At 34.1% G+C, this 72,089-nt stretch overlaps 3 protein-coding genes across 4 annotated transcripts; 2 read left to right on the plus strand and 1 right to left on the minus strand.

Moving 5' to 3' along the window:
- The first annotated feature begins 14,886 nt into the window (after positions 1-14,886).
- Positions 14,887-29,363, plus strand: LOC132628182 (uncharacterized). 2 transcript variants are annotated; one of them, XR_009578044.1, is made up of 2 exons: positions 14,887-15,600; positions 28,702-29,363. XR_009578044.1 is itself a non-coding variant. In XM_060343930.1 (2 exons), exon 2 carries the CDS (start codon positions 18,555-18,557, stop codon positions 19,449-19,451), a length of 897 nt encoding a protein of 298 aa, XP_060199913.1. In that variant the 5' UTR covers positions 14,899-15,600; positions 18,449-18,554; the 3' UTR covers positions 19,452-19,652. The 2 variants fall into 2 exon arrangements, 1 of the variants encoding a protein (XP_060199913.1); XM_060343930.1 differs by lacking the exon at positions 28,702-29,363 and adding an exon at positions 18,449-19,652 and having other exon boundaries at positions 14,899-15,600.
- Positions 29,364-35,526: 6,163 nt separating this feature from the next.
- Positions 35,527-39,188, minus strand: LOC132628183 (lysine histidine transporter-like 8). Its single transcript, XM_060343931.1, has 5 exons — positions 38,800-39,188; positions 37,652-37,785; positions 37,098-37,525; positions 36,876-37,007; positions 35,527-36,270 (listed from the first exon to the last, which is right to left on the minus strand). The coding sequence occupies exons 1-5, from the start codon at positions 39,162-39,164 to the stop codon at positions 35,785-35,787; spliced, it is 1,545 nt and encodes a 514-aa protein (XP_060199914.1). The 5' UTR covers positions 39,165-39,188; the 3' UTR covers positions 35,527-35,784.
- A 31,774-nt stretch (positions 39,189-70,962) lies between these two features.
- LOC132623997 (auxin-responsive protein SAUR36) lies at positions 70,963-71,711 on the plus strand. Its single transcript, XM_060338816.1, has one exon. The coding sequence runs from the start codon at positions 71,259-71,261 to the stop codon at positions 71,619-71,621; it is 363 nt and encodes a 120-aa protein (XP_060194799.1). The 5' UTR covers positions 70,963-71,258; the 3' UTR covers positions 71,622-71,711.
- Positions 71,712-72,089: the final 378 nt, after the last annotated feature.

Below are 72,089 nucleotides of genomic sequence, written 5' to 3' on the forward strand. Positions count from 1 at the left end.
CAAGTCTCATGTCAGAATAACACATTCTAATGCTAATAATGAAACCAACATAAATTGGTAAAGTATAGGTAAAAATAGAAATAGATCTCTTTGATTTCTCTTTTGAGGTCTTGGCATGATAAAATGTATATTAAACTGGTAATTGGCCCTTTATTATTTTATGTATTTATGTGAAATTTGCAAATGGGGTAAAACATATAAGGAATAATTAGTGCATTCCTGAAATGACAGTTGACCAAGGCATAATTTGTGAATTGACAAACAATATATTGAAAAATTTAGGTACATAGTCCAACAGAGACTAAAATTAAGAAAAATTGATACCTAGATGTAAAATAGAGTATAGCTGAAAATGAAGATAATAACTAGCTGGTTCTAGTAATTATTGAGATTTCCAAAAACTTAAGGAAAACTTTCACAGTGAAAGAGACTGTGCCCATAGAATAAAATCTTGCATTCCCCAAGGTTTGAGAAATATTCTTCCGTTTTTAGGGTCAGAAGAAGCCCCTGCTCCTTATGGTATGTAGTCTTTTCTTCATAAATGTTGTTGTTTTTCATTCTATTATATTTTTATTTGCACCAACTTTATGTGGTTTTTTTAATGATTTTTTTCCCGTTTTTAAGGTCAGGAGAATCCCCTGCTCCTCATACCTTTTGCATTCCCCAATATTTGAAAAATATTCTCTCATTTTTAGGGACAGGAGAAAACCCTGCTCCTCATGGTATGTAGTCTTTCCTTCATAAATGTTGTTGTTTTTCATTCTATTATTACTATATTTTTGTTTCCACCAACTTTATGTGGTTTTTTTAATAAAATTTTTCCCATTTTTAGGGTCAGGGGAAGCCCCTGCTCCTCATGGTATGTAGTCTTTTCTTCATAAATATTGTTGTTTTTTATTCTATTATATTTTTGTTTCCACCAACGTTATGTGATTTTTTTTCCATTTTTAGGGTAAGAAGAAGACCCTGCTCCTCATACCTCTTGCATTCCCTAATGTTTGAGAAATATTCTCCCCATTTTAGGGTTAGGAGAAGCCCCTGCTCCTTATGGTAAGTTGTCATTCCTTCATAAATGTTATTGTTTTTCATTATGTTATTACTATATTTTTGTTTCCACCAACTTTATGTGGTTTTTTAATGATTTTTTTTGTTGCTTTTCATCATTTGCTATGCCTTGATTGAGACGTTGAGGTGTTGTTTTATATTTGGCAGTGGTCACTTCATTTGTGTTTTATTATACTTCATAGCTACTTTTTATGTTACATCTACTATTCTGTGGTCTTGCTACTTTTTACTGTGCTCTACCTGTTATTCTAGCTGGTCTAGTTAGGAATTTTTTAAAATTAATTTTCATCGAAGAATACCTTGGACGTGTTGTATCTATGTAACAATATGAGCCCAACATTTGTGACTATTTTGATGTCAATTTCATTTAGTATTTCCACCAACTTTATGTGGTTTTTTAATGAATATTTTTTTTTGCTTTTCATCATTTGCTATGCCTTGATTGAGACGTGAGCTGTTGTTTCATAGTATTTGGTAGCCATCACTTTATTTGGAATTTATGAAGTTGGAGCTGTGTTTTATTATTGTTGTTTTTGTGTAAGGAATATTTGATTGTTTTTGTTGTTGATTCTATCTTTTTGTTTGTGTTTGAGTTCCTCATCCTGATGGTCCTAAAGCGTTAGCTGCTAATGTTGCTCATTTGGTTACTGTTGAACTAGATCAAACTACACTACATCTCTCGTTTGCCCTCTTGTATTCTGGAGCAGGGCTTATATTTAGGAACCTGTCAATCCCCTATGGCGTTCTTCTTGTGTTCACCATAATGACTATTATCGTCTTCTTCCTCGCATTTTTCGTTGCACTAAACGTAGCGCTTATCAGAAGAGGAAGAATGAACCCAAATTTGAACAACATAAATGATAGGAGAAGAGCTCTAGGAGATAGAGCAAAAGTGATTTTGAAATCAGAGGAAAAATAAGGTGTGGCATGACAAAGTGAGCATTTTATTGAGATACCTGCCGAGTTGGACCCCAGAGTATCGGTGGATGAGGTAATCCACCGGTGCAATGTTATTGTGAACTCATCGACAATGATTGAACTTAACAAGTATAATACTCAGATGATCTTGACTACTATTGGATGTTTAGTGGTTCACGGTTCTATCTTTTACTACATCGCTTATTTCACATATGATTGTAAGTGGATTAATTTTTCATAATTTGATTTGTAGTAAATTAATTTTTTGTTTGATATAATTTCTAACTATTTTTCTTTGTTGGTACAAATGCTAAAGGGTGTGGATCTTCACTGCAGGTTATTTGAGGGTTAGTCATAAGCTCGAGCTCGTAAATGTTTCTCTGTGCTGTGCTTATATGTTGAGAAGCTTCAATCTTCTGGGCTAGTCTTGCACAATTATTTTCTACAACTAGTCTTTTTCATTTCTGTTTCACTTGTAATGAATTTTATTTTTGGTTAACTTTGATACAAGTATGAATTTGTGATAATTCCCCTGAAATGGAATCGAACAAATCTGTTGTTGGGATAACTATCACTTTTGGTGGTTGATCATGATCAAGGCAACATCTTTTATAAGCAAACTTTAAAACGACGCCGCACGTGAATATAAATTGCTATGGTGGTGGGTCAATTTTTCTTTCCAACATATGTTATGACACGTTTAGTTTTTGGATTGAAAATCAGTCACGAAGCCATATTTGTGATAGCAAAATTCATTTTATTGAAAGGTATTAAATGAAAGGTAAAAGGTAAACCTTTGCTTGACAAGTGAGAAATGTCCCACCAGTAACTTTGTTTGCCCAGACCTCTGTCCTTCTTCAGAGTTGCAGTCTACCCTTCCACTTTTATCATTTCGCCCCATACCCAACCCCCTATGCGGCCTCCCAATCCCACACCTCAAAATAGTGGAGTAGTAGTAAGAGAAGAAAAGTACCAGTGGTATGAAATTTGTTAGTTTTACATTTTCCTTTTTCTAAATGGAGCCATACAATTTCATATTTCAACCAATGGATATTTATATAGTTTCCAATAGCAAGTTATATTGTTATTTTGTCTTCCAGTTCTCCCCTCCACCTAAAAAAAAAAATATTTTTGTTCAAAATCTTAAAAATGTACAAAACTTATAGATGAAATGTGAACATACATTCTAAGTTAATTGATGTAATGGATGATATGACAGACGATGTTAAATTAAATCGTATTCTTTAAATCTCATTTTTAAAGTATAATTTAAAAATCGCATTTCTAAAACACATTTAATTTGTAAATCACATATCTAAAATAACTTTGTAAAACGCCAACTGTAGACACGTAATTTTGACCCTCCCCGGAATTCATGCACCGTTTTTACTGTTTAATTTTTTTTTTTTACGTTTTGTTTTATCATTTTGACTTTTATTCCATTTTTAGTGGGTTTTGTTTGAAAAATCAAAAATCACAAAAATAGGTGTTGCTTTTCTAGGATATAAATGTTTTTATTTCATTTTTTAAAGACAAATAAAATTTGCCAAAAAATAGGTTTTTCTTTTAATTTAATTTTAGTTATCCTATATAGTATTTCTTAGTCTAGAATTAACTACTCAACTAGTTTTATTTCTATTTTTTTGGTCATCCTTTTTAGAATTGGGAAAAAGAGAGAAAAAAAAAAAAAGGGGGGGGGGGGGCAGTGAGATTGTGCCACGTGGAAAGATTCCTTCCCATCCACTATCCTAAAAAAAAACATAGCATATGGGGACGATTTCCTTTTCTTTGGGAACAAGAAATACACATATACGAATACGGATCCAAGGTCATCTTCTAAGGGGATGGAGGCATAACAAAAAGGGGGAATTTTCCAAAGATAGAAACACACACAGAGATGTAAAAAACAGATTGAGAGCCTGTTTGGATGGGCTTATGCTTATAAGCTATTGCAAACAGCTTATAAGCTGAAAAAAATAAATTGGGGTAGTCTAACTTATTTTTTTTGGCTTATAAGCTGTTTTCAGCTTATAAGCTGCTTTAAATAAGCTAAGTTAAATGGGCCCAATTATTTTTTTGAGCTTATTTTAAGCACAAAATGACTTTAAGCTGGCCAACCAAACACTCAAAAAAGGTGAAAAAAGCTTATAAGCAACTTATAAGCCAATCCAAATGGGCTCAGAGAAAACGGGGACAGACCCCAAAAACAAAAAAAAAAATATCATCATCATCATCATCCTTCATTTTTGATCACCAACCCCACCCTATTCCACCCACCTGACCACCATCGAAACCACCCCTGTTCCCGACGACCAAAACCCGTAACCAAACCACCGGAAAACACCACTTTCTTCACCAACAACACCCATCGCAGCTTCATTTATCCACCTGGACAACACCTCTAAACACCACCCAAAGCTTCATCTTCTTCCCTTTAAATTATACTCCAAACGCAACAATGGAAACAACATAGTTAAACCACCCAAAAACCCGCCATTAACCAACCCAACTCCACAACCCAGCAGAAACAGATCTGTGAAAATCTAAAAGAAAGGAGCTGGTCGTGGCTTCGTTTCTTGGTTTAATTGTAAGTTTTCCGATGAGGTTTGATTTATTCGACTTCAACTAGGCTGAGTTTTCCTTTTGGGTCAATGGAATATTCTTTCAGATATTGATAGACAGAACCTTATAAAACCTCTGACCTTTAAAGAGATAAAAAATGTTGTCTTCTCCTTTAAACCGGACAAGGCCCCTGGACCTGATAGTATACATCCTTTTTTCTACCAAAAATACTGGGATATCATCTATAACCCTCTCATTACTTTTTGTAAGTATACTTTCAGCACGAGTGCTATGGATGAAGATGTCAACACTACTTACTTTTGTCTTATCCCTAAATGTGTTAATGCTACTAACCTAAAGAACTTCAGGCCAATTGGTATATGTAATACCCAATATAAGATTATTGTCCATAGGCTCAAGCCCCTTCTCTAAAAAATTATTGGCCTAACCAAGCCAGTTTCCTAAAAGGGAGAAGAACTTCTGATAATGCTATCATTGTTCAAGAATACAATAATTATTTCAAAAAAATAAACGGTAAGAATGCCAACATGATCCTAAAAATTGATCTGAAAAAGGCTTTTGACAGACTAGAATGGGCTTTTATTAGGGAAACTCTGCATTTCTTCAATTTTCCTACTAAGATTATAACCCTTATTATGTCTTGTATCTCTACTACTTCTATTTCTATTTCTTATCAATAGTGGAAAAACCACTCCCTTTAAGCCTAGCAGGGGTATTAGACAAGGGGACCCTCTGTCTCCCTACATTTTGATTTTGTGCATGGAGATGCTCTCTAGAAGAATCAACCATGAAGTAGATATCAATAGTTGGTTCCCTATCTCTATTTGCATAAATGGCCCAAAAATTTCCCACATTTTCTTTGCTGATGATCTTACTCTGTTTGCTAGAGCAAACCTGAAAAACTGCAATACCATCATTAACACCTTAAATAGCTTTAACCAAAGCTCTGGTCAAAAGATCAACATGAGTAAGTCTAAAGTTGTTTTCTCTAGCAATTGTAAGCCCGAGGACATTCAAACTTACTCCAATTGCCTCTCCATTAAACCTAGTACTTCTTTTGGGAAATACATTGGATTCCCCATTTTTCACCAAAGACCTACAAATAGTGATTTCCAATTCATTTTGGACAATTTAAATACCAGATTAGCTGGGTGGAAAACTAAATACCTTAACATGGTTGGCAGAACCACTTTAGCTAAGGCCAACCTTAGTAGCATTCCTAACCATGTGATGCAATACATTAAGCTCCCTATTAAGACTAATAAACTCATTAATAGGACCCAAAGGAATTTTATTTGGGGCACTACTAATACCAAAAAGAAATTGTGTCTCATTAGTTGGGATATTGTTACCAGGCCTAAGAATGAGGGGGGTCAGGAATCCAAAAAGCTGAGATTAAAAACAAAACTATGCACACCAGCTTAGCATGGAGACTCTTCCAAAATCCTACATCTCTGTGGGAAAATTCTCTGATTATTAAGAAATGCAGGAATAATTCGTTCAAGACTTTTTCTAGAACCTGGAAAAACATTATAGAAGGGTAAAATATCAATAGAAAATCCTTTCAATGGGTCCTTAATAAAGGAAACAATATAGATTTCTGGAATGACAGATGGCTTCCTAATAGCCAACCCCTTAGGAACCTTATCTATGGCCCCCTACCCAAAAAGAGATGAATGCTAAAGTCAGTAACTTCATAAGGCACCAAACCTGGGCTCTAGATAACCTCTCTTTTGATCTTCCCACTAGTATTAAGATGGCCTTCCTTAATACTTTTTGCCCCTCTACAACCTCTAAGGAAGATTACTCTTACTGGAGACTCACTAGTAGTGGTTTATTCTCATCTCAGAGTACCTACCAATTGCTCAATTCCCAGCTCTATAATGCTAACAGTGATAGTGACTCGTTCAATTGGATTTGGAAAATGAAAACCCCTAACAAGATCAAATACTTCTTCTGGATCCTCAGCCACTCCAGACTTCCCACAAACTCCTACCTTAATTCCATTGGTATAAATATTAACCCTAAGTGTGGTTTCTGTAACTTTTCCAATGAAAATACTGAGCATATCTTTTTTGAGTGCAATGCTGCCAGGTATTTCTGGCAAAATGTTACTAAAAAAATGTGCCATTGAGAACATTGACAATCAGACTTTTTGCCACTGAGAACATTGACAATCAAACTTTTTTTTACCCTCACCACTTGGCCAACTGGTTGGACTAGACTTAAAACCAAATATTTTAGCTATATCATTAGTTGGACCAAGTTACTACCCTTCTGTTTCTGGGTCATCTGGCTTAATAGGAACAATAACCTCTTCAATAACAAACAAGATCTCCCCTCTTTTGACCACTCTTATGGCTTAGCTATTGAGTTGATAACTTGGGAAATAACAAAAATGATAATCGTTGAACAAAAATCTCTATAAAGTGGGAACCACCCGAAATGGGTACCTATAAGTTAAACACTGATGGCTCTTGTCTAGGAAACCCCGTAATTGGAGGTATTGGGGGAGTCTTTAGAGACAGCAATGGGGATTGGATAATTGACTTTATGAAAGGAATTCCTAATGCTACTAACACTTTGGCTGAATTGAGTGTTGTACTGCAGGGACTTCAAATGGCGTTGGATAATAATCTAACACCATTGGAAATTGCTACAGATTCAATGGAGGTAATCACTATGCTACAACAAGGTCATTTAGCTTATAACCCTATTATTTTTAAATGCAGATCACTAATGGAGGAGCTGGGCCATCCGGTAGTTAGGCATAACTACCGTGAGCAAAACAAAGTTGTGGATTTACTAGCAAAGGAGGGAGCGAGGCAACAAATTTTTGAATAAGCTCACATACTTCCCGACCCCCCTATTTTTGTGTATGATATCTTTTGGGCTAATGTAATTAAAACTTCTTATGATTGTTCCAGTTTGCACACCGGCTATCTTGACAGACTTGAACATGAGCCCATCAGCTCCTGTAATTATGTAACTGAAGCCATCAACAAACCCTCGAACTTGTCCGTGAAATCCATTTAGACCCCCGAATTGAGACTCCCTACCATCTAAACCCTTCAAGAACACGTTTACTGTGCCATATAGACACAATTTTGGGAATAATATTGTCATCTAAGCGCGTGGATAACACTTACTGTGACATGGCAAACAAACCAATAAAAAAAATACACATTAGCAAAGTAAAGAAAAAGTAAAAATTTAAAAAGAAAAGTAAAGGAAAAGCTTAATTCTCATGACCCCCACCCCACTCCTCCCGCCCCCAACACCCAACCCTCCCCATTTCTTCTCCTCCGATCCCTTCCACCATTACTGTCCACCCATTTTTTTCCTTCCCCAAAGCTACCATCCTCTTCCTCCTTTAAACCCTAAATAAACTCAGCTCAAGTTATTGTTAATCCCCGTTGATGTATCACAATTTCCTAGCATCTCATTTTAAATTGTATGTCAAGGAGGTAAAAATCCAAATGTCTATGATTCTTACTGCATATACTGTTGTTTTACTCAATTATGTATGAATTTTAGACCTTCTTCCCTGTGTATTTTGGTGATTTCATCTTATTTGTTAGTGTTTAATTTGATGGGTATATCATAAGTTCTTCAATTGGATATCATTTTTTTCTTGCTCCTTGTTCTTTATCCAATGAATCTAGAGATACAGAAATAAAGAAAAGAATGGCATTTACTTAGTAGGATACACCTTTCGAGTTTGCAGCAAGTAAAATCCTCCCCTCTTCCCTTTTTTCTTTCTCCACCAGAGATCGGCTTTTTTCGTTGAAAAGAGAGAAAGAGAAGGAAAATTCAGACTTTAATCCTTAAAAAAAATTCAAACAACCTCCATTTTTTTCGAGAATATGTTTCTCTGAGCAATAGACGCAGCATTCGTGTTGCTGGTGGAGAAGATGAAGGGGAGAGAGAGAGAAAACAATTGCTTTGCCTTTTTTTTTCTTCTTTTTTTGTTGACACTTGTCATTTGGGACCCACATTAATAGCATTTTCTATGCTTGTCACGCTCTTCAAAAACGTGGGTAGCACGCATAGTGACTTGTCAGCTCGGTATGTCTCTATGGCACAATAAATGTCATGTTGGAGAGTTCAGAGGGTAGGAGTCTCAGTTGGGGGGGTGGGGGGGGGGGGGAGAGTTAAATGGATTTTACAGACAAGTTCAAGGGTCTGTCGATGACTTCAGTCTTTTATATATATTAAGTATCTGTTTAACAAAAAAAAAAAACAGTACTCCTCAAAAAATGGAATATGACACGTTTAGTTTTTGGATTGAAAATCAGTCACAAAACCATATTTGTGATAGCAAAATTCGTTTTATTGAAAGGTATTAAATGAAAGGTAAAAGGTAAACCTTTGCTTGACAAGAGGGAAATGTCCCACTAGTAACTTTGTTTGCCCAGACCTCTGTCCTTCTTCAGAGTTGCAGTCTGCCCTTCCACTTTTATCATTTCGCCCCATACCCAACCCCCTATGCGGCCTCCCAACCCCACGCCACAAAATAGTGGAGTAGTAGTAAGAGAAGAAAAGTACCAGTGGTACGAAAATTTGTTAGTTTTACATTTTCCTTTTTCGAAATGGAGCCATACAATATCATTGTTCAACCAATGGATATTTATATAGTTTCCAATAACAAGTTATATTGTTATTTTGTCTTCCAGTTCTCACCTCCACCTAAAAAAAAAACTGTTCAAAATCTTAAAAATATGCAAAACGTATAGATGAAATGTGAACATACATTCTATGTTTATTGATATAACGGATGATATGACAGACGATGTTAACTTAAATCGTATTCTATAAATCTCATTTCTAAAATACAATTTAAAAATCGCATTTGTAAAATACATTTAGTTTGTAAATCACATATCTAAAATAACATTGTAAAGCACTAACAAAAATCAATTTAAAAAATCAAGTCTCATGTCAAAATAACACATTCTAATGCTAATAATGAAACCAACATAAATTGGTAAAGTATATGTAAGAATAGAAATAGATCTCTTTGATTTCTCTTTTGAGGTGCCTTGGCGTGATAAAATGTATATTAAACTGGTAATTGGCCCTTTATTATTTTATGTATTTATGTGAAATTTGCAAATGGGGTAAAACATATAAGGAATAATTAGTGCATTCCTGAAATGACAGTTGACCAAGGCATAATTTGTGAATTGACAAACAATATATTGAAAAATTTAGGTACATAGTCCAACAGAGACTAAAATTAAAAAACAAATAGATACCTAGATGTAAAATATAGTATAGCTGAAAATGAAGATAATAACTAGCTAGTTCTAGTAATTATTGAGATTTCCAAAAACTTAAGGAAAACTTTCACATTGAAAGAGAGTGTGCCCATAGAATAAAATCTTGCATTCCCCAAGGTTTGAGAAATATTCTCCCGTTTTTAGGGTCAGAAGAAGCCCCTGCTCCTTATGGTATGTAGTCTTTTCTTCATAAATGTTGTTGTTTTTCATTCTATTATTTCTTTATTTCCACCAACTTTATGTGGTTTTTTTAATGAATTTGTTTCCCATTTTTATGGTCAGGAGAATCCCCTGCTCCTCATACCTTTTGAATTCCCCAATATTTGAAAAATATTCTCTCATTTTTAGGGACAGGAGAAGACCCTGCTCCTCATGGTATGTAGTCTTTCCTTCATAAATGTTGTTGTTTTTCATTCTATTATTACTATATTTTTGTTTCCACCAACTTTATGTGGTTTTTTTAAAAAAATAATTCTGTTTTTAGGGTCAGGGGAAGCCCCTGCTCCTCATGGTATGTAGTCTTTTCTTCATAAATATTGTTGTTTTTTATTCTATTATATTTTTATTTCCACCAACTTTATGTGATTTTTTTAATGATTTTTTTTCCATTTTTATGGTAAGAAGAAGACCCTGCTCCTCATACCTCTTGCATTCCCTAATGTTTGAGAAATATTCTCCCCATTTTAGGGTCAGGAGAAGCCCCTACTCCTTATGGTAAGTAGTCATTCCTTCATAAATGTTATTGTTTTTCATTATATTATTACTATATTTTTGTTTCCACCAACTTTATGTGGTTTTTTTAATGAATTTTTTTTGTTGCTTTTCATCATTTGCTATGCCTTGATTGAGATGTTGAGGTGTTGTTTTATATTTGGCAGCGGTCACTTCATTTGTGTTTTATTATACTCCATAGCTACTTTTTATGTTACATCTACTATTCTGTGGTCTTGCTACTTTTTACTGTGCTCTACCTGTTATTCTAGCTGGTCTAGTTAGGACAACAACAACAACAAGCCCAGTATAATCCCACTATATGGGGTCTGGGGAGGGTAGAGTGTACGCAGACCTAACCCCCACCTTGAAAGGTAGGACGGCTGTTTCCGAAAGACCCTCGGCTCAAAGGAGGAGAGAAAACAAAAGAAAAAAAAGGTTAGATATGATCAAGCGCATCAAAAATAATATGAAAGCAAGGAATAACAAAGCAAGAAAGTCATGCTAAAAGGAGAATTAACTGCTATAAATAACTATGAAAATGAAAACAATGAAAGTAAATAAGCCATTATAAACCAACAGATACTCGTAGAAACTCGCAGAAATCAAGAGACAAGAAACTATAGAACAACATAACTACTCTTAAGGGAGGATAAATGTGACTACCTACTATCCTTCTACCCTAATATGAGTCCTCCATACCCTCCTATCTAAGGTCATGTCCTCCGTAAGCAGGAAATGCGCCATGTCCTGTCTAATCACTTCCCCCCAATACTTCTTTGGCCTACCTCTACCTCTTCTGAAATCGTCGCTGGCCAACCTCTCGCACTGGGGCATTTTCATCTATCCGCATCACATGCCCAAACCATCTCAACCTCGCTTCCCGCATCTTGTCTTCCACTGAGGCTATTCCAACCTTGTCTCGGATGACTTCATTCCTAATCCTATCACTCCTAGTGTGCCCACACATCCATCGCAGCATTCTCATTTCCGCCACTTTCATCTTCTGAACATGAGATTTCTTGACTGGCCAACACTCCGCCCCATACAACATAGTTGGTCTAACCACCACTTTGTAGAACTTGCCTTTAAGTTTCGGTGGCACCTTCTTGTCACACAACACTCCGGAAGCAAGCCTCCATTTCATCCATCCTGCACCAATATGATGTGTGAAGTCATCATCAATCTCCCCACTTTCTTGTATAATAGACCCAAGATACTTGAAACTATCTTTCTTCTGTATGACCTGGGTGCCAAGCTTCACTTCCACGTCAGCCTCCTGTACTATATCACTGAACTTGCACTCCAAGTACTCTGTCTTGGTCCTACTCAACTTGAACCCTTTAGACTCCAGAGTTTGTCTCCAAACCTCCAGCTTAGCGTTAACCCCGCTGCGAGACTCGTCAATCATGACTATGTCATCCGCAAATAACAACATACACTATGGCACCTCACCTTGAATTTGCCGCGTCAATCCATCGATCACCAAGGAGAATAAAAATGGGCTAAGAGCTGATCCTTGATGCAGCCCCATCACCACTGGGAAGTGCTCTGAGTCTCCTCCCAAAGTCCTTACCCTGGTCTTGGCCCCATCATACATGTCCTTGATCGCCCTAATGTACGCCACAGGTACACCTTTAGCCTCCAAGCATCTCCATAGAACCTCTCTCGGCACTTTATGGTATGCCTTTTCTAGGTCGATGAATACCATGTGCAAGTCCCTCTTCCTCTCCCTATATTGCTCCACCAGTCTCCGTACAAGATGAATAGCTTCTATAGTTGAGCGCCCCGGCATGAATCCAAACTGGTTCTCTGAGATAGACACGTCTCTCCTCACCCTCATCTCCACCACCCTTTATGTGGTGGAGTTAGGAATTTTTTTAAATTAATTTTCATCAAAGAATACCTTGGACGTGTAGTATCTATGTAACCATATGAGCCCAACATTTGTGACTATTTTGATGTCAATTTCATTTAGTATTTCCACCAACTTTATGTGGTTTTTTAATGAATATTTTTTTTGGTTTTCATCATTTGCTATGCCTTGATTGAGACGTGAGGTATTGTTTCATAGTATTTGGTAGCCATCACTTTATTTGGAATTTATGAAGTTGGAGCTGTGTTTTATTATTGTTGTTTTTGTGTAAGGAATATTTGATTGTTTTTGTTGTTGATTCTATCTTTTTGTTTATGTTTTAGTTCCTCATCCTGATGGTCCTAAAGCGTTAGCTGCTAATGTTGCTCATTTGGTTACTGTTGAACTAGATCAAACTACACTACATCTGCATATTATGGACTTAGAGAAGCGAGCAGATGAGATATTCAACTACTTTATTAGTCAAATCTCGTTTGCCCTCTTGTATTCTGGAGCAGGGCTTATATTTAGGAACCCGTCAATCCCCTATGGCGCTCTTCTTGTGTTCACCATAATGACTATTATCGTCTTCTTCCTCGCATTTTTCGTTGCACTGAACGTAGCGCTTATCAGAAGAGGAAGAATGAACCCAAATTTGAACAACATAAATGATAGGAGAAGAGCTCTAGGAGATAGAGCAAAAGTGATTTTGAAATCAGAGGAAAAATAAGGTGTGGCATGACAAAGTGAGCATTTTATTGAGATACCTGCCGAGTTGGACCCCAGAGTATCGGTGGAAGAGGTTATCCACCGGTGCAATGTTATTGTGAACTCATCGACAATGATTGAACTTAACAAGTATAATACTCAGATGATATTGACTACTATTGGATGTTTAGTGGTTCACGGTTCTATCTTTTACTACATCGCTTATTTCACATATGATTGTAAGTGGATTAATTTTTCATAATTTGATTTGTAGTAAATTAATTTTTTGTTTGATATAATTTCTAACTATTTTTATTTGTTGGTAAGAATGCTAAGAAAGGGTGTGGATCTTCACTGCAGGTTATTTGAGGGTTAGTCATAAGCTCGAGCTCGTAAATGTTTCTCTGTGCTGTGGTTATATGTTGAGAAGCTTCAATCTTCTGGGCTAGTCTTGCACAATTATTTTCTACAACTAGTCTCTTTCATTTCTGTTTCACTTGTAATGAATTCTATTTTTGGTTAATTTTGATACAAGTATGAATTTGTGATAATTCCCCTGAAATGGAATCGAACAAATCTGTTGTTGGGATAACTATCACTTTTGGTGGTTGATCATGATCAAGGCAACATCTTTTATAAGAAAACTTTAAAACGACGCCGCACGTGAATATAAATTGCTATGGTGGTGGGTCCATTTTTCTTTCCAACAGATGCTATGACACGTTTAGTTTTTGGATTGAAAATCAGTCACGAAGCCATATTTGTGACAGCAAAATTCGTTTTATTGAAAGGTGTTAAATGAAAGGTAAAAGGTAAACCTTTGCTTGACAAGTGAGAAATGTCTCACCAGTAACTTTGTTTGCCCAGACCTCTGTCCTTCTTCAGAGTTGCAGTCTGCCCTTCCACTTTTATCATTTCGCCCCATACCCAACCCCCTATGCGGCCTCCCAACCCCACACCTCCAAATAGTGGAGTAGTAGTAAGAGAAGAAAAGTACCAGTGGTACGAAATTTGTTAGTTTTACATTTTCCTTTTTCTAAATGAAGCCACACAATTTCATATTTCAACCAACGGATATTTATATAGTTTCCAATAGCAAGTTATATTATTATTTTGTCTTCCAATTCTCACCTCCACCTAAAAAAAAAATTGTTCAAAATCTTAAAAATGTACAAAACTTATAGATGAAATGTAAACTTACATTCTAAGTTAATTGATGTAACGGATGATATGACAGACGATGTTAACTTAAATCGTATTCTTTAAATCTCATTTTTAAAGTACAATTTAAAAATCGCATTTCTAAAATACATTTAATTTGTAAATCACATATCTAAAATAACTTTGTAAAACGCCAACCGTAGACACGTAATTTTGACCGTCCCCAGAATTCATGCACCGTTTTTACTGTTTAAATATTTTTTTTACGTTTTGTTTTGTTATTTTGACTTTTATTCCATTTTTAGTGGGTTTTGCTTGAAAAATCGAAAATCACAAAAATAGGGGTTGCTTTTCTAGGATATAAATGTTTTTATTTCATTTTTTAAAGACAAAGAAAATTTGCCAAAAATAGGTTTTTCTTTTAATTTAATTTTAGTTATCCTATATAATATTTCTTACTCTAGAATTAACTACACAACTAGTTTTTTATTTCTATTTTTTTGGTCATCCTTTTTAGAATTGGGAAAAAGAGAAAAAAAAAGGAGGGGGGGGGGGCTGACCAATGTGATTGTGCCACGTGGAAAGATTCCTTCCCATCCACTATCCTAACAAACATAGCATATGGGGACCATTTCCTTTTCTTTGGGAACAAGAAATACACATATACGAATACGGATCCAAGGTCATCTTCTAAGGGGATGGAGGCATAACAAAAAGGGGGGATTTTCCAAAGATAGCAACACACACAGAGATGTAAAAAACATATAGAGAAAACGGGGACAGACCCCAAAAACAAAAAAAAATATCATCATCATCATCCTTCATTTTTTATCACCAACCCCACCTTATTCCACCCACCTGACCACCATCGAAACCACCCCTGTTCCCGACGACCAAAACCCGTAACCAAACCACCGGAAAACACCAATTTCTTCACCAACAACACCCATCGCAGCTTCATTTATCCACCTGGACAGCACCTCTAAACACCACCCAAAGCTTCATCTTCTTCACTTTAAATTATACTCCAAATGCAACCATGGAAACAACATAGTCAAACCACCCAAAAACCCGCTGTTAACCAACCCATCTGCACAACCCAGCAGAAACAGATATGTGAAAATCTAAAAGAAAGGAGCTGGTCGTGGCTTCATTTCTTGGTTTAATTGTAAGTTTTCCGATGAGGTCTGATTTATTCGAATTCAAGTAGGTTGAGTTTTCCTTTTGGGCTTGTCGAGGTCCATGTCGAGGGTCTGCAAAGCTCCGGCATATGATGAAATCAACTCTCATTTGATTGGAATAAAAGCATCAATTGAGGTCCAATTCTTGTCCTGTTTTGATTAATTTCGTGTTTTAATTGTTTTATGTTTCTATTGCTTGTTTGATATAATTGTTGAATGGGATATATGTGTGATTTGAAGCCTCTATTTAAGATGATAGTGAGTTGCGGATTTAAATTGAATAAAGGAGTTTAGTTGGATACAGTATCTTCATTTTATTATTTGTTAATTCTATTTTGTTTGGTTAGGTATTGTTTTGTCTAATCTAATAATTTAATCCTTTGTTTTTATAATTGGGTTGCTGGATTGGATATAAAAATAGAAAATCAAGTTTGAGGCGTAAATGTTTTATTGCATTTCAACCGCTAGAATCTTGTGGGACCCGTGAATTAAATGAGTAAACTTTAAGATCCGGCATAAACGTTAGGCAAATATGTTAGGTTTATTAATTTTTGTGTGTTTTTCTTTATTCTCTTTCAATATCATGTATTCATTCCCGGGTGGGATGTGCCGGAAGAAAATAAATGTAAAAAATGGAGGTCTTTCGTGGAGAAGACCACGGGATGGCGGGGATAGGTTAGTATAGTTTAACATAGAGTAGTATAGGTTTATTTTCTCGGATTTTTCTTTTATTTCGGGTTGTAATAATTTAGACTTTATTCTCGAACTCCTTCGTGAGCGTGCTGGTTTGTTTGTTTGAGTTTATCTTATTGAGTTTCCACTTAAGCTAATACGAGTTAATTAAGGTGACCGTGCTAAAACCACGGGGCTCGAGGGATGCCTCACACCTTCCCCTCGGTCAACAGAATTCCTTAATCGGAATCTCTGTCGCTGATCAGTTTTTAGAGTCAAACTTGTTTTGAAAGGGATATTGATTTTACGGTGACTTGGCACACCAAAACCCGATGCCAGGTGGCGACTCTTTTCCTCTAAATAACATCCCTTTTCGAAACACAATTTTTGTCACTTTCGATTTGAAAACCCTTTTGAACTTAAAACAAGTAAATCATTTTTGCGGGGAAAAAGGGGTGTGACAGCTCTGGCGACTCTGCTGGGGACATTTAGAATTCGAGATTTTCAAAAAATGACTCGTGTTAGCTTAGTTAGAAACTCTTGGGTCGACTTTTTGTTTAGTTAATCGTTTTGCCTTATTTGCTATTTTTCTGAGTATATTCGTTTATCACATTTTCATTGCCTATTACCGCTTTATATCTGGCATCATTTGCATAACCCCCAATTCTTTCTGCAACAAGTTTTGGAGTACGTTGTAAGCGTACACGACCTTTTCGAGAGTCATTCCAATTTTTAGGGAGGGAGTATTTCAAGCGTGGAGTAGGCGAAAAGCAAAGCAACCGCTATCGACCATGTGCCTCCTCGAACAACCTTTCTTAGTGAGCCCAAGCCTAGGTCAGCCTTTAGGACACTCTTATTTGCATCATATCATTCGTGACCTAGCAGAACCCGATCCTTGGTATCGTTCCTTTGTAGGAGGCTTACCGCAAAATGATGTCAAACTGGGCCCACGGCCCAAAAAGGCATTAACATCTTTATGTGCTATGAGTTGCATTTTGAGGGTAAAAAGGTCATTTGGATGACTAATTTGAGGAGGAGTGTTTGAAAAGAAAAATGAGAAAATGAGAAGACTTGAAAGTAGTAGTAGGTGTTGAAAAGAATTTCGTAGCTTTAGGAGTTTTAGCGTCTTTTATAAAAGAAACAAAAAGATTTTTCCCTTTCTTTCATTTATTAAAAAAAAGATTTTCTTATTTCTATGCATTTTGTTCAAAAAATAAAATTCCAAAAAGATTTTACTTTCATTATTTCATAAAATAAAATTAAAAAATTGTTGTTTGGTTTTAGTCTCTTTAGTAAAAAAACCCCAATTTTTTTTTTAAATTTTTGTTAAAATCCATGTTTTTGGAAAAAAGGAAAAGAAAAAAAGAAGAAGAGAAATAGTTGTTCTTTTTAAGTCAGGGGTCAGTTTTTCAAAGTGCACTTAACAGTCTAGTCGGGACGACCTACGCACACCTGATTCTCGTCCCTCGGGACGACGATACGTAGGCAGCCCTCCTTGGGTTCGGTGATATTTATTTAAAAAAAAAATAAAAAAAAGAGTTTTGATCTTTATTGAAAATCCAATAAAAAGAGTTTTTGATCCTTATTCCAAAAATTCAACAAGAAAGTTTTTATCCTTATTCGAAAATAAATAATAAGAGCTTTTTATTCTTTATTCAAGAAGACAAAGAAAAAGAAAAAGAATCCTTTAGATTAGTTGTTACTCTTTTTTAAAAAGAAATTACAAAAATATTTTTTTTCTTTTTTCCTTCAATTATTTTAGGCTTCTTTTTGTAGGAAAATCAAAAATCTGAAAACCCCAAAAATATGTTCTTTTGTGTAGCGTGAGATTCAATCCTTCGGAATTTTAAAATTCAAGAAAAAGAAAAAATAAGAAAGATTACCAAGGTTTCTTCCCTTGTATGGCAACATCCTTAGTTTGGGTTAGAGATTAACAAAAAAAAAGGCAAAAAGATTTTTCATAAAGTTATTTTGATAGTTTATAAATCCACAAAGATTTTTGAGTCTTTATGGTCTTCTTTCCTTCAAAAAAAAAAAAACAAAAAAAAAAAAAAAACAAATCTGTCATGTCTTCACGAACTACGCAAAGATCTGATTCATATCTCAACATGATACGTAGGCAATCCAAGTCGGGTTCAATGAAATTATTTTTTCAGGAAAATAAAAGATAGAAAAAATATGAAAGAGAGGAAAGCGACAAGTGGGTCTAACTGATGACATTTTCTGTGCTATAAGTTTTAAACCATCTTGATTATGATCCATGGTTTTGATTTCTAATATCTTTCTTTCTTATAAAAACTTTTTAAATAAAGGTTGACTTCTGACAAGTTTGGAGTTGAGCCACTACCCATCTTCCTCCAACCAAAAACTATTATGCATCCAACCATTATAAAACAAAATTGAAACGGAAAAGGAGTCATGACCGGCAATGAAGCAAACCCGCCCATTACAGATACTTCAATGGAAATCGTATATCAAGAATCTTGTTTAAGAGACGAGGTCCGAAATTTGAAGCAACAAATGATAGACATGTATCGAGCTTGGATCAGTGGGCAACCTCCTCCATCACTCCCTTTAAGTTACTTTGAAAATCCCTCCACTACCTCTGTATTGGCACAAACTCAACAGATTCCTCCATCATATCCGCTAGCGGAACAAGAAGAAATGTCTAGGAAGCTAAAAAGCATGGAACAATCTCTAAGAAATTTGCAAGGTCTAAGAGGTCTTAAGAGTGTGTCATATAAGGATTTGTGTATGTTTCCTGATGTCCAATTACCTCCGGGCTTTAAAATTCCAAAGTTCGATATGTATGATGGGCGTGGTGATCCCATGGCCCACTTAAAAAGGTACTGCAATCAGTTGAGAGGAGTCGGAGGCAAAAATGAGTTACTTATGTCTTACTTTAGTCAAAATTTGACCGGAATAGCTGCAGAATGGTATGCAAATCAGGACATTTCTCAGTGGCATATTTGGGAAGACATGGCTCGGAATTTTGTTCAACAGTTTCAATATAACATAGATATGATCCCTGACAAAAAATCCTTGATGAATTTGAAGAATAAGCCTACAAAGAGTTTTAGGGAATTTTTCATTAGGTGGCGAGAGCAGGCTGCTAGGGTAAGACCTACAATGAAAGAATGTGAGATGCTGGAGACTTTTCTCCAAGCTCAAGAAGAAGCATATTATCAGTTCTTGCTCCCTGCATTAGGCAAACCGTTCAGTGAATCAATCAAGTGTGCAGCTAATATTTCTATGAATAAACCATTCACACACATTAAACAAATAAATTCTAAAATTTACCTGTCAATTATATAACCGTATCACCTATCCCCGCAGGTGAAGAATATCATTTTCAAGCTACAGAAAGGGTCATTTGGGGAAAAGACTCGAAAACGCCAAAACAACCAAACGTGTCGTTACATCAGATACCAATTAAACAATCGTTCGTCCTCGAACGATGCAAGAGAGTACGAAAGATGACGACAACTAAGGAATTTTCATTATAACCACAAGGAAGCCTCGACGGGCAAGAAATGCGCCGTTGTCACTGCTGGTTCACCTTATGAGTCAAAACTTCATTTAACTTAGCTCAAAGACCCAATTTTTCATATTTTTCATGCTCGAAATTTCTTTCACAGCTGATCCCTGAATATAAGGACTGTCTCCGCTTGAATTCTCTGAGTTGATATAACCCCACCTCTATACGCAATCAATTGATTCGCCAATTAGTACTCTAAATCACCACAATCTTTTAGATATAACCACAGTTATAGCCCACTCTAAACCAGTAAAATATTTTGATTTCATTAACCTTTCTTTCACACCTTCTAAAGTCGTCTTTCACACCATAATTCCTTAGAAAGACATAGACACAGACACAAGTCTGATCATGATTTCCTTTTGCCTGGAGAAAAAAAAAAACCTTGCTTTATCTGAGAAAACTCTATACGATTCTATCAAAACAGATCTTATCCGTAGCTGATTGTACTAGTTCCAAGTCTACTAGTTCTGTAACTCGGTGTTGAATCCACTTAGCTAAAACTCATCGCCCAGCCTTTTCAAATCCTCAATCCACCATACAGAAGCATACCCACTGATTACCTTGCCGAGCTAAATCTATAGGAACCTATCCGATCACTCGAAAGACTTCCCACAACCATTTGTATCTCCTCAAATCGTTACTAAGTACCAACGAAGCCCATTATAACTATCCCAAATAGCTGCCTGCAGTAAAATATAATCAAGTCCACTCGCAAATTCCGATAAAGCTCAGTAAGCCTGTCATACCTCAATTCTAAACTGAAAACCATCTGATCCTTGAAGGTGATTTACTAGAAAACCCATAAGTCCGTATGGAAATATAGTCCACCAGGGTCTAATCGAAAAATTCTGACCCAGAATGGAAACCCTTGAATATCACTGATAGTCACCCGAACTGACTCTAACCTTTCGAAATCAATTACAGTCTTATCACACATCTGTGGCGACCATTTCTAATCCTTTTCTCATGCATAGTCAATCATGTATGTCACCATCGACTCCAAAAGCTGAATTCTATCCAAGTCGTCAAATTAGTAGTGAAAAACTATACCTTAGGATTGCACTCTTCATGTTTTTCAACCTTCAACTGATACACAAATCTGACCGAATCCCATGAACTCTAATAATATCAAATTCTCCTCGTGCTTCCTCTTAACTCGCTCACAACTTTGATCCCCTCAACGCAAAACGTGCGGCCTCAATTAATACACTTTTAACCGTCGAATCTCCCACTATCACATCTTGACACGCCCTTAACAATTTTGAAAGTGTCAAATCATGCAATCTCTGCACTAAACCTCGCACAACTACTTCCCAGTCCTTAATATCCAAAATGCTCACCCAAGCTATCCAGTCAGTAATACCTACAACATAATCCACCACCGCGAATATGGTCTCAGCTCGAAAATATAACTCTACCCTTCAAATTATAGAGATTCCTAAAAGTTCCTACCCGTTAAACCACTCTAGATCACCCATTGAAGAGTGCTATGGAATTACCCATCTTGGTACAACACAAGCCACGTCCCATAAATCTTAATATGTCGGTCACCTAAAATTTGCTTATCATCAGCCACTAATCACAAAACCTTACAGAAATTTGTCACAACACTTAGTACATTACTGTGGACTTCCTTCTTTAAGTGTACTTAACAATCACACCTCCTCTGGAAGATGTAAGACAATAACTACACAATCCATACCTGACTTAAGTAATACCGTTGCTTCGAATCCCAATCTTTTCCTTTTCCTTTTCCCAAACTGTACTTCATTCCTTTCGATTCTCGATCAACTAAAACATTATCTTAATTCTTCAATTCCTCTGTTCCATCTAGATCACATTCACCACCACCGACTGACCATCACTCGAACCCACTTAAAAGTATACCGCAAAATCACAAGTCCTGCCAAATAGTCGAGTCAACCTTGGAGATAGTATTATGCCGCTTACTCAACAACTGAGAATTTCCTTTGCCTCACTCAAACTTCAAACTGAGAACCACTCTAAATCCGGCGCAGCACACAAACCATTCTTCAAGAAGTCTTCCCACTAGGATTACCGAACAACCTTGGTTATCCCAACAAGAACAATCATTATCGATGCAATATGCCAAACCACCATTGAATCGATTCATAATTCGTAGGGCGGTCCTTAATCTCCGAACTAGAACGCCTCTAATCAAATCATGCGGTCAACCCCTTTCTTCGATCAACTCGACCGAGTCGTAACACCAGTAGAAGCAGGAACTAGCCGAAACTTACACAGCAGATACATTGCCCACACCCCTTGTCCAAGATTAGATGCAACACCCGAAAACTCGTTGATTACTAAAACTTCACATTTTCTCATCACTAGAGTCATTTCTATTAGTCAACCACTGGCCCCCATTAGCCTACGGTAAAATCGAACATACCAACTCATCCATGAACCCTTACGTCTATTCTACAATGTATAACTGTAACATAACTCTCAAATCAACAAGATCTTGATTCAAACGATCCCCTTACCAATCCTCTAAACACAATGACCCTGTGAATACACCCTTTACTGTAGGACTAGGACCACAACTGCCCAATACCTTAAGTTCCCCCTCGTTACAAGTAACCTTTCCTTCTGATCTAAAACCGATTGCTATTTTCCTGAAGAAACCCACAAACCATTAGTTTTTACTCCACCACTACCATTTTTTCATGTCGAGGCCCAACATAACTTTTTACAACCGAATACTGAATCCACTCGCGTGTATCTTGCAACCTTATCCTGACGAGCACGTCAGATACCAATTGTTCCCTTTCTATATCGGAGATTGATCTATCCAAGTCTTCTTCTTTATGCCTCTATCCCATAAGACAAAAAGCACTCTTACCAATATACCCTAAGAAATGTTATCTCGTTACACTTTACCACACAAGTCGTCTTTCCTGTCCTTGTCCTCAACTCCTTTTTCAATACCTCAACACGGTCACTATCCTCTTGTCAGATCTGACGATTCTCTCCAAGCTACACTTATTTCCTGATGTTGAGATCAATATTCTACCGTTGCTGAATTGTTGATTTGCCACTGATACACCACAAACCATCACAATAAACTTGACCCACAATAAACTTGACGACGCTGAAACTTACCTATACAAATCACATCTCGTTCAAAACATTCTTGTGAAACCATATTATTACTCCCTGGACTTCCAAGCAACTCATTGCTAAGGACATGGAGGTCATGAAGTCCTCTGAATCATCATACCACCTCACCATACCGAACCTAAGAGTCTAACTCATAGCAGAAAGCTAAACTTGGTCACGCTTACATATCAGAATAACACATCTCGCACCGTACCGTGCCCCATCATATCGACTGCTCGCGTAAGAATCTAAGGACGAGTTCCCACCATCCGTGAGAGAATAAGAAAGGGAAATTTAGATACCAATTTGGATCAACTAGATACCCATTTGAATGAAATAGCACGAAAGAAATAAAAGAATGGAAGTTTCCTAAATGCCCTATAGCCTCTCGAGGATGGGTACGGACGTCTACGTACCATTCCTCAAGACTCTACTAGACATTGCTCGTGCACTCGTGAGACCAGTGAACCTAGAGCTCTGATACCAACTTGTCACGACCCAAATCACGGATCATGCGGGCACCCACACTAACCCCCTGGTGGGCGAACCCTTCCCCTAACTACCTCCATTTGATACAACGTGCGGAATAACAATATGTAAACACACTCCAACTGTTTAAATATTAAAACCAATGCGGGAGAAATACTTTTATTATAAGAAATTCCCAAAACCTAGTCTAGACTTGTACAAGAGCTTCTGAGAAGTTTACAATTTGAAGAAAATAGCAGACTCAACTGGATACGACTTCTGTTTAAGAATAAGGAACAACAGAAATCTAAGAAGAGACTATGAGTTGCAAGATCTCAAATTGCTCACCCAAACGCATCTGACTAATGCCTCGAAATAGTCGCCAGACTCCGAACATCACCTGAAAACAACTCTACACTCCACAAGAAGTGTAGCAAGAGTAGTATAAGCACAACACAAGGATTGTAGGTATCATAGGCCGACAATGGTTAGTTCACACATATAAACAAGAAGCAACTAACACGTAAGCAGATAAGTAATCAAACACAGTCACAACTCTAGCAAATATGGAAGTCTTGCAGTAACGATAGTTACAAGGGATTTCAATATCTCAGGTTATAAACCTGGGTGGAAATCTCTAAACCTCGAGTCCATCAAGCCTCTAAAATAAATACCTTACAAACAACAACAACTCAAAAATTCACCAATCAAGAATCAATCAGAGAATGTGTCATGCAATGACATGAATAACAATTCAAATGGAGTGCAATGCAATACAATATCGTGCTATGCAATGCAGTACTCACCTCTCACACTTCACTCTCGTACACACATGCTATGGCAATGCCTCATAGTCATGACCCATGAGGGACCCGCGAAGTCCATGTACCACTCGTGCTCTCCAGCAGAAACCTCGGAGGCTATCAATCACTCTCAATCTCCGGCAAGGACCTCGGAGTCTCTCTGTCATTCTCAATCTCCGGCAAAGACATCGGAGTCTCTCTGTCACTCTCAATCTCCAGCAAAGACCTCGGAGTCTCTCAATTACTCACATCACCATCGGGACAACATACGAATAATATAGATACATGTCATGCATGAAATCAACCTCAATAATCAATGCAATCATAGGTTCCACAGATTCATACTATGAAATGCAATTCAATATTCAATTTCTTAGTAATAACCTTCCTCTTCCATATGACAAGTGAGATAACGAGAGAGAGAGAGAGAGAGAGAGAGAGAGAGAGAGAGAGAGAGAGAGAGAGAGAATTATACCAAGTACATAAAATCACAACCATGGAAGCAATCCCACATAACAATATCACAATAATGGCGACAAGCCCGCATAACAGTATCACAATAATGGCGACAAGCCCACATAACAGTATCACAATAATGACGACAAGCCCACATAACAGCTCACAATACCAACCTAGATGGAATTCACCTCCACACCATGCCCGAAGGCCTATCATGCTTTTCCCGTCAATCACTACTATCTACATACGTTTCGCTAACCAGAGTCTAGACATAAAGTAAGTCGTAACCTACCTCAATGCCGAGCGGGTGCCACGAACGATCAAACCAATGCCTTTCCTTTGTGTAGAGCCTCTGAATGATCAAAATCTATCAAATATACGATCTACGTTAGAATACGAATCTAAAGACACTCATATTGCTATGCTTATATTCGAAACCCAAAAACGCACCCCGAAAAGTGACCTCAGGCCCACAAGGGTAAAACTAGAAATTTCTTTCAAACTCATTTTACCCATAACCTAAGGGTCCTATATTCAGAAAATTAGTCAATTCCATCCACAAATGGACTCTCAAATCATAAATAGTCATTTCTTAAGACTACTAGGGCTCAAAACTTTCAATTTACCCCAAAATCTTAACTTAGGATTAAAATCTAACTTCTCACATTTCAAATACCACGAATTTGAAGGTGTACATTTAATCTGATACCCTAATAATCAATTACATGTACCCACTACAAAAAAAATTGTAGCAAAATAATCCTATGAGAATTCCGAAGCCTAAAGCAAAGTGAGGAAACAGTAACTTCAACCTAAGAATTTAGGTAGAACTCCTAAATCATATACTATTTATTATTATTGCTCAGTGATTATATCATCATTACATTGTCATTAGCTTCCAATCATTTAGTCATCGTAATCATTTGGCCAAATACTAACAGATAGTGGAAAACACAATTCGAACTTTATTTCACTTCTACCTAACTAATATTATAAAGGTTAATGTCAAGGTACAAGTCAAACTATCGAACTGTTAGAGCCTTGAAATCAAAAGTAACCAAATGTGGAGCTTTAGCTAAACATTACCTGAAGCTTTCACTCGTTTCTTGTTGACGCTGCCCAGCCACTGTTTGCTCTAATTTGTTTTTAATGTTATCCTTTGGCATGTCAAACCCTACTTGTATATATAGGTCATGTAATATAGGGTACTAAATGACTTGTGGACTTGGCCCATTAATCACCAACTAAATCAATTATTCCAAAATAACCTTTTTAAACTATGCCAAAGGTGAAAATTGACCCACTTAGTCGATTTACATTATTCACCAACTTATACCTTATATGTGTGCAGCTAATATTTCTATGAATAAACCATTCACACACATTAAACAGATAAATTCTAAAATTTACCCGTCAATTATATAACTGTACCACCTATCCCCGCAAGTCAAGAATATCATTTTCAAGCTACAGAAAGGGTAATTTGGGGCAAAGACTCCAAAATGCCAAAACGACCAAACGTGTTGTTACACCTCCCCTACGACCACCTCTCCTACCGCCTCCTTTGCCACGGCCTACCCTATCAACACTTTCTCCCGGCGCATGGTGCTCAAGATTTTCTAAACTCGTCCTTCGCAGCTGTTGTACGGTCACCAGCTGTATTTGTTTTCAACAGTAATAATAAGTTAATTTTGTAAGACAATAATTAACACTATTAAATCAATTCAAGTGCGATAAAGTTACCAACGCCTCATACGACCCCGCAACTGCTGCGTATCCTGTCTGATCCGGGGGATGTAAAGCGTGGTTGCCAATTAGGCGGCGCGTGATCTGCTTGTACCACCAAAGATACTCCCCGATGGGAGTGAATGAACTGGCCTCCACTACAAAATCAAGTCGGGCCTCCTAACGCAGGACTTGGGCGTCCATGAAGGCCAGAAATGCAGCATCGACGGTCTATCAATCATCCTAGTCGTAGTGCTCGAGCTGGTGGCCAACGGTCTGGGGTATATGCTATGCTAAACAGAACTGTCGCAAGATGCGGTCAGGAAAGTGGTCCTCAACGATGTCCATGTGTATCAACGGACACCGCGACCTCCACACAGCCTCACCAGCACGGCCACGTCACTGATCCCGCGAATAGTCACTCGGCATAGAGCTCTGTAGAGGTACGCCAAAACAACAGCCCCCCAGCTATAGCAACCCAAGCGGTCCAGATCCTCCAAATATATTAGGTAACGCAAGCTGACAAAATTACCCGATGTGTTTGGGATCAAGATGCCCCCGAATATAATGAGCAGGTACAGGCGGGCATGTTGATCAACATCCACCTGCAGAGTGTCGTCGTCAACTGGCGCCGCGTCACACAAATACTGGCAGAGGGCACCAATCTGGACACGACTCTGTCCCAAAATATCTGCACGCGTAGGCTAGAAATTTGTGAGCTTGGTCAACTCTGTCGCCCATGTAGTACCAACAGGAAGGTCATACCTATGGTACAATGGCTTTCCATCTACGTGCAATCCGAACATCACCTTAACATCCTGGAGCGTGATCGTGGCCTCACTGGTGCATAGATGAAATGTGTGTGTCTCGGGCCTTCATCGCTCAATCGTGTCCATCACGAGCGCCCAATCATACTGCACCAGACCGATAGAGATGCAGTTATATATACCGCCCGGGACAGCATATCTAATATGCGTGGAGGTGGGGGGTGCTGACGTAAAAACGTCCACGTCACATCTGCTCTGCGAGTACGGAGCGTCGCCCCTATATGTATCTGCTGATCCAATAACCGCTGGAACCTATGTCGTTCCTGAAGAACTAATACTGATCTATCGTTGGGACCCGGGTCAACGTTCGGATCCATGTCGTATCTGTACAGACTAAATTATTCATTATTGTTTAAATTATTCGTTTATCGGAAAATCATATTAACTAACCAATAATCTATAACTAAATTATATTAATGATGTTCAATCCAAAACTAAGGATTTGATTTATCATTCGTTATTCGGGTTCAATTAGTTATTAGTTATTCGTTATCTAATTAAATAACTAATCCTAAAATTTGTGGATTATTAGAATTTAATACTTTATCTAAAAACTATATCAACTAACTAATAATGTATTACTAAATTATGTTAACTAACTAATCCTTTATCGGAAAATTTACTAATCCTAACTACAATTAAACTAATTACGAACTAATTTATTTAACGGGAAATTATATTAACTACCTAATTATTAATTAATTAGACAATTAACACATAAATTGGCTAACTAATTAGCATATTAACAATTAACATGATACTATGAAAAAATAAACAATTAACATACTAAATAAACAATTAATAATCAATTAACAATTAAGATACTAATTAACAATTAAATATCAAGAAACAATTAACAAATAATTTCGAAACAAGAAATAAATTTTGTCAGTGGCATTTTTTTTTCTTTTTTCAATTCTTTTTTCATAATTCGGTATTATGTAACGTTGTTGATGCTAAAAATCATGTATATAACAAAATAATTACAAAGTTTATAGTGAAATACCTTTGATCGAAGCTTGTTGTAGGGTTGTTTGAATCAAGTTGTACGTCACTTTTTTTCCGAAATTAAACCTTGAAATCTTGTTCTTTGACTCGAATATACCAAGAATCTAAACTTTTGGGACGAAATTTAAAGTGAAAAGGACGTTTTTTGGAAGTGGGCCCTCGGATTTTTAGTTTTTTTAATGGAGGAATTGTAATATAATGGGGGAGGGGACCAGTGGTGGCCTGGTGGGGAAGGAAACCCGATGGTCGGTTTAAGTGGCATAACGTAGTATTTTACTATGTTATGTGATGACGTCAAATATAACGCGGTATTTTACCGCGTTAAGGGTACTTATGTCACTTTTTTTTTTTATCAAGGTATTTTGGTTCATTTTGTAGTATTTTGGGTTATTAGGTTCCGGACTCAGATTTTCTTGGGTAACTTCTTCGGCAACTTACTTTTGTGGATAACTAGCATGCTACTTGGTCTTATCCTTTTCTTAACAGTTTAGTGCTTAATTTCAAGGCAATATGCAGATTTTTTTTGGGTTCTATTATCAGTGTTTACTTCTGACTATTGTTGTTCTGAGCCTTCTTTTATCTTATTTTCCTTTTCTTTTGCCTTGATGCAGGGCAGATGTCGTCATCTTTATAATATGTGAACTGGTTATTTTGGCACTCCTGATTTTATTTGTAGTTTCGTTGTACTTAAGACATCCAAAGCTTGCATTGATCTTAGTAAGTGTTAGCTTACTATTGCTTGTATATATGTGTGACAATTGCAAAGCAAGTTACAGAAGCCAGGAAGAAGAAGAGAAGAATGCTTCTTCCGTTATCAATGTAGAAGTGCGCGAATGGAGAATCTTTTGCTACATCCAACCAATTTTTTAATGTGAAATCTCAACAAATAATTCTGTCTTTCTTTCTTTTTTTCTTTTCTGAATTTCTTTTGACACAAGTAATTGAAGTCGAAGCAAGCTGATTAGATGATGCAGATGTCGAGATCGTTTGACATCAGGGCTATTTTTTGGGTTATATACTTATAGGTGTTTGGGCTGGTTAATAAAGCTTCTTGTAAGTTTAGCCTTAAGTCTTACATTTTAATTCTCCTGTACCTTCATACTTATAGTTATGTCTATTCAGTCTCAAATTTTATCGTCACGATGAAAGGAGTATGTTTTGTCAACATTGGGAGCTAACCACAAAAACCAAATGTTCCCAAATCTTGAAGGATGTTGATCTTTGAAGTCTGAACTTTGTTTTCCCTAACAAGTAATAAGATTTTTACATACTACATTGAAATTGACAACAAGACATTAGTGGTATGCTTTTATATTTACAGAGTACATGAAGAGGTTGCAACTTGCACATCCTGTTGGTTGGCTGCTGTTAAGGTTCTTTTTTCTCCCCAATTTTCACCAATAACGTTAACCTGTGGAGTACTAGTTAGATTTTTGTTGATCACCCGTACCTTTTTGGTCTTCATTGGGGCTTGAAGAAATGGACATCCATACCTTGAGTTGCTATTGTCCATCTAGCACCAAATACCAAAAGAACACTTAGACCCAAGCCCAAAACTCCAAGTGACCAATTAACAAACCAACTTGAAGTGTATCTCTTGGGTTTCTTGATCATTATTCACATTAGACAAGGATATGCCAAAGTAACTGGCAGAGCAATTCCACCAATCAGCCCAGCCAGACTTGGCAAAAAGGGGAGTTCCACTGATATGAAAAATATTAGGCATCCAAAGAATAGCCTCAATCCTGTTCTAGGCCACCATGGACATGGTTTTTTCTTATTGCTGGTGTATCTAAACTCCAGATCATCAAAAACTGGCATTGCATAGATTTGGAATGAGGTAAGACAATGGACTACCACCAGTAAACTTGTTATCCCTAGAATTGCTTTTGAAGTGTCTTTTCCACGGTATTTGTCCAATGCACTCAATATCCCTCCATTTGGCATCTGCCATGACAAAACAAAAATATTGTTAATTATCCTGTAGCATAAAAATACTAAATATTAGAGATGGTTGTACTAATGGCAAGTAAGTAAGTCCTAACAAGATTGATATTTTTCGCTTTTCGAGAGTTAAACGAGTTGTTTGTTGACCGTAATTATTTCATATGTCTTTTAAATATTTTAAATTATTAACTATGGCGACTTATAGTACTTTTTACGCAGTTTCCAAATATGTAAATTTTATTTCGAAAAAAATAAAGATTCTATATTTAGACACGCGGTCAAAATTAAGAAGTTTGACTCTCGAAAAGCGAAAAATATTAATCTTTTTGGGACAGAGGGAGTATTAGGTAGCGTTTAAACAATCTTTTCAAAAATATTTTGGGATAATTTCACAGACATCCTCTCAGCTTTGGCTTCATAGCACTCACCTCCCTTGTAGTTTGAGGTATTACGTTTAGCTCCCTTATTTTGATATTTTTGTAACCAAACTAATTTTAATGATAAATTGTCTATAATATCCCGAAACTACCCTTATCTTCCACCTTTTACTAATTCTAGGTGTTTAAATATAAACCTCCTCCCGAAATTCTCAAAACTAAAAAAGGTTTCAAGGACTGATAACTTCATATTAAAACGAAATATCAAATTCCTGAATATGTCATATTTAATGTTATATAGACCGTAAGTTAATTTTTATTGACGTTGTTATGGTTAATTACTTACATTTTATACTAAGGATCTTCGTGCATATTCAAATTCTCATGAAAAAATAAACCTGCATTTTTCAAATCTACTGAATGATAATTAAACTCTTAAAATTCTGAGGTGGAGTTAAAAGAGAAATAACAAGCCAACGCGGAAATATCACAATTTATATTTTCAACATTTCAAGTTAGAAAAAATTGTAGGCTTATAGATCAATATCAGGACACAGGAACGTGATATCGGAATCGCTGTCTCTTATTCGCAAAAGTCTAAAGGACGAAAAAAATGTTGTTAAGTCTGCTACGCAATTAACTACAATGAAATACGAGTTGCTTGAAATCTTCTTAATTCAAAAATTGCGAGAAACGTTGAAAGGAGGTTCATAATTTAAAAACTTCACGTGGAAGATAAGGGTAGTTTTGGGATATCATAGATAAATTATCATTTAAATAAGTTTGGTTACAAAAATATCGAAATAAGGGAGGTGAACGTAATATCTCAAGCCACAAGGGAAAGGAGTGTTACGAAATCAAACCTGAGGGGAGGTCTCTGAAATTATCCCAAATATTTTTAAAAATAACTTCTTAAAACACAAATATGTGTGTAAATATTTTTTATTTATGTGTGTAAATATAAATTTTTAATTACTTACATAGTTACATTGTATAATTTGAGACAGAAATATATATAATCAAATTTGACACTTGAAAGTAAACGTGGCAACCGGTTTGGCCTTACCGGTTTTAACCGGTAACCGGACCGGTTAAACCGGAACCGGTAGAACCGGTTAACCGGTTCCGGTTAACCGGTTCCGGTTAACCGTGTAATGGTTTACCGGTCCGGTTCCAATATTTTGGAAACCGGAACCGGTTAAACCGGTAAAACCGGAACCGGACCGGTTTAACCGGTAAAAATTAAAAAAAAAAAAAAAAAACGAAAGAGTCGTTGGGCTTAATGGACCGTTGGCAACGGTCCATTTGCAAAAATGGTCGTTGCCAAACAGTCAGTTTTTTAATTTTTGGCCCCCAAATTTTTTTTTTTTAACACTTTAACCCATCCCCACCCCTATATAAACCCTTCTTCATTTTCATTTTGATGCACATCAATTCACTCTTCTTCATCTTTCTCTCAAATCTCAATCTCTCAATTATAGTTACTTTGCAATAATTAGCCACAAAGTCTTATTATAGTTTCAACTTTCAATTATTAATTTTGCAATTATAATATTGTTGGTGGAGTTGGTGATTTTGCAATAATCCGAAGTAGCTTTGGTGGATTTGCAATTCTAGCTAGTGGACCGGACCAAATGGAAGACTTTGAAGATATTTCCATGAACGAATATGATGTGGGGGAAATTAACGAAATGGTTCAAAATTGGTGATTTTATTATTGTACTATTTTTGTATAACTCATGTATTATTTGCAAGTTAAAAAAAAATACAACTTGCAAATAAATGTTATCCAAGAATGAATAAAATATATGGCTCATTGAGCTTTCTTCTATTTACTTGTGTTCATATTTTTACTTTTATTAAGTTATGAATATACCTAAAATATACTAAGAATATACTTATAAGTATATTAAGTTATATAGTATACTTAAACATATATAAGTATATATAGTATATAGTACATATATATAAGTATATATAGTATATATAGTATATATAGTAGATATGTATATATAGTATATAGTACATATATATATATATAAGTATATATAGTATATAGTACATATATATATAAGTATGTATAGTATATATATTAAGTTATACATATATTTAGTATATATATATTAAGTTATACATATATATAAGTATATGTAAGTTATACATATATATGTATACGAAAAGCACTATTCTGTATTGCTGACTTGTTGTTAGGCTGTTAGTCAGTAAATATTTAAACTTTAATTATAAAGTTGTATAACATATGAAAATATAGCTACAATAGACAAATAAATACTATAATATATATATATAATACAAAAAAAAAAAAAAAATTAAGCAATCCAAACCGGACCGGTTCCGGTTTGGACTTTAAAACCGGTAAACCGAAACCGGTTAGGCGGTTCCGGTTTTGGAACCGAAACCGGTTAGGCGGTTCCGGTTTTGGAACCGGAACCGGCCGGTTTCCTAACCGGCTCCCGGTCCGGTTCCGGTTGGAACCGGTTAACAGGCATACTTGAAAGAAAGGGGAATAATAATAATGATCGAATTTAGCGGAGCAGTTAAGAGAGTATCAGATTCGATCAAAGCACGATTGGGCATCCCTATCTTTCTTCTCCTCCACCTCTAATCTCACTTCTTCTACAACGTATCATTTCAGTTCTCCCCTCTCCAATCATTTTATTTAACCTGCATTTTTCTATATTTACACATAGTATCTGAGGCGGATTCAGGATTTTATATCAGTGTCTCTGATATATGTGTGTCTGAAAAAATTATCAATATTTTTTTATCTTTATGCTGGATTTGCCTCTGATTGTACCAGGTGCTTATGTCTAAATGTGGATTTTGTTTAGGAAAATATATCATTTCGGGGTTGTTCCTGTGAGTGGCGGATCCAGGATTTTCTTTCAGGGGGTTCGAAAAAAGCAAACATAAAAAATAATGTTGTCCCCGGAATCGAACCTGGAATGCTGGAGAGAATTTTGAAAACCACTTGAGCTGATGTTTTGCATTTATTAAGGGTATTCAACACTTATATATGTACATAAACACGGAAAATCTACCCCATCTAAATCCGCCCCTGGTTCCTGTTATCAAACCAATCTGTGCTTCTGAAAGTTTACTTCTTTTTGGTATCATTAGGAAATTTTCATTTGTCAAAGTTTAGATTAAATTATTTAAGTAATGGTGCATTTAGTGTATTTGGAAGAAAAATTTCATCTGGCTATATTGATTTTGAAATGCTTGTGTTAACAAAGTTTCAGCACAATTAGTCATTTAGTTTCAAAATTTAGCCAGATGACAAAGTTTCATCCGGCTATATCGATATGGAAATGCTCAAGAATGTAGGGAACGCAAATGCTCAAGAATGCTCAAGAATCCGGCTATATCGATATGGAAATACTTAGAGATCATAAATATCTGCAATGCATCTTCCATTCTTCAGTATCAATTTCATCTAAAGCTATTGATTATGATCCCGCCACATCAGCTAAACTGGAACCCGTTGAGTTCCAAGTTTTGAATCTTGCAAGTTCGAACTTTTTGTGCGCGAGCAAGTTAAATGACATAAATCAACGCACAGGAAGTAACCAACCTAAGAAGCCTAATTGGAAGGTCCTAAAGCTAATTGAGTACCTCATTGTGCAGCTATATCTTATAAACGATTTCCATGATTCCTTATTCATGATGCACTATCCTGGTAGCTTATTGCCTTTCGATTTCTGTCACTATCTGGTGTCTCTTGTACTTCGATTATCATATTAGTTTGCTGTCGTAACTGATTATTTTTACATTATGCTTTGTTATGCTTTTTATTGTATGTTGCGATGTTTTCTTCACTTCTGTTAAGTCTTATCTAACCTTTTTTCAAATGTCTTTTCTTGAGCCGAGGGTCTATCAGAAATAGTCTCTCTACCTCTCAAGGTAGGGGTAAGGTCTGCGTACACTCTGCCCTCCCTAGACCCCACTTTATGGGAATATCCTGGGTATGTTGTTGTTGTTGTTGTTATTCATGATGCACTGGTTTACGTGGATTCTTTTCGTTTTTTGATGTTTTGATATGCATTCCCATGCAGTTCTTTTGATGCAGTTGATAAGTGTGTTCTTCTTAGTTTTTTTACGAAGCTGTAGCCTGAAACGTTTAGATAAGACTAAAAACGTAACCTTGGGATTAATGTGAAGACTGCAAATGGTAGAATGGAGAAAATGATCAGCTCAGACCTCTTTTAAAATTTTGCATTCATTGAGAGTGGATCGAATGAAGAATGAATGAATTGCATCTTTAGGCTTGGTCCTAGAGCCGCTTAGATTTTCTTGGATAGCTACTTTCGCAAGTTTTTTTGTGGAAAAACTAACAGCATGCTTCTTGATTTATCGTTTTCTTAACAGTGTAGTGTATAATATCATTGCAACCTAGGTATTTCGTCAGTGCGTTCTATTATCAATGTTTACTTCTGACTATTTGTTTTGTTCTGAATCTTCTTTTCTCCTATTTCTGTTTTCTTTTGCTTTGATGCAGAGCGGATGTCGTCATCTTTGTAATATGTGAACTGGTTATTTTGGCGCTCATGGTTTTCTCTGTAGTTTCGCTGTACTTTAGTCATCTAAAGCTTGTTTTTATCTTAGTAAGTGTTAGCTTACTATTGCTTGTATGTGTGACAATTGCAAAGCAAGTTACAGAAGCCAGGAAGAAGAAACGAAGGATGCTTCTTCCGTTATCAATTTAGAAGTGCGTGAATGGAGAATCTTTTTTGCTACGCCCAACCAATTTTTTAATGTGAAATCTCAACGAATAATTCTGTCTTTTTTTCTTTTTTTTCTTTTCTGAATTCCTTTTGACACAAGTGAAGTCGAGGCAAGCTGATTAGATGATGCAGATGTCGCGATCGTTTGACATCAGAGCTATTTTTTGGTTATATACTTATAGGTGTTTGGGCTGGTTGATAAAGCTTCATGTAAGTTTAGCCTTAAGTCCTACAATGTAATTTTCTTGTACCTTCATACTTATATTTATCTCTATTCATTTCACAAAGCGTCTAGTCACCATGAAACACCTATGTTCTGTCAACATTAGGTGTTACCAAAAGAACCATATGCCCTTAAATCTTGAAGGATGTTGATCTTTGAAGTCTGAACTTTGTTTCCCTTAACAATCATTAGGATTTTTACATACTGTATCATTGAAACTAACGACAAGATATAAGTGCTTGTATGCTTTTATATGTACAGAGTACATGAAGAGGTCGCAACTTGCACATCTAGTTGGTTGACTGCTGTTAAGGTTCTTTTTCTACCCAGTTTAGACCAATGAAGTTATCCCGTAGAGTACTAGTTAGATTTTTATCGCGATTTTCTGAACCTCTTTGGTCTTCACTGGGGCTTGAAGAAATGGACATCCAGACCTTGAGTTGCTATAGTCCATATAGCACCAAATACCAAAAGAACACTTAGAACCAAGCCCCAAAGTCCAAGAGACCAATTAACAAACCAACTTGAAGTATATGTCTTTGGTTTCTTGATCATTATCCACATTAGACAAGGATATGCCAGAGTAACTGGCAGAGCAATGCCACCAATGAGCCCAGCCAAACTTGGCAAAAAGGGAAGTGCCACTGATATGAAAAATGCTAGGCATCCAAAGAATACCCTCAAACCTGTTCTAAGCCACCATGGACAGGGTTTTTTCTTCTTGTTGGTGTACCTAGACTCCAAATTGTCAAAAACTGGCATTGCATAGATTTGGAATGAGGTAAGGCAATGGACTACCACCAGTAAACTTGTTATCCCTAGAATTGCTTTTGAAGTGTCTTTTCCGTGGTACTTGTCCAATGCACTCAGTATTCCTCCATTTGGCATCTGCCATGATAAACAAAAATGTTGTTAATCTTCTACTTCTATTCGTTCTTTGTAAGGTTGACGGAATGTCTAACAATTACTAAAATTTAAGGCTGATTGGCACAAATAACCACTTCAGTGGCCTTGTGTTCAGAAGTTGGCCACTGTTTCAAAATTAGACAAGTGGTATGAAGTCCAACAGGGGCCACCTTGTATGAAGTTTAATTATAATATTCTAGTTTAAACAACTCTCGTCTGTTACACTTCTTCCTAGCTGCTTTTGTTTTCCGCTCTATTGTCGCTATGGCTTTCAACCTAAGTGGTATCAACTTCAACTAATCTGTAGTTGATAGCCAAGATCAGTCTGGTTATTTATGTTTTCTCATATGACTCTCGTCTCCAACTATTGGGGTATCCCCTTCATATGGTAGACATTCTTATCAGATTCAATTGTATTAAAGAGACGAAATCATTGAGGTATTCATCTAAATAGATATAATCCATGTAATCACATATCAAAACTATTCAGACCATGGGGTTAGTTTTAAAAAAGTTGCCAAAATTTCAATACAAGGCCACAAAAGTTGCCATATGCTGTAAATAATCCAAATTATGCAAGACCTTACCAGGTTTCCATAAGCCCAGTAGCCTCCAATTGCCAGTGGAAACAAACACAAAGCAATGATAGAATATGAAAACTTGACTCCTTTCCACATTGGCACATGAGATGGGTTCTTTAAGTTAGAAGGCATTGTACCCTGTGACACACCAACCAATGTTAAAAAAGAAACTTTTATAGTACTATATGATAAGTTGAATTAGTTAAACTGCCTAGTCAATTAACATACCTGTATCTCAAGAACAAGATTATGGCCCCTGAATGCAAAAGCTATCATTCCAATAGCATTCAAAATGCTACAAATTCTTGCAATATCAGATTTATTTTCAACAGGTTCAAAGGAAACACCTTGTGGCCTTTCTTTGATGACAGAAATTACCCATGTTAAGGTACAATAGGTCACAGCGGAGATCGAACCAATAAGAGAAACTCCAGCAATGGAATTTAAATTAGGAAGCTGAGCAAGAATTATGGCTGAGACAGTGAACACAATGTACCACTCTATGGTACTTAGAGGGGTTATATGGCTATTTGAACCACAAACAGTTTGGAAGAAAATCTTCATAGTGCTACCTCCAATCATAATAAGTGTAACGCAAGTACCACCTGATAGGTACATTGTTGGAAATAGGGCCAATATCTTCCCCAGCTTTTCACCTACACGACACTCCATAAACTTAATCCAATTGTCAAGGAAAAAAGATAGGAATATATTTTACACAATCAGATCAATTATTAGATAATTACAGGTAAATCCTTTGATCAATGGTTATGGATGCTTACCGAAGGCAGCCTCAGAGAGGCGAAGATAGCGGCTATAGCGCATGCCAGGGACAGATTCATGAAGTTGGATCAGTAACCAAAGTGTGTATAATTGCCACATAAATATTAGCGACAGGCTTATTATTCCCCATATCCTATAAGTTTAACAAAGCACAAATTAATCAGTATTTATTACAGAAAAACAACATTTGTTATAATGGAAACTATTTTAAGAAAATAAGTCGTTTCTTGATACTGCCTCCATCCCATATTACTTGTCCACTTTCCTTTTTTAAAAGTCAAAGTATATTAACTTTGACCAATATTTTGAGATATATTCTTTTACCGTATTAATATGAGAAGAATTGCAATTTATAGTGTTTTTTGTGCAGTTTTTGAATATCTAAACATTATTTTTAAAATAATGAACTGATCTAATTCAATTTAAGTCCGAAGATTAGTTAACTTGACCCTCAAGAAGCGAAACAGGACAACTAATATGGGACAGAGGGAGTATTTGGTTGCTAGAATACAATTGCCACGGTTTCCACCAAAAAAGGGGAAACACCTTCCTCATTTTTGGACGGATGTCATTTTTCTTCGTATATCCAAACTTCTAACTTCATGTCACTACTTACAAAAAATATTTAGTAGGAGGCTGGACATGAATTGAGTAATATTTGAAGAAAAAAAAGAGTATTTGAAGTTGAAGTTGTGTTTCAACATTCATTTCAATTGAAAAAGTGGTCAAGATAAAATTTTCAAATGTGAAAAACTAATCTTGAAAAACTAACTAAAAAAAACATTCTAATGTATAATCAAACAATATTTTTATTTTAAAAAAAAAAAAAAAAAAAAATAACTCATGTCCGAGCGGCCCTTAATTGCTATTACCAACTTTTAGTACTCAAAAATTCGTCAAAACAATTCCCTTTTACTGATATCATTAACAATCTTTAATAAATGTGTTTCTTTGGAAAATACTTGTCACGCTCTCACTAACCACCAGGAAAATCATTTTCTAATAAAGTAAGTTATTTTTCGAAAAATAACTTCTGTCATACCAAAAATACACCCCCTTTGTTTCTTTACTCCTTCCGAGAAAGAAAATCATAAGCTTATGAAAAAAAAAATATATAACAAAGATTGATGAAGATAACAAGACATACCATCCAAGAGTAATAAAAGCAAGGGGAAGAACAAGAGCTTGGACTCCAAGTCCAGAACTAAGTGTATGAAACGCAGCATAATATGCATTCCCACTTCTTGACTCAGTAATTGGAAGCCAAGCTTCTTGAGGATCAGGAAGCTTTGTGAGATTTCCAATTTCTTCCATATATGTTAAAGCTTTCTTCATAGGACTGGCTAATGGGCTCATTAATATTTTTGCAGAAAATGGACTTTTGGGTGTTTTTGGAATAGTAGAATCAAGAAGATGAGGAGATGGTGTGAAAGAAGCTGTATTTTTCAACTCTCCATTACTTAGTACTGTTGATGGACTCATTTTGGCTACTTCTACTAACTCACTTCCCATAATCTTCTTTGTAATTGCACAAATTTCTATGGCAGTTTTGTACCCATTATATAGGAAGAACTTTTGAATAAAGTGGCACATTTTGAAGTTTGACCAGACCCCACAACTTAATTTGGCTGTTGTTACCTACAAATTTACTAGTAGTATAAGCAATCCGTGGTGAATACGTTTTAAGGTTTATTTACCTGGTACTTATACATTGTTGAATTAGATATATAATAGAGTTACTTTTTACATATATTCTAAGTGTAAAAAAAATCTTGGATTACGCCATCAGTTACCTTTGTTGCGTAACCTCTTTTACATTTTATCCTACACTCCTTCCTTTTTAATATGTTCCACAAAAATGACATCACTATCTTTTACATGGAGCATAAATATATGTATATGAAAATTATTAAAATTTCATTAAGTAGTAACTTTTGAATCCATAATTTTAAATGTAGAATAAGTTTGTGCTAAGTACCAACTTAATTAAAGGTTAAATTTATTGAGTTTAAATCTTTGATGTGCTTATATAGTCAAATGTCTTATTTCTCTTTTAAGCTATATGTCCAGTCAAACAATAGAGTATTTAATGTTGATGTTCTTTCACAATTATTTCACATGAGAAGTAAGCTATCACTCCATGCAGATTTAATATATGAGCCGCCTTCTTTTAAGTGCCATCTTCTTCTCTTGAAAAATACAGAGTACTAAATTTAAAAGTTTTGAGAATCACGGAATGAGAGCAAATTCTTAGGAATATTATTTCATAAGTGCAAATGAAGATTCAAAGAATCTTGAATTTCACTTTCTTTATCATTCTTTTCTTTCTCGATTGAAGTGCGGGGAAATTTCACAATTTAGAAAGCCAGTGATCATGACTCCTTCAAAATAATTTGGTTGTATATTCCAATTCATGTATGAGTTGAACTTGGACTTTAAAAGTACGAAATGTTGGGTGTTGCCAATAATTTCTCTTTCGACGAAAGTACTTAAAAGCAATCTAATCAATGATCTTAATTTGAAGCACTTGATGATGGAGAATAAACTCAAAGCAAAGGAATTATAAACTCAAAAAGTGCTTTGTTATTCTCTAGCTCCATTATTCTTGAGTCAATTTCAGGTTTAATGTTTAGCACTTGTTTTTCATTTTTTACTACTATAATTTATTTCCTATTACGTACGTACATGAGAGGAAGGTATATGTTAGGAGTCTATTAGTCATGCCAACGATTTATATTCAAGTACAAACAATAGAGAATTCTAATATTTTTATTTGTACATTATTGATTTGAGATCAATTTAAAGGGAGTGGACATTGAAAATTTATATAGTTGATTTCAACTTATTCAAATAGCACTGAGGCACAATTATTATTGTTATTATACGAATGAGGAGAAGGAAGAAGTGGAATTGACCAGTATCCCACCATTAGTAGCGATAGGTAGATGATACTTACTGAGTATATACTCGGTTATTCTGTCTTGTTGTTTTTGAGCCTTTAATTGGCAGACTCATGTATCATTAGTTAATGAGCGTACGAAATAGGACCATACCTTCTTTTGAAAAAAAATTCATCGATACCACTACGTTCCAAGCGTTGCTGTTAAAACTTGCACCTTGATTGTTTTAATTAGTGAGCGGATAAGTATGATTAAAAAAAATGGAAGTAATTGGCAAAAGGCTTTTAGCCATAATAATGCTCTTTAAAGTATAGTGACACAGTTAGGATGCATGTGGCTCAATTTACTCAATTGATCCTTTTAACAACCTTAATTTATGCCCTAAGGATATAAAGAGTGTTGCAACTTTGAATATTATAGAACCCATTAGAGCCCCACATCCTTGGTGGTATTCTGTAGTGTTAATCTTCGTTATCATGCACGTCTCCTTTTACTTGAAAAATCAAAGGAAAATAAAGTTATTTGACTTGCTTGCTAGCTCCTTGACGACTATATATGATGTAATTAGGCTGACGCAAGAAAACCTACATACACACACATGTCTAATTTGTTTTCACATGATCAGAAGCGGGATCAAATTCAAAACTTTTAATTTAAGGATTCTGAAATATAATCTTTTTTGTTTACTGTGTTCTGGATAGATTTCTCCACTTACTTCGTGTCGAGCTCTAATATGATCTGATTTATAAATAAACATTTTTGTTAAAATATGAGTAATTCCAAACCCTTCTAAAATCACAAACACATAATTTTAAATCAAAGTTATTGAATTCTGCCAAACACGTAACTATATATGATAATGGTTCCGCGCCTTATTTTTTTTAGTCACAGGCTCTAATAAGTTTTGGTAATTGGAAAACGTACTTTTTGTACATGCAAATTAAATAAGAATTTTTTGTTCGATTATAGATCAATATTTATAATACATGTTAAGGCAAATGCATAAAGTTGTTAGTGCTTGTAATGCATGTATGATGAAAGGCCGCTGAAAACAAGGAGGTGACCAACTTTGAATTGGTACGACCTTTATTATAGTGTGTTCTTAATTAGTACTCCACTTGCATATGACTAAGCACCTTTGGCTGTAATTAATGTCTCGAACTTTTTTGCTTTGGCTAAGGCTGCTCCTATATTGTTCTTTGTGTTAGAACTTGTCGTTGTTAATTTGGACATTTTACCTTTTATCTTTGCTCCAAGAGAGAAAGTTATCTAACTATATATAATTGCACGTAACTCTATTTAATAAGTATTATTTCATCTGTCCTAATTTATCTAATGCATTATTTTTTAGTATTTTTCAAAAAGAATGATATCTTATTCTATTTAGAAATAATTTAATTTGAAGCTTTCTATTTTTTCATTAGTGAGATGTTTTATGGCCACACAAATATTTATGACTCATTTTAAATCATAATTTTCAAAAGTATTCTTTTTTTTCTTAAATTCTGAGCCTAGTACAAAACGTGCATCACGTAGAAAGTAATTGAGAATGTGTAATAAATAGTAAATAATTTGTTATAACATGTAAAGTTACACTATGCACTTACTTTTGGGGACTGCTTTTAAGCTTTGTGAGATTGACATGTCTTTTGGCAGAAGGCATAAGGTGGGATAAGAATTTGAGATTGAATTTATTTCATGTTTAGTATGAGGTATAAATTAATCTCAGTATAATATTATACCAACATTTGAGATTAAATTATTTTATCTCTCTGGTGGGATAACTAATAAAAGGATTAGTTATTCTTGGGATAATACTATAAAATGAATATATTACCCGTGAATTCTTCTCATTAATTAAATTGTGTGTATGTTTTTGCAGGTTTTAATTTTGTTCTCAACACATATTTAGCTTCTGATTTTATTTAGTTGCTACAAAGATTTTAGCTACAGTTTCTGCACTTTTTTGTTCCAATTTCCTGCATAGCTTCTCCAATTTTCTGTCCCGTTTTTGTACTTTTTTATTCCAGTTTCCTCACAGTTTCTGCAATTTTTTTTGCACAATTTTTGCACTTTTTTGTTCCAGTTTTCTGCACAGCTTTTGCAATTTTCTGCACTTTTTTGCTCCAGTTTCAGCAATTTCTTGCACAGTTCCTGCAAAAAAAATTGGATAGTTTCTCCAATTTATGATTCAATTATATCTAAGTTATTGAAATATCAAGTTTAAAATTGGAAACAAAAAATATATCCAATTTTATCCAACTGCAAACCAAACACATGTTTTAAATTATACCTAGTATATCCCATTTTTAATTCAATAAACCAAACAAAGAACTAATACTAAATAATCCTGAATTATATAGTTCCAGGATTATAATTTCAAGACTATAATTCTGGAATAATTTTATCCGCCTACCAAAGGACCCCTTAGAATATACAAACTCACAATATAAGTTAGTTGAAAATTTCAGGCGATCTTCGTATTACTAAAAGTCTAAAACCACTAACTGGGACAAGTTACTTTTGTCGAATTCTGTTGGTTGGATGTTGATGCTTGCTTTATCTCTAAATTATCCTTGTAAAGTGTAACTATAATTTTTACTAATTAACAAATAGTTATTATAAATGAAATGATGCATTTCATCATCATTACTTGTTTTATTTATCTTTTATCTTTTGATTGAGGGGACTCCAAACCACATTTTGTTTTCAAAGCTACGTATTAAATTATTGAATTCACATTTCAATATATATAATGTATTGTAGAATAGACAGACCGAGAAAGGAAAAAGAAAAAAGATCATTGCTTTTAACAAAAGACATCTTACTTAGCCACCAGCCCACTATTTGAGGCTACTTTTATACACACACACACAAAAAAAAACACTTAACTTTAATCTTTCTTGGTGCTTAAATTTGCCATATTTAATAGGCCCCGTCATATTTTTTTTTTTTTTTAAATCAATTATGCCCGTCTGGGCTTTTTTATTAATATGTAAGAAATAGGCAAGGTTCAAAGAGCCCAACCCAATGTCGGGTCAGGCCCAAAATTGGAAAAAAAACAGTAAAAAAACGAAAAAACACCCAAAATTACATTTACCCTAATTTTCACATTTACCCTTCATTCTCGGTGACTTCTCTCCCTCTCTTCATCCCCGTTTTTCTCTGTATTTTTGCCGTTGGTGGTGTGACGATGATGAAGAGAACCAAATGATGTTTCTTTGATGGTTCATTTCTGATTCGCACCTCCAGGTGTGAAGTGTTCTTCCATTTCTCTGGGCAAGAAATCCAGGTAAAGCTTCCAATTCCGAGAATTTGTTCATTTTGCCCAAGATTTACCTGATATTGCTGCCATTGTTGTTATTTACAGCGTTCCCCTTTATTGTTGATTCGTCAATTCCAACTGAGTGGAATCCTGAAGCAGATCTGAAGCTGGATTTTCTCCTCGTCTTCTTTCTTTTCTGGTAAGTGTTCTGAATCCTTTTGTTCCATTATTGTTTGTTGTTCCATTAGTTTCATGCTGTTGAATCTGACTTAATGCTCCTCTTTCTATGTTGGGTCATTTGATATGAATTGAGGAATCGACTTGATTTCTAAATTCCCTTTGTAAAAAGTTGTGAATCTCCTTCTAGCCATGGCTTATACTTGTATAAATTTGATTTCTGCCCACTTGAATGAGCATCATAAGATGCTAATAACACAAATAAGGCATCCATCAAATCGGTTTGGTATAGGTCATGACTTAGAATTTGATTGTATATTCTCCCCCTCTGTTGTACCTGATGTAATTGAAATGAAAAAATCTTTGCCTTGTATATATATGATTGTCCTATGTTGTGACTTTTCTGATTTTTGTGGCCTGTGGATGTTGTTGCATGATATGCCTTCCCTTGACATTGATACAAAAAAAGTAGTGTGTATCCCTTTGATTGAGTACCATTTGGTATTAATACCACAAAGTAGACCCACACCATCTTTATTTGATCCCTGTCTTTTCTGTACCTTTTGTGTTTGTATTGTTGTGTAGTAACTGAAACTGTTGTTGGTAACATGTAGTCCACACCAGTTGCCTCCTCCTCTGTATTGTTTTGTCCTGTAAAATAAACCTGTAAAAATAAACAAAACAGTTAGTTAAAAAAACAGCCTCATTTCCTCCTCCTCCAAGCTTGAAAGACATGTTCTCCTAGTGTCCATTCTCCTCTTACTTCCATCCCCTTCAGTATCTCCTAATTCTTAAATAGGGAATTTGACTCTTATCACTGTTTAGGATCTTTCTCATCTGCACATTCAACTCCTCAAACAAGAAGCATTGCAAAGGACCTTCATCTAGGGCATAGTTGGCTAAGGCATCAACCAACTTATTTGCTTCCCTTAAGACATGATTGAATAAGACATTCAAATCCCTCCTATATTCCTCTACCTCTTCCACCCAACTTGCAATATTCCATGGAGGTTTCCATTCTTCAGACAAAATTCTCTGAATAGTTTTAGAATCTATCTGAAAAATGATATTCTGATGCCCCTGTTGCTTACAGTACTTCAAAGCTTCCAATAGGGCCAAAATTTCTGCTTCTATATTTGTGGCATAACCAATTTCCTCGGCTTGTGCATATATTAAATTTCCTTCAGCATCTCTCAAACAAAAACCATAGGCACTCCTCCCTGGGTTACCTCTAGAACCACCATCTGTGTTGCAAGCACACCACCCAAATGGAGGTAACTTCCATCTAACTTGTGTTACCTTCACTCTTGCCTTGCCTCCCTCCAACATTTGAATCAGCTCCTTCCATCCAGCAGGAATATTTCTAATAGAAGGATTCCTGTATAAAACTAGTCTTTGAATAGAGATTAAGACTAGATAGATAATTGAGTTGTTAACCTTCCTATGCCCATGTTTAATACCATTTCTTCTCTTCCAAAGTTCCCACATTATAATTGATGGCACTGCAGCATATATCTGTTTCAATCTGCTAGTTACTGGTGCCTTCCACCAGTTCACAATTAATTGTTGCAGCTGTATTCCTTCCATTTTTATTCCTGCAGCATTGCAGAAAAAGGACCATGTCCTTTTAGCTATATTTGATGTTAGAAACAAATGATGTATAGTCTCCTCCCTAGGACTTAAACAACACCAACACTTAGACACCAAATTGATATTCATCTTCTTTAACACATCATCTGTGGGGATTTTGTATTTCCAGCATCTCCACAGAAAAAAGGAGATTTTAAAAGGCAAACCCTTTATCCACATGAATTTGTAAATGTCCAGTTGTGGCCCCCTTAACCTAATAAAATCCCAGGCTGATTTAATTGTAAATTCCCCACTTGTGTCTAGTATCCACCATGGTCTATCAACCTCTCTTTCTTCTCTGCCTGGTGTTATATTCTCTATTATATGATCAACTATGTCTTCAGAGAGTATTTCCATCAATTTTCCTCTATTCCACCTCCCCTGTACTACCATTTCTTTGACATTCTGAATTCTCCCATCATAAGTATTCCCTGGATTTACATAGTATAGAGCTCCCAACCCAATCCAATTGTCAAACCAAAAACGTGAATCCCCTTTCCTAACTTGCCACCAAATTTGATGTTCTATTAATTCCCTGGCTTCTAACATTCTTTTCCAGGTCTGTGATCCCTGTTTCCATTGTACCACTATAGCATGATCTTTCCTACAATATTTGTTGGTCATATAGGCACTCCACACGGTAGGTTTTGTCCTGAAATTCCACCAGAGTTTACAAAACAGTGCCAAAGACACATCATGAAATGATCTAAAACCTAGGCCTCCCTCTGTAGTTGGAGCACACAAATTATTCCAAGCCACCCAATGTCTGCTCTTACCCCCAATAGTATTGCTCCAAAAAAACTGAGTAAACATCTTGTGAATTTGCCTGATGATCCCAGTAGGAGGGTTAACAGCTGATAACATGTGTATTGGCATGCGTTGCAGCACATGTTTAATAAGAATTGCCCTTCCTCCAAAAGATAACATTTTACCCTTCCATCCTTGTAATCTATTCATGATTTTAATGATCAAAGCATTAAAGAATTCCTTCTTCCTCCTACAATGATAAATAGGGCAGCCCAAATACATAAAAGGGAATTCTTTCCTCTTAATGCCTGTTACAATCTCAACTGTGATACTAATGTCCCCTGGGACATTATTATGCATATAAACAGCACTTTTGTCCATATTAATCTTTTGACCAGAAGCCTGCTCATAATGTCACGACCCGACTAGGGGCCGTGACGAGTACCCGATACTTGTACCGAGCACCCCTTATCTATCGTTTTACCTTTACTTCTCAGCGGGCCGTAGGAACTGTGCCATATATTTATTTATTTTTCGTTACTGAACATTAACATTAGTAGCATCATCGTAAACATAGACTAGTAAACGTTGCTATCACGTTATACGGCGACGTGAACATTCCAAAATACAACACATCTAACTGTACATATCTGTCTACGAGCCTCTAGACATAGTACACATATACATAGAAAGGGGCCGAGTACTGTCGTGCCCGAGTATATACACAAAATAGTACCAAGGAACTGGGGCTCCGGAACAACTGGAGCGCTGTCAAATGCCGCTGGTAGAACTCCTAAGAATCAAACCCGCCTGTCTGCTGACCTGCGCGGCATGAAACGCAGCGTCCACAAGAAGGGACGTCAGTACGAATAGTGTACCGAGTATGTAAGGCATAAAAGATAATACAAGCAGGAACATAGAGTATGATTAACAATATCATGAGGTCGTAGGACATATAATGAGGCTAGAAAGTGACCTGTACGTAGGAACGCCCCTTTCAGGCCGGATACCGTGCATGCTTGTCCTTCCCTTTTTAAAACGTTCCTTTTTCATAGGCATAGAAAATAGGGTTTATATCGTGTCGTGTTTTATCATATTATATCCTATCATCTCATAGCGTGTCGTATCATATCATGTCGTAGCATATCATATGATAGCATATTATGTCATAGCGTATCATGTCATAGCATAGCGTGTCATAGCGTATCATGTCATAGCATAGCGTGTCATAGCGTATCATGTCATAGCATAGCATGTCATAGCGTATCATGTCATAGCATAGCATGTCATGTCATAGCATAGCACCGAACAATGTCGGCTCGCCCACATAGCGCCGAAATACCGGCTCACCCATATATCCCGCGTCCAGGATGATAAGCCAGCTGACCAGGTGGCAATGAAACATGTTTCCCTTCTCATTCCCCCATGTATCCCTTCCCCCCATCCCATGTTCATATACATATCTTAAATACATATACATATTTTATATACATTTACATATCTTATATACATATACATATTTTTTTATACATATACATATCTTATATACATATACATGTCTTATATATATTTACATATCTTATATACATATACATATTTCCATTAGAATGGTACAGTACTTATCGTTTGATAATCGGAACGAGGATCAAAAGTTTCCTTTGGATTCTACTCCAAAATAAGTCAAACGGAGCAATAGGAAAAATCCGGGAACAATGGGCCTACCTCGGGTCAAATGAGGCGGCGTACCAAATTTACGTACATTATATTTCATGACGTCACTTGTGAGGGTTTTAAGGTAGTCGGGTCATATTTATGCCAGTTCCAGATGTTTAGGAAGTTTTTCCAATATTTTACACAATTTCTAATTCAATTCTACTGAATGAAAAAGGAGAAACTTTAGGTGCGGATTCCGGAGAATGGAGTTGTCCCCGAGGCTCGTATCCAACTTATTACGTCTAAGACATGCCATAGAAGGAAGGGTGAAGCCTTACATACCTTTTCCGCTTCATACACGTCTCCAAAATCAAGTTTCAAATTCGCCAAAATCTACAATTTGGTCACAATTACCAAATGTTAATTGTAAGGCTTTAAGATTTCAATCTTAACCAATACTTGTCTACAAAAATTTGGGCAGCATCTCCCCTATAAATACACCATCCCCAAAATTCAACTTAGCCAATTTTTAATCAATATCAATCCGGGAATTCAACCCGGCCAAACTATCAACACAATGACAACAACCATGACTACAAAACACAATATAACACAACTAGTCTTCTTTCCAACATAATGCAATAGCTTTCATTCCAACTTCACATTTCCAAACCAATCTCAATGTTTTTACATTCATTACTAATCAATATCATTACAATATAATTCGGAAGCATTTCATATCATTTCTACCAAATATTCACAAGATATACAAAATATACAAACTTTCCACCAAAACCATAATCCATCCAAAACTTCAAATCTTCAATCTACATATTCATAACATATTTCCATCTTCCAATTTCACCAACCATAATCATAATTCACATCTTAACAACTTCATTTCCATAATATCACAAAATCATTCCAAAGTGACATAATCTTCTACATTCCATATTTCCAACTTCCACCAAATTTATTCAACTTTTATTTCCAATATAAATTTCACCATAACCACAACTAGAATACAACATAAAATTCAACTCATATTATTTATACAACAATATACATATATGTCCACTTACATATATGCACACCCACTTTGTAAACTTCCATAATTCCATAAATTCTACTCATTTCTACATACTACAACATAAACCAACCTTCATAACATAATAAAAAGGGATTAATTCTTACCTTTTTCTACAATCTTCTTCACTTGACCAAGTTGTCAACTTGAAGAAACAAGTGCTCTTTCTTCCAAAATAATTACACCAAGTTGTAAAGGACCCTTGAATTAGTAGAAAATGATTTTTGAAAAAAAATTTGTTTTTTTTTTTTGGTCTTGAGCTTGGCCGAAAATGGCCTTCTTATTTTTGCTCTTCTTTCTCTTGTTTTTCTTGCTCTCTTATTTTCTTGAACCTTCTAAGGATTATGACCTCTTTATATTAATTTAGCACATGGAGAATTAATTAAATCAAGTGGGCTTGGACATACATGGCCGGCCACCCCATCACAGTTGGGCCTGATTTTTCTCTTCATTTTTTTGGGCCAACCCGGTTGGTCCCGAGTTGGGCCTAGCCCACTGACCTTTCGACCTTAAAACGTCCATATCTCCTTGTACCGATGTCACCTTGGAACCCACGATCTATGGTTGGAAATCTAATTCAATTATCTACAACTTCTATTTCTTGGTATTTTTCCAAATTCCAAACTTATAATACCGTTTTTGCCCCCCAAAATCAGGCCCGAAAACGTTTTCTTAAAAATATTCGTTCGCAGGACTTCCACTTTGATTTGGCCCAAGGGTCCTTCTTGAGTTGTGTTTAACTTCACATATGTGATTCATATGACTTGTCACATGTTCCAAAAAAAATCTTGACGTGTGGGCCCCACCTCAGCTTACAAATAATCCGACGTTAAAAAATACGGGATATAACACATAATTTCTCAAAATTCCCATTATCTTTTGCATAGATACCACATCTGCTGAAGTAAAGATGATCATGTCATCAGCATAGGCAAGATGATTTACTTTTGGACTCCATTTAGGCATGCCAAAACCCTTAAACTGAGTATTCTGATGAAGTGCATTTAAACTCCTAGATAAGACCTCAGCTACTATGATAAATAAAGTGGGGGAAAGAGGGTCCCCTTGCTTTACTCCTCTAGTAGATTGAAAGAAGCCTTGTTGTTGCCCATTTATTAACACAGAATACCAGTTATTACTAACAATTCTGTAGACCATGTCTATCACTCTCTCTGAGAATCCCATCTTCCTAAGCACCTTAGTTAAGAACAACCAAGATATCCTGTCATAGGCCTTTGCCATATCCATCTTTATTACAACATTTGCATCTTTTGTCCTCAGCCTTATATCTGAAACAATTTCTTGAGTCAACAATATATTCTCCACAATGCTTCTATCTTTAACAAATCCAGACTGATTGAGTGATATAATATTTGATAGTTTGGAAACCAATCTCTCATGAATCAGCCTAGAAAATATTTTGTTCACAAAGTTGCTCAGACTAATTGGTCTCATATCAGAGAAGGTGGTAACCATCTCTTTCTTTGGTAATAAGACCAAATTAGTATGAGTAACAAACTTGGGCAGTTCTGCTCCACTAAAGAAAGCCTTTATCATATTAGTAACATCCTCTCCAATGATTTCCCAGCAAGCTTGATAAAATACACCAGTAAAACCATCAGGTCCTCTTGCACTCTCACCATTTAGTTGAAAAACCACTGCCTTTACCTCTTCTTTAGTTGGTTCTGCTTCAAAACATAGATTTTCTTCTTCAGAAATCATTCTGGGCAAATGATTTAAAATATCAAAATCTTTAGGATCTTCTTCCTTTGTAAACTGCTCAGTGTAGAAATTGATGGCTTCAGCAATTATTCCCCCTTTTTCTTCTATCCAGCTCCCATCTTTTCTTTGGATTCTTCTTATTTGCATCTTTTTCCTTCTCCCCTGAACATAGGCATAGAAAAATTTTGTATTTCTATCCCCATCCTGAAACCACTGCATCCCAGCTTTCTGTTTCCAAAATTCTTCCTCTAGATGTAAATATCTGTTTAATTCTGCCTGTACTTTATGCAATTCCTGTCTGTTAGTAGGAGTTGGAAAGTTCTGAAATTGAGTTTCCTTCACCTTAATGATCTCTTCAAGAGCTTCAATTTCTTGAAATATATTCCCAAAAGTTGCTCTACTCCATTGTGCCAATGCTGCTTTCACCTTCTTCAATTTATGATGAAAAAGTATGAAAGAATTTGACAGAAAATCAGCTGTCCAATTTTGTTTAACCAACTCAATAAAACCTTCCTGCTTCACCCAAAAATTCAAAAACTTAAAAGGTTTTTTGATGCTTCTATTGTCTCCTGTGTAGGAAATTAACATAGGAGCATGATCTAATCCACTCCTGATCAAATGTTTGATACCTACACTAGAATACTTTTCTTGTAGTAGCTGATTACCCAAGCATCTATCCAATCTCTTAAAAATACAATCTTCCCCACTTTGGCCATTCCACCAAGTAAATTTACTGCCACTAAATCCCAAATCTGATATTCCACAGTTATGGATACAACCTCTGAAATCTTGAATTTCATTGATGGTTACTGGAAGACCACCAAATTTCTCATCTTCTGAGGTTATTGCATTAAAATCACCCCCAATCATCCAAGGAATATCAACTGAGGTAGATAAATCCTCTAGAGAGTCCCACAACTCCAATCTTTCAGTTTGAGTACATTTTGCATACACTAGTGACACTAGCATATCCTCCTGACTTCCTCTAACCCTTAATTTAATGGTTAAATGCTGCTGATAATCCACCATTATGTGATAGTCAAAAATATCTTCCACAAAGGCCCAAATCTTACCAGATACATTGACTATTGCGTGCTCCATTCCAAGTCTCCTTCTATATTCTTCTATCTTGTCTGAATCTTGAAAAGGTTCCATTAATCCTATAAAACCAAAATGGTATCTTTGATTCAGTTTTATCAACCTTGTAAAAGCTTCCATGGTATTAACAGACCTAATATTCCATATAAGAGCATTCATCATGGTTTATTAAGTTTATTAATCTGCCTTCTAGTATGAACTCCACTCCCAGGCGGAACACTTGTTTCCCTTGATGTCTTTTTTCTAGCTTTTCCTCCTCCTTTTTGAAGATACTTTGGTGAAATATCTCCTGCCCTAACAGCTGCTTCCAAATTATGCTCTAAAGTATGCACATCTAGGTCTTTGTTTCCTCCTTCAATATTGAGATTTGAATTTGGTATTTCCTCCCATACTGTTATCTGCCCTGATGCTGTTGTTATGCCTTGTTCATGTTGTACCATGTTAATCTCATGATTTTCCAATTGTTGTGATGCCAAATCTTTGCTTTGACTGTCACTCTCCCCTCCCTGCACTATTTGATTTAGATCTGGAGTCTGAAATCTCAACATGTTATCATTTGCATCTGATATTTCCCCTCTGCTTGTGGCTGTTGTCTTGCTACTGTTCACACTGGATTGAGTTGTATTCTTGTTCTTCTGCTCATCCTCCTGCCCTTGATGACTTGTTGTTGCAGGTTTTGTTTGAACACTTTTGCTTGGTGTCTGCATTTGGGACTCAACAGGTAAAATATCCTCCACATAATCATTTACTATGTGCTGCTCCCTTGATGTTTGTATGTGTTGGTTGTGGTTTCCATCCCCATATATGTTGTTGTCCCCTTGTTGTTCTGTTTCCTTTGTTTTGTTTTGTTTTGTTTTCTATGTTCTTTTCCTGGTTTTTGTGACTATAGAAGCTCTTCTCAATCCATGTTCTAGTATCTTCATGTGGCTCCTGTTCATTATTCACCTTGTCATGGTTGTTTGATACCTCTTCCAGTACTGCAAAAGTATTGGTAGTCACCATTATTCCCTCCATATTCTTTTGTATTGAATTCACTTCCCCAATAATAATTCCTGATTTATCTTTTTTATATTTGCTTCTTCTTTGCATCCATTCTTGTTTACCAGTATTGTACCATCCCCTTCTCCCTTGTATGCCTTCTTTATTTTGTGCTTCTGTAGCAACAACTTCTGCATTTTCTTTCCTTAATTTTTCTCTGAATTGCTTAGCCAGTTCAGGATTAAGTACTCTACATTCCTTCTCCTCATGACCTTGGAGTTTGCAGTGTTTGCAAAATTTTGGTAAATAGTCATAATTGATCCTTACCTATTTTGATTTTAGTATTCCTGATTCATCCTCTTCTGCAATGTTTATCCTCTTTGGTAATGATGCTAATAAATCAACCTCAACTTTGATTTTTGCACAGCTTGGTCTTGTTTTGTTTGCTGTGGCCAGATCTACAGTTAAAGGTTTCCCAACTGCTGTTGCCATGGAAAACACAGCCTCTTTAGCAAAAAAATTTGGAGGAAGTTCAGGGAAGCTTATCCAAGCTACAACCATAGAAGTCTCTTCTTTTGGATTGAACCATGGATCCCATATAAGAGGTCTTATTTGGCAGTATATGTCATGAACTTTTAGATAGTATGCCGGGGTAGACATCATTCTCACATAATCTTCCAGAAAATTTAGTCGAATTAGAATATGTCTTTCATCAAGCAAACCTATGATTGGCACTCCTTTAATTCCACATTGAATTGGGATTACCTTCCTAAGTTCTTTAATATCAATGTTGTCGTAGGAAAACTTACCAATCACTGCATATTGTAATTTCTCCTTCACTATCATCTGTTGTATCTCATTGGATTTCCAAGCAATGAATGGTTCTCCATTGATGTATGTAATTTGCTTTGATGGAATGTCAACTGTAGTTGTTTCCATAATTTCGGGTTTGAACAGATTTGCATATGTTTGATTCTGAATGTTGGGATTTGTATTTTCATTCTGTAATAAAGGAGGTTGTGGAAAAAGTTTGTTGGTTGTATTTTGGGCTACCGGTGGAGGTTGTCCACCGGTTGATTCGGCCATCCAGCCACTACTGGTGGCGGCTAGGGTTTAGGTGTATATTGGGTTTTGAGAGAGGAGTTTAGAGAGAGAATAATTCTGTGTTTGCTTTCTTTGTTTTTGCTGTATCATTAGCCCCGGCATATGTTCAAGCCATGAAGTGGATGTTAAGAGAGATATCGTTAGAGAGAAAAGATTTGGTTATTGGACTATGAGTGTAATTAATTTTAGTTTAAGATATGTCAATATTCTTTGACCTTGAGTGGATAAAGGTTTTTTGGCATACTCCCAGTCCTACCTGATAGAATGTCGACACAATAACTATGCGTTAATGCCAAACAAATTGAAGTGTATTATATGAATTATTGAATTCTATGATTACATTTATCTAATTAATAGAAAACTATCTAGCAAACATTATATATATAATATGTTGTTTAAAAATAATCTGTATAAGTCTAAATAAAGTTTCTGAATCTATAAAACACTTAGTAAAAGCAGATTACACAATCTGTAAAAACTTAAAACCAGTAAATTACAGAAAATGGACAAATGAACAGAAACAGTGTTAGGAAAAATATATTCAGAACATAATCGAGCCCACTTAGTTCAAAGTGTGTCCTTAAGGAAATTATTCCCCTCACAGTACTCGAGGTTGATGGAATATCCCCTCCCAGGATAGAACGATTATCTTACCAAAATAGTAGTACTCCAAATTCTGGTAGCGGCGAACCACTCAATGGCAGTATATCACAGAAAAGAAAACTTTTAAGAAGAGTAGAAGAATAGAGGATTTCAGAAAATTCGTAAGTAATAATCTGAATATTAACTGGAATTTATAGCCATTAACGCACTGGTTGGGAAAAGGTTTGCACCTTTTCAGAAAGGTTTGCAACCTTTCAGAAAATGTACGAGGGAAATTTAAATTAATCCGGGGAGAAACGGGTCGCGGGTCAGACACGCGGATCCGGGTCACTAACGGGTCAGAATCTGGAAATAATTAATTAATAAATAATTAAATTAAAATTTAAAAGAATTTTGGTCCAAAAAGATTATCAATCAAATCATTTGACCAAAGCCAAAGCCAAAGCCAAAGCCGAGCGAGCGAGCGACGACGGCGCGTGGGGTCCTTTCCCCCTCAACCCTTTTAGCAACTAGAGAAGGTGTAATGTAATATGTACACCTCTCTTTTTCTCTCTTTTTTCTATGTGGGATAGATGTTTTAACCAAAGCACAAGGAACCTTTTACATTTCTCAAAACAAAAGAGATCTTTTATATTCCCTTCACTTTTCATCTCATCATTTCCCATTCACCAATATCAAAAAACCCAACATAATAAAAATAAAAGTACGTAAAAGAAGTTCTCTATCTTCATCATGAATCCTCTTAATGCCACTAGAATAATTTTTAATCAAAATTCCTCAACTTTGGGTGATTTGAGTATGATGATCATGCTTATCAGTTCCATGTGTGTCCAAATAATTAAAGCCGTACGTGCTAATATAGAGTCTTGATCCAATTAAGCTAATGAGACTCTTTAATCCAATTAAGCTAATGAGCCTCTTTATTTTATTCTATTCATGTAATCGCCAGAAGATATATGCGATATATGCGATACCTAAGATACGTGTATATATATATATATATATATACGTATACTATTTTAAAAGCATGAATATAAATGTTGGTTGACCAAAATATCCTTTAAATATTGAACGACTTTTATGCCCTTCAAGATGAATTATTTTTTTAAAATATAATTTTATGTTGGATAAAATTGTAATTTTAAACTTCACTCAATATTAACTTCCGATTCTAATCACAATCCAATTACAACTTCGCACGTCCTACTTATTCTTTATTATTTCGGACTCTTAGATGTAAAATTAGAGAAAGATTAATAATTATAGAATAATACTAGAAGTGATTATTTTACATTGTTCAAAACACATGGCTATAGTCATCCGTAAACCAAGCTGATAACAATTAAGAGGAAGTCCACACTTTGGCTCTCCGTTGCATCAATTACTGACCAAACGGTAACTGTTTCATGATTTTATAAATTTTAATATGTGCAATCCATGATCTATTAGTGCTTTTATTGAATTTAAGGATCAGATTTCATTGAGCGAGATACAAAGAACGTTATGAACCTACAAACTATTTCGTTTTTAATAACATACTTCTTATACCTAAAAATCTATAAACCTACAAAACTAAAAGAACCTCAGAAATTAGGTCATACTTAACTGTAGTACTATCAAACGCGAAATGTCAGACTACCATGTGAAGTGAGGAAAGTTGACTAAAATTGAAGGACACAATTTTTCAAAAAACAAAAAATCTTATTTTTTATGATTGATTTTATTTCTTTTAGAAAATAAAGATATGCCAAAACTGAACTAAATGACCTAATATCTTTTGTTATGATTGAATGAGAATGTTAAACGATCAAAATATCCTCTAAATGTTGAACAACTTTTATGCCCTTAAAATTTTAAGTTAAATCGAGATAAAATTGTAATAACCCACCATTTATTATCTAAAATATAGGAGTTTGAAACCAACTCAAATAAATGATTACAATGGTGGATTGTGCCTAAAATATAGGAGTCAAATATCACCACTATACGGAAACTATACCTAATGTGTAATTGATTCTAACTAGATGATCACTCTAATCTCCTCGATCTCTAAATAAAAACGTTGCCCTTTTTGGTCCATAATGTTCCATCACTTTCTGGTAGGGGTGGGCGTTCGGTTCTTCGGTTCGATTTTATCAAACTTCGATTCGGCTATTTCGGTTTCGGTTTTTTTAAGGTGGACACCGAACCAAACTAGTTCAGTTCGGTTCTTTCAGTTTCAGTTTTTTGAAGTTCGGTTTCAGTTTTTTCAATTCAGTTTTTTTGATATGATATTAGAAGCGATTCCATTTACACTAATTCATATTCTCAAATGCAATAAAACATAAAACTAATAAATTGAAATCAAAATCAAACAAACAGGATACACAAGAACAGAAAACTATAACCATGATATAAGATTACTAGGTGTTATATACATACAGTAAGAACAACTAAGAAAACACATAAAGGACATACATTAATCCTAAAGATACATCATAGTCACCTTCTTTTGTTAAGAATATTTGATTTTCTTAACTGAAGTGGAAAATTAGGGATACAAAAGCAAAAGAGGGCTTGTTACAATTGAGTTTTTTTGGGCTTAAACTTAATAGGCCTGGACTATTTTAATTTTTTTGGGTAATGTATTAAATGTATTAATTTTTTTGGGTAATGTATTAAACTTAATCCACATCTACATATATTAAAAGCAAGAATGTTAAAACGCTAAATATTGAATGACGAAGACATCCCTCAAATATTTATTGACTTTTATGCCTTTTGAAAGCTTAAAAATTTATTTAATGAAGCAATTTTATGTTGGATATAATTGTAACATATAAAATATTACTAACGTCTAGGACATAGAATTCAAACTATTATCAAATAAATTTGGTGAATAGAATCCTTTTTGGACTTATATTAGTTAATAGACGTTCAAGGGACATTTATCTAATGTCATTACAATATTACATCAAATATGAGAGGTATAAGCACTGTGGTAAGTCAAGTGACAAGCTAATAATAAGTCACTTGACAATTTTAGGACAAAGTTAATAAGAATTAGGATAATTTTTTTTTAAAAAAAATTGAATGAAAGATTAAAAAATGAATTTAAATAACAGATAATATTCAATTTCAACAACAAAACTTAGATAAGCTTAAATATTTCGATCTTAGCTAGATTAAATATATACTAAGTAGAAATCATCTTAACAAAGTCGTTTATCTAAGACTGACTGCAGTATTTTTAAATAGGTTAATTAATATTTATATTTATCATATACTCTTTTTGTCCAAAAACTTTAAATTGGATATTAGAAAAATCACTAAAAGATGGCAGAATCAAGAAAAAAAAATGAGTATGGATTTGAATTGAGAAAAATAATTAATTTAATTTAAAAGATGTGACAAAATTATTTGAATTTGAAATGATACAAATAATATTTTCAACATAATCTGCACAATTTAAAAAATATATGTGTAATTAAACTGAACAAACAAATAAAAACTATTTGAAAATTGTATTAATTAAAATAAGCTCTTCAACATGATATGTATAACAAAAATTATATAAAACGTGGTGTAGTGAATGAGGATAAGGATGAGTGGGATCCTAAAAAATAATATTTGCTCATATTAGCTTATCTCTTCTAATGAATTTTAAATTTGAATTGGAATGAAGTTCCAACTCTTAGCATCTTACATATATTCCTCACTAACACATAAATATCAGGTTCTCAATTCTCAATGTTATCGTTTCTGCCACCATGGCTTATTTTTAAGAGTTGTTTATGCTTCCTATTTTTGTCGTTGATTATAATTAGTTCTATTCATGATTATTATGTTTTTTAATTGAACCTTATGTTTTTAATGAATGAAATTATAAGTACTAATCAATGATATTTGTTAATAAAACCTATCAAATGGCGAAGAAGATGATTTGCAAGTTCAGCATATGATGCAACAGGAATAAAAAGTTCAAGCATGGAAATAGAAGAAACCAAAGCCAAATATTTCACGAGCCTCGAAAATATGATCGTTGAATTATTTGAAAAACTTCAATAATGAACGGTAACCAAACATTGTAAAATTCTGTTACATGTACATATACACTACAACGTAAGGTTAGTTCCCCACCCCCCCCCCCCCCCCCCCCTCTAAATCTCTTGCACATGCTTCTCTTTTATATTTTGCTATTCGCCAATTTTTTCTTTTTGTCAAATGGATAATTTGAGGAGTATCTCAAATTAGTAAAATAATCTAGAGTTGTGTTTAGCTTGTTAGATTGTTTTTCTCTTGCTTTTGAATATGCAGAATCCTCACAATGCATGTGGAAGAGAAAGAAATGACATCTATTTTGTTAATTAATAGAGTTTGAACTTTATCTGACATATATTTCATATATTTTGTTATTAGCTTACACTTTATCTGAAAAACAAAGTTTGAACTTTGAATATGTTGAAAGGATCATGTTTAGCAAACATTTAAACTTATCCTTATGACAATAGTAATTATATTACTTTAAAAACTCAAAGATATCGTTTTAAAATAAAAATTTAATTATTAAGTAAAAACCACTTTTTGAATTGAAACATATATATATAATGATAAAAATTGAGTTGAAAGAAAAATAGTTTTAGAAAAAACATGTTAAAAATCAATTTGAATATATCGTAAAGAATTTATTTTTTGGTAACAAAATAAAGAATGAAAGAAAGAAAACAAAATAGAAATAGAAAAATATGTATGTAAAAAGTTATTAAAAAGTAAAATAACGTATCAAATTTGTTCTTTTGCCATTTTGTGTATGTTTTACTTTTAAATTTCAAACTCAAAATATATAGATTACGATATATATTGTTGAATGGGTTATATATGTTTACTTTCAAATTTCAGACTCAAATATACAATTATGAGATAGGATATCTCCAAATTCTACCTTTTAAAATATTTATTGCGCTTTTTCTTAAATAAATTATTTTTTAACAAATTGATATGTTATGTGATTTTCAATTTAAACAGAATTTAACTTGAATGAAATTCTAAGCTCCTAAATATATATTCCTTCAGTGACATAAATCATTTAGGTTTTCTTCTTCTCCTTTTGTTATTGATCATTAGCTTTATTCGTGCTTATCAAGTTTTTAACGATGAAATGTCATTTCTACCGAGCTTTTTTGTCGGGTTACATTCTTAGAAGCATTACACAGGCAAAAGCTTATCTTTTTGTTGAAAGCTTGAAATCTTTCTATTACCAATGGCAAATCTGCACATGGATAATGTGACAACTGAATTTGTTGTTGTTGTTGTCGTCGTCATATTATTTTGTTTTATCTCTCTTTTTAGGATACTAACTTATATGATTATTATGATATGATATTGCATGTATATTATTTACATTATTATAATTTATATTAGCATATTTTTTCTAGATCTGATATTGTTAGTTTTGATAGATGCAACATGGTCTAATAAATAAAGCAAAAAACTCCTGTGTTTGATTCAACGTTGTAATACATCACTATTTTAAAAAAGCAAAGAGTGCTTTCAAAGGTATATATTCTTTGAATCGATTTAAAATGTAAAATGTTAAATTTCAAAAATCTACCCCCAAATTCGTTGTTATAACACTTATTTTTATTATTTTGTAACAACACTAATTTAAATGGCAAAATTTTCATAATATTCCAAACTACCCTTTTCTGGTTTCAGCAATTAGATGACAAATTTTATAAAAAATTAAAAAAGAGCTATTAGAATAATTTTTTGCTTTTAGATGGATATAATGAGCATAAATGTCTTGGAGGTCTAAAGCGCTTATGTTAGGATATAAAAATAACATAATTCTAATTTACGATATTTCTACAAACAATAGAATAAAGTTTTTAAAATAAGAGAAACTTATATCGAGAAAAAAACATTCTATAGCTACATATATTATATTAAAAGGAAAGTTATGAGAAATGATATTAAATCAAGTGGCAAGCCGCCAAGATTAGGTCATTTAGTTATTTTCTATTCATGGACGTAATTTCAGTAATTAAAATTAAAACTTATAACTTTATCTTATGATAGCTAAAGAGAGAATATTTAAGCAGAGAATATTTAATTTCTTAATTAATGAACATAACACAAAATAATAATTAATAAAAGCATCAAATGTTTCCAAAAAAAAAAATCAAATGACATGTTTTATATTTTAGAATAATTCAAAATTTAAATTTAAATTGAACTATGATATTATTTGGATTATAGGTAAAACACTAAATGAGATAATCTGATTAAAATACGATAATAAGGAATATAACATATAAAGAGGAGAATTATACTTTGAATTAATTTTAAAACAGAAAATAACTAAATGATTCTCAAAAATATTATTGTTAAAGTTGCATTGACTAAATTTTTAGTGATAGCATAAAAGTCTAAAGTAATTAAATTAAAAGAGTTAGAACAATCTATATTTATTCAAATTGTATCAAAAGGGAAGTAATAAGCAATGATATTAAATTAATTGACAAGTTATTAAAAAATCACATGATGGTGTTACAACACCAAGTAATGCACAAGCAATAAGGATTGATAAGAAACAAAAAGAGAGACGAAAATATAGAAGATAAGATTTATTTGAATTTGATATAAGAGAGTATTTTGAATTATGATGAAAAAAATCGCACAATTATGCAAGTGAAATCTCAACAGACAAATTCAAAAATTAATATTAGAACAATGAAAGTATTTCAATCACCATAGTAAAAATTATAGTAAGATATAATTGATACATAAGTTAAGCTTATCTAAAAACATAAAACTTACATTGCATCAACAAAATTTATCTTAGAATTTTAAATTAATAATAAATATTTACGATAGCGCATCAATTTTCTCAAACATCAATAGAAAATCTTTAGATATAATTTTGACAAAAAACTATAGAAATATCAATTAAAGACCCGCAGTCAAGTGAGTAGTTGAGTTTGAAGACTATATTTGATATATAAGAGTTGTTACGGTTAGTTCTTTTGATACCGATCGCGCATCGCACAAGTATGAATACTAGTTTTAGATAAAGAAGGGTGCCATAAGCATTCATATCATTAGCAATTACAATTAGTTCTATTTAAGAGATGTTTGCCGGCTTAAGCTTTAACATTCACGTTTCGCCTCCCTAGATTGTTACGGCTCCATCTTTAACAAAAGTAAGCGTAGTTAGTTTACAATTTAAGAACAATTTCATTCTTCTCTCACTAGGTGAATTATTATATTTTATTTTTTATGTGCTTATTTTTGTATTTTTAGGATACACTTATATGTTATTTATGGTGTAAAAACCTATGAATTGGAATTCATCGCAATGATCAGTGAATATATTTTAATTTTGAAATTAATAGCAAACCAAAAGATCTACAGGGAGCAGGGGCGCGCAGTGAATCCGGAGAGTGGAGGAGGAATAAATTAATACTCATATCTCAATATCTCATTGGAACAGAGATGTGCATGTCATGTTAGAAGTAGAAATAATTTACCTTCAAATAACTCAATATAACGCTTAATTATCTGCTCAACGTAACTATGATATTTTTTTCGTTTTGAATCGTTTTACCCTTTGGCAAACCATTTGATGCTGATTATAATTATAGTAACCATCACATAGCTAATTTACTTCTTTGAAATCCATTAAGATCTTAATATTATTGATTTTGGATGTAATAATATTTAGGATATTGAAGTCTACTGTAAATTTGTCACGTTGTTTCGTTCTAGAAAGAAGTAAACAGAAAATAATTTACAATGTTGAAAAAGAGACTATACTTCCCATACAAACATCTAATAGTGTTTCTATATTGTAAAACTAATAAATTTAGCCGCGGTTCGCGAGATCGAGAGAAAAGAAAAGAACATGAATAAAGAATGATAGCTTACATCTAATATATTCTTCTTTATGCATGTCTATTATAACAATATTAACGGAAGTAATTCACCACCCGTGAAATATATGTTATTATTATGAAAAAGAAAGGGAAGATCAAAAGCTAATAAAGAGAGTGCCAAAATAGAAGTAGCTCCGAAGTACATTGCAGTGTTTAAAAAAAAAAAAAAAAAAAAAGTCCTGGTATCAGCTTACTCAAGAATACAACATACATCGTAGCACAACCAGTGTATTAAATATAACATCCAAAATGTAAAAACGTATACCCACAATAAAAACAGCAAAACTTCTAACTTGGTTCTGAATCACTTGAAAAGCAGTGTATAACTTTCACACATCAACCTGTCTCTTACCCTGTTACAGAGAATATTTAAACAAAAATAATTAATGATAACTCTACTACAAGGCCAAAAAAAAAAAAAAAAAATAGAAAAGGCCCAAGCTCAAAAGTTGGAAACTACACTCTTCACGTAAGGGTAATTAGACATATCTAGAAATATTGAGTATTTTTTCTATTTTCACAAATATCTGACGTTGGCAAGTACTCCCGAATTTGAAGTCTTTGTTAGGAAGCGTTTTACCCTCCACCTCCCATAGTGAGATTTTTCTACATAAAATCGGAAGGGAAATAAAGAAAAGAGTATCTTAGCTAACTTTCTTATTTTTATAACTTCCTACATTTCAACTAAGTAGCATAGGTTGAGCAGGCACAGAGTGTAAGATATTTTTTCAAAAAAATTGTGAGTTTAAAGATTTTATAATGCAAGTGTCCGTCATAAATTTTTTGAAACTTATGAAGTTAAACGTGACGTAACATTTGTGACTATAAAATTATATCATTAAAGATAAAACAGAATGTTTAAGTTAATTATTTTTAAATTTGAAGAGTTGCCATTTTACCGGGACGTACTAAAAAGTAATTCCAGCAACAGAAACTGATATGGAGGGAGTAGTTAATTTCATTGTCTTCCCTTTCTATTAAGAAACAAACAAAATACTAAAAGAAACGGTTATAAGGAAAGAAAAACGGTCATAACAGATTGATTCAGCAATTCTTTTGTCTTCTTGTTCCTTTCATTTCTTCCATGCTTTTTTACTTTTCCTTTCCCTTCTTTGTCACCCATTATCTTTTCAACTTTTGCAAACTGAAAGGCCCTCTTCACGACATACTGAACATATTTTCCACCTAATGAACCAAATCTCTTTATTCCAGATCTGTTTCAAGACCACATAATTGTGGCTTATAGATACATCACATGCAGATGATGGATAAAGGATAACTTTGAAGGGAAAGAGAATCATAGAGATTGCGACACATGTAAAATTTAAATAACTTTATCAAATTTCTCTAACCATTTGTCACATCGATCGACATGAATATGTTTACTACATCCTATTGTTATCACTGTAATCTCTTTTTCCATTTCTAAAGATAAATTTCAAAATATTATTGTTACAGCTAAACAGAAGAAAACAGGCAAGGTAAGACCCACACACTATTGATCCGAAGGATGTAATGTTCTGTCTCATTTGGTTCTTGTGCAATTTATGTTACACCGTTAGGAGGGAAATAACAAAATTTTAATGGTATTTTAGTTTCGGCTGGTTAGAAAACCATCGCAATACCAGGAACAAAACTGCAACCACATAGAAAGGAAAAGAGAATACTTAGTTCAGATCTTTCTTTCTCCCTTCCCCTAAATTTTTCATGGCAACTTTATTGTTTTTCTTCACCAGCAATGTTTTACTGGAATTCATAAATAACAAATCAGCAACCTAAAGAAAAAGGGAAATGAATTATTATAATATTGGTATAACATTTAAGGATTATATAAAAACAAAACTGCAAGTAGAAAATTCCAAAAATGTACCTGAGAATTTTCTTCAACAACTAAGAAAAAGAATCTGTGTCACTCTATATGATGTCCAAAATATTAAGTCAAAGGATAATCCATTGATGAAAGCAAGAAATGGAATCACTGGATGACGTTTGGACTTTTTCGACGGAGGGTGAAGAGGCGTGTTAATTTGCAATTACTTTTTCCTTAATGATGTTAAGTGACGCTTCGGTAATCACTCCCTCCATTTCAATTTATATGAATTTATTTGACTGAGCATGATATTTAAGAAAGAGAGAAGACTTATGAAATTTGTGGTTCAAAATAAGCCTTGAAAATTTGTGTGGCTGTAAATCATTCATAAAGTGAATTTATTTTCAAATTAGGAAAGAGATCATTCATTTTGTCACAAACTAAAAAAGAAATAGATTCAAACAAATTGAAACCGAGGGAGTATTAATTAGCAGATACTTTTTGTTATGGCTCTTAAATCTAAAAGTGACGCTTAGGTAAACTTGTTAAATTGATGGTTGAATTATTTGGGTCATTTGTATTATAATTTGAAAAAGGCAAAAAAAAAAAATGATAAAAAAAGATAAATGTTGTTTGAGACATGTCACATCAGCACTTGTAGCTACATATATATTTTCGCTTCAAGTTATAAAAAAAATTGTGGCAAGAGTTAAATGATATAGCCACAGATCTTTTGCTATAATAAAATTTTATAATTAATCATTAATTTTTGTCACGAGTTGAAACTCACTGTAGCAACAGTAACCTTTTAGACACAGAAAGTTATTTTAAACAAAAATTGTAGCTAAAGAAATACTTTTGCTTCGAGTATTAAAAAATTGTGGCAATAGTCGGCTTAATCTATACAATTATTTATTATGACAAAATGATATATCCACGGATTTATTGTTGTGATAAATTTTGGTAGCTATTTTTTTTTTTAACAGTGAGTTGAAATTTGGTTTAGTAATAGTAATCTTTTAGCCACATTAAACTATTGGAAACAAAATCTTGTAGCTACATGGATATTTTTTTCTTCAAGTTATATTTGAGAAAACGTGAAATAATTTTTTTATTAATTACAATTTTCTGTCATGATAAAATGAATAACTACAATTAGAGTGACAATAAACTTCCACATTTAACTATAATTTTGGTTATACACGTGCGGTTACGATTGCAACAATAGTATTTAACCACAATAGATTAACTATAATAATTTACTAATATGTTTACATCGATTACAAAAATCATGAAAAGAGACGATCTAACAAGGTTAGGTTATGAAAAAGAATTTAAAAATAAAAGTTAGATTTTTCCTAAAAGATAGAAAATAGTTATTGTATATAAATTAAATAATAATTAACATTCAAATGAAAAGAATAAAATTAAAAAATTAATCTTCATTAATAGATCATTTGTAAACCTACTTGTTGCAGAGGTGTTCATGAGTCGGTTTGGGTTGATTTTTTGGTTCAAACCAAAATCAAATCAATTTAATCGGTTTATTAATTATTAAAATCAAACAAAACCAAATATAATACATATCCATCAGTTTGGTTGTTATCGGTTTGGTTCGATTTTAAGAAATCTAATGGTATTTCTCTCTTTATTGTTTTCCCTATGATTTTCATCCCTTTCCAACTTATAATCCGTTATTATCCTAGTATTGTGGGAGCTATAATTTTCTTAGATTATGGAGTAAATGTTTTAAGATCTATGAGATTTGATTAAGTGAATAAAGTTTAAATACAATTTTTAAGGTAAATCTCATAGTTGCTCCTTTAAATAAGTAAGTTTGGATTAAGGTGCAACATCTGCACGAAAGTCGTTCCATAGGTCATATGTGTTTACTTGCATAGTCTGTTAATTTTCTTCTTGTTGTATATTCGTCGATAAGATGAGTTTGGATTCATGAAATGCTTTTAAGAAATTGACTTAATAGGTGTAAAGTTCTTTAGCCTTTTAGACATAAAGAAAATGTTGATGAAAAAGTAAATTAATACATTGCATATATATAATTATACAAATTGTGTATATAATTTGTCGATTTGATTCGGTTTGCTTTTTTAAAATCAAACCAAATCAAATATTTTCAATTTTTTATGATTTAAAACCAAAGCAAACTTAGACAACTATCGGTTTATTCAATCGATTTTTGGTTTGAATCAGTTTTTAACCTGACATACACACCCCTACTTACTTGTAACCTCAAAACTTATATTTTATTATAACTTTTTTTTGTAACGTTAATTATGCAATTTTGTATGTCAAATCAATTTTTTTTTATTATTATAGAGATATTTATGTATATCTGGTATTTTATTATTTTCAAATTGAGTAATTTCTTTTGTGTAATCGCTTACTTTCAAAAAGTCTTATGCATACTGAAAATTTTGTAGTTGTAGTTGATTGTTTCCATTTACATTGATATTAATTATATAATTATTAATTATTCTTTTTATACGTAATTTTCCTTATCATAATTGGTACTTATTGTTAAAATAAAATTTATATATAAGACAAGTTAAAGAAAGGTAAAATATATATACAAAAAAAAATTTTTAAAAAAAAGGGAAAAGGAACGACACTGGCATATTGGCCAAACAATTAATCCCTAAAACCTAAATCTCATTCTTCTTACTCTGTCTCCCTGTACAGCCGCAACAATCCTCCCCACTTTTCCATTCCTTTCTTCAATTATTAATTTTCGAAAAAGAACAAGAAAGACAAAGGAGAGCAAGAGAGAACTATATATATTAACGGTATGTTCATGGTGTTATATTTTAGGGTTTTTAAATCTCCTTACATCTATTCAATTGACTTAGGTTTTTGGTTTTAATATTGCGGATATAGCTATTTCATAGATATTGTGCCTTATTTATTATTTATAGGGAGTGGGGATTTACATATTTTATAGTTTTAACATATTGGAAGGAACCATAATTTTTCAAATTTAAGAATAAAGCAACATTAAACAATTGAAATTTTGACATGTATACTTATCATAGCGGATAGCATTTTCGATACCGAGCATATATATAAATGAACTAAAAAATTTATAAGTGCAATGACTTTAATTGTAAGAATCTTAAAGTTAGAACCATCAAATTTAGTTCTTCGATTCACTTCATTGAACTTATGAAACTTTTGGTTCTCATGTATGGTTCAGTCCTAAAGTTCTTAAATTTTTTGTTTAGATTAAGGTTCTTGCTTCAATTGTAAGCGCTTAACCGTCAAACTCATACTCTTCTTTTGTGCTTTGCATTTTCGATTATGTCATATGTTAAAGTTTACTAAAATAATTATCAAGACATAGTTATTCTCTTCTTGAAATTCTACTAATACTTTTACTAATCAAATTTGCATCTTCGTAGTTAATAGTTAAGAATACATATATATGATCGTTGTTTCTGATTATAGGTTACTTGTTTTGGAATTAGAGCAAAATGACAAGCTAAAATCAATGTTGACCAAGCTAAGGTGCAGTTTGAGACCGTGAAAGGAGAGAAAGAAGACTATGGCTCTTTGGACCAAACGAGATGGTGTCATGGAAGAATTGTGTATTGTAAATATTTTGAAATTGAAATATAGAATTGTGTAATTTGAACTTGTATTGGAATATAAATATATATATATATATATATATATATATATATATATATATATATATATATATATATATATATATATATTTGAATTCTTAGCTACGTTATAAAGTTCTTGCTCTTCCATTTGTAACAATAAATTTTTTGACTTCGCAACTAAAGATATAAATAATTGCCAAGTACAATAAATTTTTGAGTTCATAACTAAATGTATATATAATATCCACATGAAAATATATTTTTACTTTTCGTAGCAAAATGAAGAAAAACTTTAACTATAAATCTATGTAAATCGTGGCAAGAGGTATGGATTTTTAGCTACAATATGAAAATATTTGGGGCAAATACTTCAATTCTTAGCTATGAAATTTTTAATTTGTAGCTAAATGCGAATGCTATTGCCACGAGATTAAGCTATCTAAACAGCCACAAAATTTGAGTTTGCGTGGCAAATAAATTAAATCTTTTGCTACAATATAATATTTTGTGGCTACAATATGAAGATAGCTACAACTTTTATCTGTCGTGGCAAAAGAATAAAATTATTTGCTTTAAGTATATATATCGTGGCAAATTTTTTTTTATCATCACAGCCACGACACAAAAAAGTTCGTAGCAAAAAGTATCAATCCATAGCCACAGAACATGTAAAGTCCGTAGCTAACCTTTAGCTACGCTACATTTTGCTACAAATGCTACTTGCTACAAATTTGTGGCTAAAGTGTTTAGCCACGGAATTTTTTATATTTAGCTACATTGTATTTCGTAGCTATATAGGCATAATGTTGTAGTGATGACGGTGTAAATCAAAGTTTCATGTGCTATTCATTGTCATTCATTTCGACGTTAGGCCAATTTATCCAGGATCTTTTTTTTCAGTTCTTTATTTCTTTGAAATTTATTTGGGCTAGAATTTATTGTTATTTTGAATGTAATTCTATTTGCCTTATTTGTGCTTTTTGGTAATATCTTGATGTGTTATTTTTGCATGATAATAGTTGTTTCCAAATGCTATTTGTTCTTTTCAATTTTTAGATTTTACCCTATATTTATATATTGGTGATTCATTTATATGTTATTCTTTGCTAATAATATGATTTTCTTCTTCTTCTTTTTTAAATTTGTTTTGAAATCTGGAAGTGAAACTCCTAAATTGATTTCTAATGGATATGAGTGTTTTGAAGTCAAATGGTAGAGAAAAGACATGAATTGTATGGATTACCTTGTGTATTAGTGGGTGCACGTCGGATGACAACTTTATGTTCATGCAGTTGCCCTTTTTGATCGTTGAAGTCTACTTTTACTACTTTGTGGGTGCTATCGGTCATTTACTAGCAGGGGCAGAGCCAAGGGAGTTCAAATCTCCTTTGTCGGAACACAATGCAAATAGAGCAAAAAATGATTTTTTTGGATATATATATATAAATTGTTGAAACCCGGAAAAATTATAATGTAATCAGAGAGGGGTTAAAAAACTGCTTTAAATCACATATTCAAATTCCAAGGGTGTGATATTAAATTTTCTTTGGATCCCCTTACATAAGCACTTTGGTGACTAAATCTCACTTGTAAAGGTAAAGCGTTTCTACCATATGTCATTTCATCAAACGTGAAAATTTTGATATATTTAAGTTGAACCACAACCTTTTGATAGTCCTGGACGAGGTTGTTGGGCGATAAAGAAGGTCCAATGTAGCTTAAATTCTTCCTTTTAAGTGACCTTTGAATATGTAGTATAAGTGCTTTATTTGTTCAACGTTACTGACTTGACTGGAAAAACGGGCAAGGCAATTCGGATTCAGCATTTACTTCCATAGTCAATTTTGTTTCCAGTCTAATATGTTTTATTGTATTTGTACAGAGGAAGCACTTTAACAACATATCAGAAACACACTGATATGAAATAATTAAGTCTTTTTGATGTTGTAAATGCGTGTAAAGATTAATATGTTCTATTAGTTCAGGAAAAAGCTTTCATAGTTATTTTATTGATTTCATATCCATTCGAATAATACTTTATTTAAAACAAATAAAAACTGATGGCGTATAGGCCCCAATCCTTCTCATAATATGAGTCTCCCCCCACCTACTACGTACTTTGCATGCGTAGTTAACAAGGATTAGCAATGTTTATATTAACAAGGATAGCAATTTCAAGCCGCGAAAAGAGCTCTTGGAGAAATACCAGGTATATATTTAAGGACCAATATGGTTCAATTTTTTTCCATATTCCGCGCATAACGGGAGCTCAGTGCTCTTAATTTTTTTTTTGTTTTTACATATTGATCGATGTAAACATACATTATCAATGGTTCTATCTTTAATTATTTGGCGCTTGGATTTGATTATTACTAAACTAAAGTTATCTAAATTGATTTCCAAATCCTTCATGTAGTGAGGTAGTCAACTTTGCTCGTAGGAGTTGGAAGTTTTATATATTACATGCACACTTTAGAAATCAATTAATCATGACATGAAACTTTAATGAATTGGACATATATAGACACAGATGAGGTAACTATCATTTGTCTTTTTCGGTTTTTGCTAGCTAGCCACCAATATAATTAATTAGTCACCATTTGCAAGATCTTATACGTACTACTAATTAACAGGATGACACTAGCATTATAATACTCCTTACTTTCTAGTAATACCCACATAAAATTAGAATCAGTAAGAAATTTCTGTATCCACATGCAACTTATGAGCAATCTAGTCACGTTAAATTTCACGAAGGTGATTTCAATAGTCAGTTGAATTATTCCATATTACAAATTTGGACGTTTCTACATGTATCTAGTTGTAGCAAAAAAACAAGATCCACTTCAAGACAAATCTAGACCATTGCCTTTTGCACTTGCATTTATACCTCGAATCTGTCTTTGGGATAACGCAATCCAATGTAGATAGATCGTATATCACTGTCACACTCACATACATCCCTTTTTTAGCTCCCAGCCACACACAAAACTACTCATCCACCTTATTCTTGTATATATAGAATTCTTTCTTCTTAGCTTACTTATTTCTCTAGCATAATTTCACGATTCCGACCAACAACTTCTTGAGATAAGTAACTCGTAAGTCATAAATTTTTTTCTTGCTCCAGTTGGTTGAAATAAGGATCAACTTAATTACTTACTTCTCGAGTGATAGTTCCAACAATCCACACCAACAACTAGTGATTGGTGAATATCATAATTTCTTTCCTTTTTTGCTTCCTTCATAAAATTTTGCAAATTTGTTTAATTTGTTGTTTTTACTTTTATTCAAATGAAGAGTCCTTCCAAGAAGTTAAGCAACATTATAGCCAAGTGGAGAAAAAGAAAGAAAGGTCAATTTGTTGTGTATACAAAGGAAGGCAAGAGATTTGTTGTGCCATTGTACTATCTAAATCATCCTATTTTCAAAGTTCTACTTGAAATGGCTGAAGAAGAGTATGGTTCAACTGTGAATGGCCCTTTGCAAGTTCCTTGTGAGAATGAACTGATGGAATATATTCTTTGTTTGTTGAGAACAAAACCTGATGCTGAAATAGGGGAAGCTCTTTCCTCTATTGATACATGTAGAGCAACACATGCTTCCTCTAATTTCTCCCCTTTTCAATGTGGTAGTCTAGTTGAAAGCGTGTCATGATTTCCTTAGGCTAAAAAATAGAGTAGGAGAGGAAGATTATTTATGTATTGTATGTACTATACATTGATGACAAGTTTAAAGTTTTGATAATTTAATTTTAAGATACTTTTGTAGTTGTAATCAACAATTCTTCCATCCTTTTAATGTTCTCCAACATTTGAGTAGCATATAAATATATAATGTAATACAGTAGTAGTTTTTTTTTTTCATCTGACAGATACTCTATGTAGATATATAAAAAGTATTGAAATTTTGATATAAAATAATAAATAACAACACCTAGAAAGCAATAAAAGATCTTGGTGCTCTGGTTAAAAAATAATAGACTTTAGGCTAGGTCATGAAAAAACCGAGTTTAAATCCTACTCTAAGCAGCATATTTTTGTTGATTTTAAGTTGAGTACTCAGGCCCATTGAATCTTGGGTCCACCACTGGTCCCACCATATATTTGGTGGTTAATATACTAA

The sequence above is a fragment of the Lycium barbarum genome, chromosome 2, assembly GCF_019175385.1.
Source record: "Lycium barbarum isolate Lr01 chromosome 2, ASM1917538v2, whole genome shotgun sequence".
Taxonomy (NCBI): Eukaryota; Viridiplantae; Streptophyta; class Magnoliopsida; order Solanales; family Solanaceae; genus Lycium; species Lycium barbarum.

Bases quoted from the DNA above. Each gene is read 5' to 3' on its own strand.
- LOC132628183 (XM_060343931.1), bottom strand. From the start codon at position 39,164: ATGGGAAGTGAGTTAGTAGAAGTAGCCAAAATGAGTCCATCAACAGTA. The intron at 37,526-37,651 runs GTAAGCATCCAT...AGTGTCGTGTAG, and splicing joins CCTCTCTGAGGCTGCCTTCG to GTGAAAAGCTGGGGAAGATA. The intron at 36,271-36,875 runs GTAAGGTCTTGC...TTATCATGGCAG, and splicing joins ACTGGGCTTATGGAAACCTG to ATGCCAAATGGAGGAATACT.
- LOC132628182 (XM_060343930.1), top strand. From the start codon at position 18,555: ATGACCGGCAATGAAGCAAACCCGCCCATTACAGATACTTCAATGGAA.
- LOC132623997 (XM_060338816.1), top strand. From the start codon at position 71,259: ATGAAGAGTCCTTCCAAGAAGTTAAGCAACATTATAGCCAAGTGGAGA.